The sequence below is a fragment of the Candoia aspera genome, chromosome 2 (genome assembly GCF_035149785.1).
Source record: "Candoia aspera isolate rCanAsp1 chromosome 2, rCanAsp1.hap2, whole genome shotgun sequence".
NCBI lineage: Eukaryota > Metazoa > Chordata > Lepidosauria > Squamata > Boidae > Candoia > Candoia aspera.
In genome coordinates, this window is record NC_086154.1 from 14,125,111 (window position 1) to 14,196,125 (window position 71,015).

Genomic DNA, 71,015 nt, shown 5'->3' on the forward strand with positions numbered 1-71,015 from the left:
GCGTACTCTGCCACGGAGCGCGGGCTTTGTCTAAGTGTTTCCAGTGCCCTTTTCACCTTTTCTTGCTCCAGGGGGTCCCTGAAGTGTAGCTCCAGCACCTGCAGGAATTCTGTGCTGTCCTGCAGCACCCGGGCACCTGATTGGCACAACTGGACGTACCAATTGGCAGCCCGACCTTTTAGCTTAATGGCTAGGGCATTGACTTTGCCCCTTTCCATTCTGAAACAGGGACCCCATTCGTCGAGGTAGTACCTTGCGTTAGTCAAGAAAAAGGAGAATTTGGAGGGGTCCCCATCCAACTTTATGCCAAAGTCCTTGGCAGCTGTCCTGGTTTGGCTCCCGATGCCCTCTGTGCCATGTCTCGGGCTCTGCGGGGGCTGATGCGGGTCGGATTGTCTCCAGTCTTCTTGCGGTGTTTGTGCCTCTCTCTGGGTCTCCTCGCAAGTTCGTCGACCCGTCGCCCGGGGGGAAGGGCGGGGTGTTCTCCCTCGGTTGGTCTCCTGGATCCAGGCTCCGCTGTCGCCGCCGCCATACGCCGGGTCGTCCCTCCGCCTCTCATCCTGGTGCATCTCCAGTCGTCAGGTGGGTTCCTGGGACCGAGCTCCGCCACCGCTGCTGCCGCCACCGCCAAGGTTGTCCCGCCGTCTCATGTCCGGGTGCGCCTCCGATCGGTGGGTGGGCTCATGGGGTCGGGCTCCGCCATGGTCGCCCCCGTCCGCTGGGTATCCGCTCCGTCTCTCATCCCGGTGTGCCTCCGGTCGTCGGGTGAGCTCCTTGGGCCAGGTTCCGCCGTCGCCACCGCCCCGCTCACCCCACCACCACTCGTCCGGGGGTGCCTCTGCGCTGCTTCCGCTGCGGGGTCCCTGCGCTGCCGTCAGTTGTTGCAGCATTAGCCGCATCGCCTGCATCCCTTCCTCCAGCGCGTCGAGCCTCGCCGCCGTCCACGGCCTCCCGCTGGGGTGCTCGCCGCTCCACTCACCCTCACCGTAGGCCATTGTGGAGGACAGATCTTCCCTTAGTCCCTCCGTGGTGCCAGGCACGCCCTCGCCTCCGTGCGCCCAGGGTGGTGGTTCATCTCGCGCTTCCTCCGGGGTTGCCTGCGAGCCTGGAGAGGGTCCCCTCATCTCGCCCCCAGTGCCCTGCAGGCTCCGGAGTGCTGGGGTGGGTCCCTCCCCCACCGCTTCCCCCCAGCTGGGTCCCATACTTACCGGGGCGTTACATCGCCCGGACCTCAGCTGCATCCCGCCCTGCGGGAGCGGGGCTTCGTCGCTGGGCACCGAAGGGTTGCGCCACCTCGTTTCCTGGGTTTCCATACCAAGCTGGGTCCCTCACAAGCTTGTTGGATGGGTGCTAGGTGAAAAAAAATTTTCGGTTCCTGTTTTTATGTCAGGGTCAGCCTCGCTTCGCAATAAGACACAGACTTAATGGGTATTAAGGATTTCTGGTTTATTGGAATGATAGCTGACAGAACGAAAAACGGGAACGGGGGTGGTGGTGCGGAGGTGCCCCTTTTATACCCTCTTGTATTGCCCCAGCTCCCCCACCCTGTATTGTCCCGATCCCTCTTGATGGGACCCTTGATGGCTGCCTGGGCGTTTTCCCGGTGTCTTCCTTTGTCTCCCGGCATCGGTTGGGTCCTCCAGGACACCAGGTGCGGCTTATCTCCGTTCCTCCGATGCCCTTCTTTTCAGCCGCCTATGGGTTCATGGGTGTGGGTGCTTTTGGGTGCTTGTGTTAATCCCTAGTTTGATTATCTCCTTCCTCTATTTCTTAATGATCATGATCTACGTTGTGAGGCTCTTTGTGCCTTGCAATGAGGTCATGACACTAGTTTTCATGGTGAGCACAGACATACCGTAAATGTTAGTGGTCTTCTCTTTTGCAGAAGAAAGACTTGGTAACAAGTGACCTCTGATGGTTCGTCAGGTTATCTCCCATACTGCATACACAGTACTGATTCTGGGGTATCTGACCTGAATGTAGGAAGGGGTCTCATCCCTACCAGGACAGGGTGGGAAGGAATTCCAGTGTTCTCACTAGAATAAGTTGGGTGAGTAAAAGGAAATCAGACCTTCAGAACTGTTCCCTTGATGGAATAATCCAACTGGAATTATGTCCATGGTAACAAAAACGTGTCTCTCTAGCTGAGCATCTGCAGATCAAATCATACTGAGAGTCCACTGTGATTCTATCTCCCTTTATAATTATTGAAATCATGGTAATTTATTCTATTTCCAGCAGGGCCTATGGGATGCCCACCCTCCCCAGTTCCCAGCCATCCTTGAAACCATAATAAGGAATACTTAGAAACTCCCAATCAAGCAGCTTGATAAATATTTGGCATCTTCTCGTATAAAATCTTCAAAATGTGTAATGGTATATGGGAAAGACCTTGAGAGATGGGGCAAGGAGTTGCTGTGCAGGGAATGGTCAGATAAGAGAGGGCATCGCCCACAGCTGGTAGTTGGCAGAGCCACAGGCTCAGAAGGGAGCCTCCCTCGTTTCTCGGGCTGCAAATGAGACGGGGGAGATTTGTATGTTCCGGCTTGCAAGATTCTGTTAATGTAAAAGGTAAAGGTAAAGGAGAATTAGCTCATCTGCTCATGTTTCTTGTTTGGTCTAACTTGGAAGGCTGACAAACGGAGAGCATATGATGGGGCACCTGTAGGAAGGACTGTGCAAGTCTGAAAGTCAATGCTGCCCCTTCAACGTGCCAGGCTGCATTTCGTCTCCCTTGACAAAGTCAGTGTTGCTGTGCTCTTTGCCGAGAGAATTGTGCTTCTCCTTAGACAGCTTGGAGACCAAAGACAGTGGCGCTTGTCTCAGAAACGGTAGCAGATCTCCACTATGAGTCCAGAGTCGCTCTTTGGCTGAGACGGGTGGTGACCAAATTCAAAATAAAAATAGATAACGAAATATGAAATCCCGGGTGCTGCGGCTGCTTCTGCTTCTCTTGGTGTCCCATCTTCCTTGTGGGACGTTGAAGACCAAATGTTTATTGAATGTACAAAATGAAGAAGAAAGCATGATTACTTACTACAAGTCTGGAGACTTCCTGCTTAGTGGAATGATATCTACATGCAGTACAATATTCCACCCGTACATTTTTTCCTTGCCCCCAAGAAATAGGTTTAAAAGGTAATTGCTGATGTGTACTTAACCATGCTATTTGATTTTATCCTTTCCACTCCCTTCTTTTCAAGAAGGAGTTATTCCTGTTTCCTGGTAGCTGGGCACTCTTGATCTGCTCATCCTTTTTTCTCCTGTTTGGTTTAAGGAAAAGGCTAAAGGGTTGTGTGGCCTTGGTGGACTCTCTGGGATACCAGGGAGAGTCACCAAATGTCCTTTTGGCAGATGGCATTCCCTACAATGGTCTCTATGTCTACTGTGATCTAACTGTATCTCTCATCTCTATCTATCTCTACCTACCTACCTACCTACCTACCTACCTACCTATCTATATCTATCTATCATCTATCTATCAATCATCTCTGTCTTTCTATCTTTCTATCATCTGTCTATCATCTCCATCCATCCATCTATACATTCATCCATCTTTTCCCTCTCCTGGGCTAGTGAGCACAGTCCTCAACAATTGGCTTTTAGTTTTTCTATTTCAGCTCCTTTTTATTAAGTGGTTACTTTTACAATCGTTGAGGTATAAAATGTGTTACTAATCTGATGATATGGCTGTGATATCCTACTTCTATAATATTATTTCATGTACTTTATTTCAGTCAATGACCAGTGTAATCTAACATTCAAACTAAAATGCACAACCTGCTCATATAAAAATTGCTTCCAAATTATGCTGAAAGTAACAAAAAGTTTAAAATGAATGTTAATAGCCGAGAACTACAGAATCCTTGCAAGGTTATAGCAGTTGGTTATAACGAATATGAAATGTAAAACTACAAATAGCATAGAAGTATTGGTATGTAAGACAATAGCCATTCTCTGTTGAAAATATATTGTTATTTTGCTACAGAAATGTTATAGGATATATTTCTATACCCTCTGAGAAGAAGACAAAATAGAAAGCAAAATCTTATTGTCTGCCGAAGGTACATTGAGACGGAGCCCTAAAAGGACCAATTCTAAGTCACTGAAAGTAACTAAGCGAAACAGTTAAGAATCCAGCAGTGCAAGGGTGTTAAAGCAAAAGCAAATGGTTGGCAAGTTCTAGGGATGAAGCCCAAGGACCGGAAGGAAAAACCGAGACTGTGATGAGCGATAAGGAAGGCCAAGCCGATGACAACAGACCTTGTTCTCTCAACCTGGTACCTTCATTGCCACTCAAACAGAGCCTATACATCTTGCTGCTGGCCATCTTCCTCTTCTCTTTCCTTCCACCCTTCCCAGCGTTAGAGTCTTCTCCAGAGAGCCAGGTCATCGCATAACATGCCTGTAGTAGGATGGTTTGAGCTTGGTCATTTGTCCCTCAAGGGAGAAGGCTGGGTTGATTTGTTTGATGATCTGTTGGCTTGTTTTCTTGACTGCCTGCAGTATTCACCAACACCAAAGTTCAGGAGGGCAACACTCTTCCTATCCTGCTTCCTCAAAGTCCAACTTTCACTTGCATTGTGTGTCACAAGGAATACCGTGACTTGCAGAATTCTGATCTCTGTAGGTATAAGCACATCGTGGTATTTTATATTTTCCAAGGACTTTGTGGCTGCTCTTTCAAGCTATTCTGTGGTGTATGTCTTGACTGTTTGTTCCTTTACTGTTGACGGTTGATGCTAAAAGGCAGAAGCTATCCACCACTTCGATTTCTTCATTGTCTGGTTGTTCTATCTGTTTTCATTAGTTTGGTCTTCTTTATATGTTAATTTTAATCCCATGTTTTCACTGTGTTCCTTGACTTTTATTACGAGAGCTTGCAGATCCTTTGCATTTTCTCATCAGCAGCAAAGCACAGGTTTTTGATCTATCTTCCTCCCATTTTAAAACTATGCTCATCTTCTTCCAATCCAGCTTCCCTGACCACAGTGTATCAATTCAGCACCTAGTCTGAATAAATAAGGGGAAAACAGACAGCCTTGTCGCACTGTCTTGCCAATGCCATGTCCTACCTATGCCATGCCTTCCTGATCTGTATATCAGGTGCTCAGGAGGTCAGTGAGATGTTCTGGGACTGGAGAGATCAGAGTTATTTGAATCTCCTTATCAAATGGCCAATGACGTGGGGCAAGCTGGAGTGTCTCAATCCACCCAGATCACCCAGGATATTATTCTGGAACAGATCTTTCTTTATCTTCCATAAGGAACAGCCAAAGAGAGAACATTACAGCATGACAGGCTGAAGCCTCATGTAGCCATGGGAACTTCTAGCTGTGTAAAATTGGGGGGAGTAACTACCGCATACGTTTGATTGCTGGTGACAGGGAGATTATTGTTATTAAGGGCAGTCAGATCAGTGCTACCTCTAAGTGACCACAAAGATTGACTTTCCTTAAGATGATCTGTCGTCTGCCTGGCCTTTTATGCCTCTCACTACGAAGGTTAGGAACCCTATTTTAAAAACAAACCCTTTCGTAGGTTTGTGATTCAGGGCATTGAGCAAATTCCCGAAAATTCAGTAACCAAGTTAAGTCTGCTGTAGCAACTGGCCCAAACACGTATGAAAGAGGACCACAGGAGAACCTTTTGAATAGAAGCATGCAAATGGGAACATGTAAGTTTTTGCCAGAATATTTCCTTTAAATATATTTTGTAGAAACTTCTTTGTAGTGTTGGGGATGGGTTTTGAAAGGTAATTTTACACAAATGCATCTGGTTGCTGAGGTACCTGGTGCAGTTGTACCCATTTGGATCTTTCATGTAAAAGTATTAATTTTGCTGGAGGTGTTTTCTTCTAAGGCATCATTTAGAGAAAACAGTGGTTTGGATCAGCTCTAGAGCTTCTGGTGAGGATCACCTTGAGCCTGATATAACAGCATTTCTTCCTGCTATTTGTCTTGGGAAGAAGCTCCCAGGGGTGTCAATGAAACTGTGATCTAATGAGAACATCCAGAAAATTTTGTGACCTAGAAAAGCCCTGGAAATAAATGGTCAGGGATTTGGTATTGTTTCACTGAGCAAAGGATGTCTGATTACATTTCCTGTCTTCCAATGTAGTGAGACTGGCCTTCAGGTAAACTCCTGCCCTTCTTCGCCATTCATGAGATGAAGACCTACGAATCTACTGTAGATTTACTAATGTACTGATGTACTAATCTTCATTAGATCAGTTTGTATCTTTTTAAGGTGATCCATTACATCAACATTCCACAAAATTAAAAGTGTGGATTTCTACTATCCAGAGTACAGCCATAAGAAAAGAATCCACTTCATTTTATAAACTGAAGATGAAAATCCAAACTGAAGATGAAGGCCTTTTAATATCTCTTATCTTGCAGTATAAAAAGTATGAGCTTCTCCCATATCCTGCCCTTCCTCTTTGCCATTCATGAGATCAACCAGAATCCAAGGCTCTTGCCCAACATCACCCTGGGCTACAACCTCTATGAGAACTTTTTCAATGCAAGAATGACCTATGAGGCCATGATGGACCTGCTGTCAACAGGGCAGGAGAATGTCCCAAACTACAGTTGCGGAACACCCAAACATCTGCTGGCAGCGCTTGAAGGAACCCATTCTGAGCTCTTTCATGATGTTACCACTATGTTGGGCATTTACAAAATCCCACAGGTATGAATGGGCATTGCAGTTAATTCCATTTTGTAACATCTCCAGATATTTAGAAGGTGGAACTGGTAGGTTTCACCAAATAAAATCAGTCAGATGATTGAGCTTAAAGGTCAGGTTAAATAGCATTGTTTCCATAAAGTAGGCACATATTTTTTCTGTCTCAGGCATCGGTACGCAAATTATTTTTTTTGAAAATTACACTGGCATTGTGGAGTCCCCCAGTTTTGCTTTTGAATTGCTGAACTGGATTCTGACTAAAGGCCTTTTTCCACATCTCAGCTGAAGCGCTCCCATCCTACTCTCTCCGTGATATTTGCGTCCCACCGGCAATCCCTCCCCTGCCTCTTTTCTCTCTCTTCCAGTCACTCCAATCACCTGACTTCCCTCCAAGAGAGTGGAGGACAAAAATGTATGGTCCCCCGTATTCCAACCACATCCAAGGGAGCCGGAGGATTGCTGTGGAGGAAAAAGAGGGGAAAGATCCCTTTAAGAGGGTCTGTCCCCACTTACCCCTAAAGACAATACAGGTTCCCTGAAATCTTTTTTCTACAGATTTCCCATAATGTTCAAACTCCCCAATCCACAAGACACATTTAGCTGAACAGCATATTAGTAGCATTTTGCACTTTGTTCTGGCACTGTCCAAGGTGTATAAAATCTACTAGTCTTCTACTGCTTTGACCTTGGATAGAATGTAGGTAGCTACCAATGAGAAGGCAGACAAGTGAGACACAGCAAAAGTCAAGGCTAGGTGTGAAGAAATTCTCTGCTGTGGGGAAAGTGCCTTAGGTTTAAGCACTGATTTTTTTTCTTTGAAATCGGGACAATAACCCAACTTTTCCATGTCATTGTAGGTCAATTATGGGGTCATCAGCCACATTCCTGAGCAAAAACAGTATTTTCCTTTTTTCTACCGGGTGAGTCCAAAACAAGAGCCTCCTCACTTGGCAATTGTCAAGCTCCTCCTGCATTTCCGATGGACGTGGATCAGCCTCTTTGCTCTGGAAAATGAAAGCGGAGAAAAGTTTAGAAGAAACTTTGAGCTTGTGGCCATCAAGAAAGGGGTTTGTGTTGCCTTCTCAGAAAGTGTCTCAGTGCTAAATAGAGAGAAAAGAAAGGATTTCCTTTTATATTTTAGCAACAGTGACGTAAAAGTTATTGTTTGTCAGTTGGACTTTCAGGCCACATTAATGCTAGCAGTGCTAATACTGAAAATTGAAAAAGCTAAAAAAGAGTTTGGGGAGAAAGTGTGGATTGCAACAACTTTGTCAGACATATCTGTGAGGTTTTTTTATCAATTGATGGATCTCCAGCATAAACACCTTTTGTTATCTTTCTTAACTCTGGCAAACAAGAGGACACAAAATTATGATTTTAATACCTATTTCTCTGCCAGTGAGAAGTTTGGGGAGACAGCATTTCAGTGTTCCTCTTCACACCTTATTTTATCTAAGAAAGTGTGGAAAAGATGCACAGAAACAGAGAACTGGGAAATCCCTCCCCGTGATGTGGTTGCCAGAATTCTTTCTGAGGACGCCTCCAGTATTTCCACTTCAATCCAGGCTGTGGCCAGAGTCCTCCATGCTGTCTCTTCCTCCCACCTGACCCGGAGGAGAATCAGGGTTGGAGACCATCTCATTCCCCTGGAGGTACAGCCATGGCAAGTAAGACTTTTCTCTGAATGTCTGCTAATGATCCCCATTAAATTCTTTCGTATTTCTTAAAAATGGGCAGCGTTGGACATGAGGTGGGATAGTCCCTGCAGCAATTGCCCAAGTTTGGGTGTTTGTTCTGACCAAATGTGGAGGTTTGGAGAGAAAGAAAGGAGAGACTCTGCTCCTAGATCCTCCAAAGTGAAGAGATGTGCTGGTTTGGGAAGGTGGGAGAAGAAGGAGTGAAGAGGAAGGCTCTTTCCTTATTTGCAAAATAAATCAGCACCAGGATGTTACAGAAACCATCAAGTTTCTTGACTATCCAACATGGGCCTGATTTAGATTCTAGGTCAGGGAACTTTTCCTCAGTTCCTGCCCTGCCGCCTTAAGAGGATGTGAAGTCTGTGCCCTTTCCAGGGTCTTCAGAGGACACCCAGGTCAGCTTTAGACTGCAGCTTCCTAATCATTGTGCAGCAACTTTTTCTTCTCTGTTGGTCCTCTCACTTAGGACTTGACAGTGATACGTTTTCCTGGCTCTTTCTCCTCCTTTCAAAGTTAAGTCTTAGAATTTGTAGCCCAATCTTTTCTCTCAGCCCTTCCCATCACCACCTCTTGGGTTCATGAAGTGACGAGGTAACAAGTTGTAGAACCCAGAAAGACCAAAAGATGATATACTGTCATGACATTTGTTTCCTCCAGCCGGCTTTCATGCCTAAGGCCGGACTAGAACTCCCAGTCTCCTGGTTTCTTCTCAACTCACCTTTTATCTCTGCTCAGTACTTCTTAGAACTAAGATTAACAGCAGATGTGATAATGGACAACCTTGTCTGTTTCTCTTTTGTATCTCACATTAAAGAATTCTCTTTAATCTGTCTGCTAAAATCTCTGTAAACAGTTTATAGTCATTATTCAATAGTGTATATATAGTCACTATATTCAATAGTGATATTGTGATATTCTGTGTGTGTGTGTGTGTGTGTGCGTGTACACACACACATACACACACATACATACATATATCAATATAGTGATATTGGTCTATAATTTTAGCTCCCCCTTTTGGGGGAGATGGGCAGTGATACAAATTTGAAAAACAAACAAACAAACAAATAAATTTAAGTCTTGCCCCTCCTGGTTTCTAGCCCAGCCCCTTAACCACTAGACCAAACTGGCTCTTTTACTCTTCTATTTTTTTTTAATTTTAATTTTATTTTTATTTCTATTGTTTATTCTTCTATTTTTGTGAACTTCCAAATGGCCTGTTGTGTTTCTGCATCCCCAGCATCTAAAAAAGGAAGCAACCTCTCTGGTTTTGCTGCCTTCCATTTTCAGAGCATAATCAGTCAAAGGAATGTACATCCTCCAATCATTGCACAGCAGCTGGAATGGGGCAGGTCTGGCAGCAGGGCTATCTGTCATCTCTGGCCTCCTTGTGTGGCCCTTCTTCTACACCCAGCTCTTAGCTGTATCGAAACAAAAACCAAGATCAGGATAGAAGTGTCTCTTAGGATGTGTCTCCTCTTCCAAACTGGATGTTTTAACTTTGCCGATTTCCCATGTGTTTCTACCTCCCAATCATTCCTCCCTTTTTGATATCATCAAGCCTCAAAGCATGGTTGCCCCTCCTAGGAGGGCATAGTCTTTTCAACATTAGAGGGGCATGTAGGTTTGGCCACCACTATTGTGCAGCTCGGTTGGACCATGCACCACAGCCGCTGGGTCTGACTATTTAGACAGACAACAGCAGAAGGGCAACTGCTGTCCAGTGACCAGTGCAGAAGGAGCATATCCACTTCAGCCTGAAATGGTCAATATCCTATTCCGATTGACCACATCTACTACCTTCCATCGTCTGCTGCTCTTACTCACCAAAAACACAAATTTTAGGTGGTGCACCTGAGGTTCACCTGAGGCGTTCTCACTCAAGAGCTGCAGAAGAGATGAAGGCAGTGTGGTGGGGACAAGGCGCAAAAAGAGGATTGCCAAGGCTGGTTTCTGACAGGCTTAGGTGCAAGTAAGGAAAGGCCCAGAAAAGCACTTTCACACACATTTCCAAATCCAAAGACTTTGTGTCCATTTCATGGATTTTCTGTAACAGTAGTCAACTTCACCTTCCGGTCTGCCCCCCATATTCAGTACCACAAGATCCTAAACTTAAAACACAGAAGAAGGACATTTACGCAAAGCTGAAGCACTGCAAAGGTGAAATGGTACAAATCAGAAATGTCCCCAAGATAGATGCTGCAGCCAAACTTGTTTTTCCTGCTGCACACAGATAGCTAGATGTTTCCTTCTAGAAGATGACATGGCCAAAAGTAGGACGTGGGGGGTAACAATTGCACAGTGGAGGAGAGGCAAGAAGATTGCATTCAAAGATGCACCCAAGGAAATAAAACAATTCAGCACTAGGCTTCTCCAGACTGTCCAAGGCTGAGGTGAAGTTGATGTTGCCTACAAGCAAATTTGGGAGATGGGCGTTTTTGCTGAGCACAGGGAGAGGTTGGAATTTTACACCAATAGTAGGGAAACAGCCCTAGTGAGATAGTCATGTTATACAACATCGGTTGCTGGAGTCAAAATATTTTTGTGACTTCAGAGTAACGATTTCACAAAACAGAGCAGGTCAGAGAACTTTTGATAGACATAAAGGACATCAAGAGTAAACCCTTAACTAGAGTTCTCCCAAACACTGGATAAAGAGAAACTGAGCTGAAGTAGCCCAGTTTTACTTAGGGGTGATTCTCCATGTCTTTCTAGCTTCATCCGTTCCTAAGAAACTTCCAGCTTTACAATCTTACTGAGGATGATGTTTATTTGGATGAGAATGGAGATCCTGCTACTGACTTCGACATCATGGACTGGGCAGTATTTCCCAACAAAACTGCTGCTGGGGTGACAATCGGAAAGATAGAAAGGGAGGCCTCTTCCGAAGTCAAGCTCTCCATCGATCAGAGGGCCATCATATGGCCAAGTTCATTTCACCAGGTAGCTAAGGATGCTTGTTTGGGGGTGGGGGTGGTATCACTTTCCTGATCACCTATGTTCATCTGAGTTTGCAGCTTACCAGCCTGGCCACAACAATGGATGGTCTGTGCTGAGGGTATATAGAATAGAAGGACACTCTATTATTTCTCTTGAACCTCAAAAGGTCTACTGCTGAATGTGGGAATGCCAAAAGGGAAATGTGGGAAATTGTGTGGTAGGTCAGCTCAATGCATCTGGCAGCCTGCAAAGAAGGTAAGCAGGCTAGCAAAGCCCTTTCACATAGGAGGGACCTATTCTAGGGCATCTTAACCATGGCTCTTTTGGTGCTGGAGCCTACCTCTAAGCTGAGATTCAAAGAAACACATTAGAATAAGGCAGAGACTTGAGGAAGTTATTGGAGATGCTGTCCTACCAGGAATGAAGCAAGGAACCTTCTGCCTTCCCCGCTTTGGACTACTTTTCCAGCCACTTTTTACTAGTACTGATTGAGCTGACACTGATAGGACTTGAAGTCCAAAGCACTTGCTGCCGCTTCCTGGAAGGACAGAAACTGTTGGCTAAAGATGCCCAGCCACAGGAGCCATCAGCCTTTCATGAATGTTGAGCATATTCTGAGACCAAATCGTGCTGAAATGAGATTAGTACGGGGAATTTTCACCAAATGAAGTGATGTTGAAAATGAGTTATTGAAAAAAAAAATCTTAGAGAGAGAAAAGACCTTGATAGTACATTTCTTGTGTTTTAAGAACTGGATGTAACAGGAATTTAGACTTTTGATTCTTTAGTACTGAAGGTCAAGAAGAGTGATGGCAAACCTATGGCACGGGTATCAAAGGAGACACACCACAACGTTTTGGGTGATATGCCAGTGTGCACCAACACCTGAGAACAACTATTCTCCCTGTCTGAGTTACCAAAGAAACTGAACAAACAAAAGGCACTGCAACTCTCCCCACCCTCCTATCCCATCTCAGCCCTTTTGGCTGCCCAAAATTGGATGGTATTTTTTAAAAATAAATTAATATGTAAAGAATTGCTTCCCTTTTATTCAGGGTGGGGAGAGGATGATATGCCAGCAGAGTCAAGTTAGGCATTTCTGAATTTTTGACATGCTGACCCAAAAAGATTTGCCATCACTGGTGAAGAACCTGCTTGAGACAGCTTCTCTTTCTGCTCATTTCAAATCCTGCTCTTAAAAAGGAGCCAAGGGTTGTAGGATGATAATGCCAGCTGAGTGATTGAGTTTATTAAGATTTCCCTGGATTTTCTTTCTGTTTAGAAAATGCCTTTTTCAAGATGCACTGAGAGTTGTCTCCCAGGGTACGCCAAGCTCACAAGAGAGGGAGCCCCAGTTTGCTGCTACGACTGTTCTCCGTGTGTGGAAGGAACCATCTCCACGGAGGAAGGTAGATGCCCCCAGAGCAAAGAAGGAGCCCCATCCAAGTTCAACCTGGATCTCATCCTGCTTACTTCCCAAGCCCAACAAAGTCTGTCAAATGCTGCCACCTGCTACGGGACCTAGCCTACTAGTAATCAATCCATTTCTCTCAAAATGCCCCAGAAGGCAGATCATTATTGTAATGGTTGCCTATTCTAAAACACCATCAGACTCATAAGTAGGGATTCAGAGATATCTGATTTATTAAATAACAGTATGCAGGATCACAGAGAAAGCTGAGAATGATGAAAGCATGCCAAATTCAAACTAAAAACCCTCAGTGCAAATGAAATCCCTCCCCCCATAGAATCTTCTCAAGTCCACAATCCCAGGTGCTCCTAACGGTTTCTGATGGTCTCCGGGAAAAGTCCTTGAGCAGAGCATATAACCCAAACACTTTCCATTGTACTGATTTCACATACTGAGCCTGGTACAAGGTCTCACAGCAGCTCCCTCCCAAACAGAAATGCATGTCAGCACCATGGCATGTGAAACATTACACTGTATAAACTACATTGAATCAGTGAACATGACAATTACATTTGAGGTCTGTAAGGATGTTCCCAAGAGCAGGAATCCGGTCTTAGCAATGATTAGGAAAACAGGATTTATAAGAAAAACACAAAGGCAATTCATTTACAGAAAATACATTATATGGATAGGCAATCCTACTAATCTTTTAGACAAAGACCAAATGGTGTGACAAAGGAGGAACACAGAGTAAATCCTTAATGTTTTACCTACATCCAACTGGCCTCTTTTGGTTAATAGATCATGAGTTGTTGAATACCACTGAAATCACCAGTTGAAAAAAAAAAACTGCTTATGTTTTTCAGATGCAGCCCACTGTAGAAAGTGTCCAGATGACCAGCATTCCAATAAGAAGCGGGATCAATGTGTCCCCAAAGTTATAAGCTTCCTGTCTTATGAAGAAATCTTAGGTCTGCTCCTGGCTCTCTTTTCCTCCTTTTTGTCTCTAACCACTGCCTTCATTCTGGGAATCTTCATTAAATACCAAGAAACACCCCTAGTCAAAGCCAACAACCGGGACCTCACCTACATTCTCCTGGTTTCCCTCCTGCTTTCCTTCTTGACCCCCTTTCTATTCATTGGACACCCCAGGAAAGTGACCTGCTTTCTTCGACAAACCGCCTTCAGTGTTGTTTTCTCTGTTGCTGTGTCTTCATTGCTGGCCAAGACTGTCATGGTAGTGGTAGCCTTTCTGGCCACAAAGCCAGGCAGCAGGATGAGGAAATGGCTGGGGAAGAGTCTCGCCAACTCCATTGTCTTGTCCTGCTCTGGGGTTCAGGTGGGCATTTGCATTATATGGCTGGGAATCTCCCCTCCATTCCCAGATGCCGACCTGTATTCCCAACCAGGACATATCTTGCTGCAGTGCAACGAAGGTTCAGTCACCATGTTCTATGCTGCATTGGGTTATATGGGTCTTCTGGCTGCCATCTGCTTCTTGGTGGCTTTCCCGGCTCGGAAGCTGCCAGGGACCTTCAACGAAGCCAAGTGGATCACCTTCAGCATGTTGGTTTTCTGCAGCGTTTGGGTCTCCTTTGTCCCTACCTACCTGAGCACCAAAGGGAAATACATGGTGGCCGTGCAGATCTTCTCCATCCTGGCCTCCAGCCTGGGCTTACTGGGCTGCATCTTTATCCCCAAATGCTACATCATCATCCTGAGACCTGACATGAACACCAAGGAGCATCTAATGATGAAAATTAATGTGGGCTCCTGATTTTAATCCCTTTTTTAAAACTAGCTGATTGTAAATACAAAACAAGATAGCATGGAAATCAACTCTTTTCATGTGTTCTGTGGAATGTTACTTCCTTCTTTCTCAGCTTTGAATTATGCTGACCAATGAAGGGTAAACCCCAACTTAGGCCAATCCTTGCCTGCCTCGTAAACCTGACTGAAACTATGTGTAGCTGTTTTTACAGAACAGGCCTCAGACCCTTTGCCCTGGGTGGGACTCAGGACATGAAACCATGTGGCCCAGTAGGGAACTGGGCCCTTGAAGTGCTGACTCTTGCTGACAATGTGTCTGCTAATATTTGACCATGCAAAAGGACTCTTGGCTGCTAAGGGAGGGGGGCTGTTTCTATTGGACATCGTTATCTGACCCAGCTTGTGGCCTGCAATAGAGAACTTGCTTCCGAACCCTTGCTAAACAGTGCAGAACCTCGTATTCTCCCCCTGCCTGGTTACACTAAACTTAACTCAAAGCAGAGTGTGAGGTCTCTGCTCACTAAAAAGGGGAGGAGGCTACAAATTATCCCCTTCACTAAATAATAAAACCAAAGCAGCAAAAGATCATCTTCTTCTAGATAATTGCATTCTTTCTTTTTTTCACCATCTGCAATCAAGGAGAATCATGGGAATAATGAATGACATAAATAAATTTTCTGAAACTGGTGTAGATGAATAGTCAGCAGAGCAGCTTTGCTTCATCTCATTTTTAGATGAAAGACGGTTTTTATTCATTTATTTAGTCACTGCCCATCTCACTCAAAGAATGATTCTATGTGGTTTAAAATAAAGCAGGAATAAATATATTTTGAACCAGCTGTAGGTTCCAGATGCTCTTCAAGGGTAGCCCCCATGTAGTGCGCATTGCAATAGTCTATGTGGGAGATGATTAGGGCATGAGTGACTGAACGGAGGGTCTCCCAATCCAAGAAGGGGTGTAACCGGCGCACAACACGGAGTTGTGCAGTGGCCCTCCTGGCCGTGACTGCCACCTGCTCCTCAAGCAGGAATCGTGAGTCCAGGAGGACCCCCAGAATCTGCACTGGGTCTGTCTGGGGCAGTGCAACTGCCCGTTGCTAATGATGATGGATCCTGCTGCTGTAGAGTGTGATTGTGGATTGAGCATTTTTTTTCCCTCAAGCTAGACTGTGCTTGAGGAAAAAATTGATGCTACTGTGCTTTTTTTAAATGTTACTTTTTCAATATCAAATGTATATTCCCTTGGTCTGTTCTAACTAACTTTGGAAATCTATTGAAAGTAAATAAAATATCTGACTGATTGATTGATTGATTGATTGATCTGAGTGGTAGTCAAATCAAAATGACTTTCATCCTTTCTCACACATTCCAAAAGGAGGGCTGCAGTGTGACTCTATTAGTTCTTTTAACTTTCTGTTTCAAATGTGATTGACCAAACACAATCAATCTGTAGAAGCGTTGCACTCAGGGCTCCCTCCCATGCTGGCAAGCAACCCAGTGATCATTGTAAGCGCATTCCAATCAAGTATGCTTTGTTGCTTCTGTCTCCAAAGGCTTTGGTGTCTAACGCACGGGACCAGATTCCTCACAACAGTAACACAAGAAAGCATCTGCTGTGGGACGTATTTCGAAGCGGAGGGGCCCCCACTGAGAAGGCCAGCTTATGAGCCACCACCTCCCTTATCTCATGAAAATGGCAGGACATGAACTTACACTTTGAATTGCAATGAGAAGCTATTAGGGAGCCAGTGCAAGGCCTGCTGACATGTGACAACTACGCTGGGCATCTACAAAATCCCACAAGTACGAATGGACATGGAAGTTAATTCAATTTTGCAAAATCTCCAGATAGTTTAGGAAGTGGAACTGGAAGTGGAATATAGAAAGACAGGCCTCTTCAGAAGTCAAGCTCTCCATTGATCAGAGGGCCATCATATGGCCAAGTTCATTTCACCAGGTAGCTAAGGATGCTTGTTTGGGGGTGGGGGTGGTATCACCTTCCTGATCACCTATGTTCATCTGAGTTTGCAGCTTACCAGCCTGGCCACAACAATGGATGGTCTGTGCTGAGGGCACATAGAAGGACACTCTATTATTTCTCTTGAACCTCAAAAGGTCTACTGCTGAATGTGGGAATGCCAAAAGGGAAATGTGGGAAATTGTGTGGTAGGTCAGCTCAATGCATCTGGTAGCCTGCAAGGAAAGTAAGCAGGCTAGCAAAGCCCTTTGACATAGGAGGACTTATTGTAGGGCACCTTACCCATGACCTCCTTGGTGCTGGAGCCTACATCTAGACTGAGCTTGTAGGAAGTTGAGAAATGCATTAGAATAAGACAGAGACTCCAGGAAGTTATGGGAGATGCTGTCCTACCAAGAATGAAGCAAGGAACCTTTTGCATCCTCTGCTTTGGACTACTTTTCCAACCATTTTGTATTAGTAGTATTTGAGCTGACAGTGACAAGACATGAAGTCCAAAGCATTTGCTGCCACTTCCTGGAAGGACAGAAACTGTTGGCTAAAGATGCCCAACCACAGCCTTTCATGAACGTTGAGGGTATTCTGGGACCAAATCATGCTGAAATGAGATTAATCCTGGGAATTTTTCACCAAAAGAGTGTGATGTTGAAAATGAGTTACTGGGGAAAAATCTTAGACTTAGAAAAGGCCTTGATTGTATATGCTTGTGTTTTAAGAACTGGATGTAACAGGAATTTAGACATTTGGCAGCTTCTCTTTCTGCTCATTGCAAATCCTGCTTTCAGAAAGATGCCAAGGAGCTCAGTGAGTGGGTTCATTAAGATTTGCCTGGATTTTCTTTCTGTCTAGAATGTGCCTTTTTCAAGATGTACCGAAAGTTGTGTTCTAGAGAGTGGGAACCTGACTTTGGATTGGTAAAAATCAGGGTGTATAGCAGAGAGGAGAATTATTTACAGGAAAGGCAAGATAGAGAGAGGCAAAGCTAGCTAATGGCTTCTTCGCAGGAGGAGAGGCCAAGTGCAGGCACACCATGTAGGCAGAACATAGGCAGAAGGAAGAGACCAATATGACCAATTTTTTAACAAAGTCCGATCAGCTTGACAAAGAGGGAATACAGAGGAAATCCTTACTGCTCTATGTATACCCACCTGTCCCCTTGGGTCAGTTTGTCCTCAGCTGCTGAATACCACTGAATTCACTAGCTAAAAAAACAACTGCTTGCTTTTCAGATGCAGCCCATTGTGAAAAGTGTCCAGATGACCAGCATTCCAATAAGAAGCGAGATCAATGTGTCCCCAAGATGATAATTTTCCTTTCTTATCAAGAAATGTTGGGTCTCATCCTGACTCTCTTTGCACTTGGGTTGTCCCTAACCGCTGCCTTTGTTCTAGGAATCTTCATTAAATACCGAGAAACTCTCATAGTCAAAGCCAACAACCAGGACCTCACCTACATTCTCCTGGTCTCCCTCCTGCTTTCCTTCTTGACCTCCCTGCTGTTCATTGGTCGCCCCAAGAAAGCGACTTGCCTCCTTCGACAAAGCACCTTCAGTGTTGTTTTCTCTGTTGCCGTGTCTTTCTTGCTGGCCAAGACTGTCATGGTAGTGGTGGCCTTTCTGGCCACAAAGCCAGGCAGCAGGATGAGGAAATGGCTGGGGAAAAGTCTGGCTAATTCCATTGTCTTGTCCTGCTCTGGGGTTCAGGTGGGCATCTGCATCATCTGGCTAGGAATCTCTCCGCCATTCCCAGATGCTGACCTACATTCCCAGTCAGGACAGATCCTGCTGCAATGCAATGAAGGCTCAGTCACCATGTTCTACACTGCCCTTGGCTACATGGGCTTTCTGGCTGCCATCTGCTTCTTGGTGGCTTTCCTGGCCCAAAAGCTGCCAGGGACCTTCAATGAAGCCAAGTGGATCACCTTCAGCATGTTGGTTTTCTACAGCGTTTGGGTCTCCTTTGTCCCCACCTACCTGAGCACCAAAGGGAAATTCATGGTGGCTGTGCAGATCTTCTCCATCCTGGCCTCCAACCTGGGCTTACTGGGCTGTATCTTTATCCCCAAATGCTACATCATTATCTTGAGACCTAACATGAACACCAAGGAGCATCTGATAGTGAAAAACAATGAGGGCTCTTGGTTTGGGTCCTTTTTGTTTTTTGTATAACTTACTTTCTGGTAATATAAAATATATGGCAATATCAAATCTATGGTATATATTTTTGGTAATATAAAATATATGGCACCCAAGAACCCACACTGTGAGTGCGTTTTCCCCCCTGGAAGGCTCCTCCTCCTTCCTCGCCTGTGATCTCCATAACAGGGTTCCTCTGTATCTGGGAATTTACCATCTTTGGTTCTGTTGTTGCACTGCCCCAGACAGACCCAGAGAGGAACTTGGGGGTCCTCAAAGAGCAGGTGGCAGTTGTGGCCAGGAGGGCCTCTGCTCAGCTTCATGTTGTGTGTCAGTTACAGAAATCAGGAAGCCCTCCAGTCACTCACTCATACCCAGTCATCTCCCATATAGACTATTGCAATTTGCTTTATACAGGGCTGTCCTAACAGTCAGGAATCACGCTGAGACGAGGAGTAGGTCTCTAGTGTTTATTACTGCTACATAAAACAGAATCCTAACAAACTGAAGAAGCGTGGGAAAAACCCAGACAGATAAACCCCAAAAGTTAAGGCGGGCCTGATCTGTGTCTCTTTGAATGGCTGCTTAATTCCTCAGTACTACGCATGCGTTTTCCCCCCTGGATAGAGGCCCCTTCCAGCTCGCCATCAGTACTCATGACATGGGCTACCCTTTGCTGCAGGAGCTTCACTGGGTGCCAGTTTGCTTCTGGGTCCAATTCAAGGTGTTAGTTATCACTAATCTCATCCCCATTACATTGACCCATCCCTCCCAATCACGCAGAGAAGGCATGTTACGGATCCTGTCCATGAAAGACAGGCTATTGCTGGGGCCCAGGAAGACAGCCTTCATTGCTGTGCCCCCCCCCTCCATGGAATACTCTTCCCCCAGAGGTGAGGAAGGCCCTTACTCTCCCCGCCTTCTGGAAAGGGGTGAAGGCCTGGGTCTGCCACCTCTCTTGGGGTGAGAAGAGGGGTAATCAATCCTTGGCATGGTTAGCGCCTTGAAGAGGCTCCCATGAATTAAATGAATTTAACTTAAGAAAGTTTAACATCTCTCTCTTGGATTTTATATTTATATTTTTGTTTAAGAATATTGTTTTTATTGGAATTAAGTCTTTATTTATTCCAGTTTTATTGTAAACTGCCCAGAGTCACCCTTTGAGTGAGATGGGTGGTGACGAAATTTGAAAAACAAACCCATAAATAAATATCACTAACGTTAATGTATTTTCTGAAACAATTTAGAGAAAGCATTATAAGCAGCTCTGCCCAATCTCATTTTCAGATTGGATGAAAATTTAGGCCTCCTCTTCTCCTGTATCAATGTATGGGGCATAGACTTGGAATACCATCATAGTAAAGTGTTGTCATAACAACACATGAACATAAGCAATGCCCTGCTGGATCGGACCCTGGCCCATCTAGGCAATCAGTCTGTTCTCACAGCGGTCAACCAACTGCACAAGGAAACCCTCTCCACTCCCAGGAGATGTCCTTCAGAGGCAATCCCGCTGCCAGCAGGGCTAATAGCCATTGATCCCCTTGGCTTCCATGAACTGGTCCAACCGCTTTTTGATGCCAGCAAAGCTGGTAGCCAGCTGCACATTTTGTGGTAGCAAATTCCAACATTTTATTATGTGTTATGTAAAAAATACATTTCGCTTTGTCTGTCCTGATTCTTGCAGCATTCAATTTCATTGGGTGACCTCTGATTCTAGTGTTTTGGGAAGGGGAAATAGCTCCTCCTTGCCTACGTTATCCACACCATGCATAATTGTGTTTGCCTGGATCATCTCCCCTCTCAGTCGCCACCTTTCTGGGCTAAAACGCCCAACATGTTGCAACCTTTCCACACAGGGAAGCTGTTCCAGCTGGTGATGACCTTGGTTGCCCTCACGTGAACCTCCTCTAGCTCCCCTGGATCCTTTCTGAGACGTGGCAACCAGAACTGCACACAGTATTCCAGATGCGATGGGACCATTGATTTCCACAGGGGCATTATGATGGGGGCGTCTCTACTCACATTACTGTTTCTTAACACCCCTAACATGCGATGGACTTTTCTACAGTGGATGCATCCTGTGTTGCTGCCTTCACTGAACTGTGCAGTACTACTCCAAGATCGTTTCCCACAGGAGTCACTGCTAGCTCTGGTTCCATCGGTCTGTAGGAGTGGTTGGGATTTTTGGCACCCGTGCGCGTCCCTTGACGCTTGTCCATGTTGAATGACACCTGCCACTTTGATGCCCACTCCCTAATGTGCAGAGATCCTGGGGAGTTCTCTGCTTGGAGTACCTTATTATTGTTACTACTCTGAACAATGTAGTGTCATCAGCAAACCTGGCTATTCCACTGGTCATGCCCAGTTCCCAATCCTTTCTGTAGATGCCAAAAAAAGCACCGGTCCTAGGGCAGAGCCCTGGGGGATCCCCCCATTGGGAGGAATGTCCATTTACCGCTACCCTTTGTTTTCTCCTCTTTGGCCAGTTGCTTATCCACAGGAAGACCTGCCCGTGGCTCTTACGCTTCCTGAGAAGTCTTCAATAAGGGACTTCATTTAAAGACTTTTTGAAAATCTAAGGAGATTACGTATGCTGGCTTGCCTTTATTCACATATCTATTAACACCCTCAAAGAACTGGTAGATTACTTAGACAGGACCGTCCCTTAGTGAAGTCATGCTGGGTATTTTGAGCAAGGCCTGTGTCTCCAAATGTCTGGTAATTTTATCCATAACAGCAGTTCCCACTCTTCTTCTCTGCAACAGATATTAAGCTGCAGGCCTATAATTTCCGAGATCTCCCTGTGAACCCTCCTTAGACATGAGAGTTATGGAGGCCACCTTCGAATCCTCAACCGCAGCGGCTGTGTGTAGAGACAGGTTGCATATTTCAGTTAGAAGGTCTACAATCTCAGCTTTGTACCCACATGCTATCTTTGGTCTATTCTTCCTGACTACGAAGGCAATGCCCTTCCTTCCTGTTTCTTTCTTGTCCTGAGTAGGATCTCCTGACTGAAGGAGTCCAATTCCTGTCCATTTCAATCTGCTGATGCCTAGCAGGTCAATGTGTAATTGATTCATTTCATCTTTCACTGTGTTGAGATTTCCCATATTCATACTTGATATATGCCATGTTTCCCTTGTAATTCTGACTGTGCAACCTCACTTTTTCTTTTCCACGTGTCAACGTCAGCAACTAGGTGTCATGAAAGCTTTAATCCAGCCATGTCATAAGCACTACTAGTACTCTGAAGGATCCTCAGGTCTTCCTCAATTGCATATTGACTGGCCTTCACCCTGAAGAGCCCATTATCTGCCACTATAGTCTCAATCAGACTATCCATGTGGTTTTCTTGATAAAATACAGGAGTGGCTTACCATTGCCTTTTCCCAACCAGTAAGAAATGAAACCAGCTCCATGAGACACTGGCAGTGACAATAGAGTGAAGTTGATGGGAAGGGGGGTTGGAGAGAATTAGTTGGGTTGCTAGTCTTTTCGCTTAGTATCCTCTCTTGTCTCCATTGTACTGTGTGAATACAGCTCATGGGTTTTTAATGGCTTTTAAGGATATACTGTAAGTCAAAGCTGCTAAAGGTTGACCATTAGAGATGGGCCATTCTTTTTTCTTCGTGGATGCCCAGGAAGGTGTGAGGTCACCCCATAGAACTTTAAAGTTGGTGGGGGCCATTGAGATTCTGGAATCCAACATAGATACATAGTTAGTGCAGATATCCAAATTAAACCACATTCCAGACCAATATTTGCCTAGCATTTGATAAACTGCATCTGACGAAGGGAAGCCTGCTCCTTTCAAGATCCAAGGTCAGAATCTATCTGCCTGTAATATAAATCTATTATTCAAGAGACACGGGGGAAGTTAGCATTGCTGGGGAGTGATTCTGCCATAGTTAGACAAAGGTAGGAGAAGGCCTTTAGTCCTCCAAGAAATACAGATTTTGGGCTTGAGATGTCCTCCATACTAGTCATGCCATAATGGCCTGATTAGTTTCAAACTTCCAAATTTACCCACTGAGCCAAAAGGACATGCACTCTGCCTTGTCCTATATCAACACTTGTGGGAATGGGCCTAGTTTTCATGGTGAGCACAGACATACCGTAAATGTTAGTGGTCTTCTCTTTTGCAGAAGAAAGACTTGGTAACAGGTGACCTCTGATGGTTGGTCAGGTCATCTCCCATACTGCATATACAGTACTGATTCTGGGATATCTGACCTGAATGTAGGAAGGGGTCTCATCCCTACCAGGACAGGGTGGGAAGGAATTCCAGTGCTCTCACTAGAATAAGTTGGGTGAGTAAAAGGAAATTAGACCTTCAGAACTGTTCCCTTGATGGAATAATCCAACTGGAATTATGACCATGGTAACAAAAAAGTGTTTCTCTAGCTGGGCATCTGCAGATCAAATCATACCGAGAGTCTACTGTGATTCTATCTCCCTTTATAATTATTGAAACCATGGTAATTTATTCTATTTCCAGCAGGGCCTATGGGATGCCCACCCTCCCCAGTTCCCAGCCATCCTTGAAACCATAATAAGGAATACTTAGAAACTCCCAATCAAGCAGCTTGATAAATATTTGGCATCTTCTCATATAAAATCTTCATAATGTGTAATTGTATATGGGAAAGACCTTGAGAGATGGGGCAAGGAGTTGCTGTGCAGGGAATGGTCAGATAAGAGAGGGCATCGCCCACAGCTGGTAGTTGGCAGAGCCACAGGCTCAGAAGGGAGCCTCCCTCGTTTCTCGGGCTGCAAATGAGACGGGGGAGATTTGTATGTTCCGGCTTGCAAGATTCTGTTAATGTAAAAGGTAAAGATAAAGGAGAATTAGCTCATCTGCTCATGTTTCTTGTTTGGTCTAACTTGGAAGGCTGACAAACGGAGAGCATATGATGGGGCACCTGTAGGAAGGACTGTGCAAGTCTGAAAGTCAATGCTGCCCCTTCAACGTGCCAGGCTGCATTTCGTCTCCCTTGACAAAGTCAGTGTTGCTGTGCTCTTTGCCGAGAGAATTGTGCTTCTCCTTAGACAGCTTGGAGACCAAAGACAGTGGCGCTTGTCTCAGAAACGGTAGCAGATCTCCACTATGAGTCCAGAGTCGCTCTTTGGCTGAGACGGGTGGTGACCAAATTCAAAATAAAAATAGATAACGAAATATGAAATCCCGGGTGCTGCGGCTGCTTCTGCTTCTCTTGGTGTCCCATCTTCCTTGTGGGACGTTGAAGACCAAATGTTTATTGAATGTACAAAATGAAGAAGAAAGCATGATTACTTACTACAAGTCTGGAGACTTCCTGCTTAGTGGAATGATATCTACATGCAGTACAATATTCCACCCGTACATTTTTTCCTTGCCCCCAAGAAATAGGTTTAAAAGGTAATTGCTGATGTGTACTTAACCATGCTATTTGATTTTATCCTTTCCACTCCCTTCTTTTCAAGAAGGAGTTATTCCTGTTTCCTGGTAGCTGGGCACTCTTGATCTGCTCATCCTTTTTTCTCCTATTTGGTTTAAGGAAAAGGCTAAAGGGTTGTGTGGCCTTGGTGGACTCTCTGGGATACCAGGGAGAGTCACCAAACGTCCTTTTAGCAGATGGCATTCCCTACAATGGTCTCTATGTCTACTGTGATCTAACTGTATCTCTCATCTCTATCTATCTCTACCTACCTACCTACCTACCTATCTATCTATATCTATCTATCATCTATCTATCAATCATCTCTGTCTTTCTATCTTTCTATCATCTGTCTATCATCTCCATCCATCCATCCACCCAACCATCCATCCATCTATCCATTCATCCATCTTTTCCCTCTCCTGGGCTGGTCAGCACAGTCCTCAACAATTGGCTTTTAGTTTTTCTATTTCAGCTCCTTTTTATTAAGTGGTTACTTTTACAATCGTTGACGTATAAAATGTGTTACCGATCTGATGATATGGCTGTGATATCCTACTTCTATAATATTCTTTCATGTACTTTATTTCAGTCAATGACCCGTGTAATCTAACATTCAAACTAAAATGCACCACCTGCTCATATAAAAATTGCTTCCAAATTATGCTGAAAGTAACAAAAAGTTTAATATGAATATTAATAGCCGAGAACTACAGAATCCTTGCAAGGTTATAGCAGTTGGTTATAACGAATATGAAATGTAAAACTACAAATAGCATAGAAGTTTTTGCATGTAAGACAATAGCCATTCTCGTTGAAAAGATATCGTTATTTCACTACAGAAATGTTATAGGATATATTTCTATACCCTCTGAGAAGAAGACAAAATAGGAAGTAAAATCTTATTGTCTGCCGAAGGTACATTGAGACGGAGCCCTAAAAGGACCAATTCTAAGTCACTGAAAGTAACTAAGCGAAACAGTTAAGAATCCAGCAGTGCAAGGGTGTTAAAGCAAAAGCAAATGATCGGCAAGTTCTAGGGATGAAGCCCAAGGACCGGAAGGAAAAACCGAGACTGTGATGAGCGATAAGGAAGGCCAAGCCGATGACAACAGACCTTGTTCTCTCAGCCTGGTACCTTCATTGCCACTCAAACTGAGCCTATACATCTTGCTGCTGGCCATCTTCCTCTTCTCTTTCCTTCCACCCTTCCCAGCGTTAGAGTCTTCTCCTGAGAGCCAGGTCATCGCATAACATGCCTGTAGTAGGATGGTTTGAGCTTGGTCATTTGTCCCTCAAGGGAGAAGTCTGGGTTGATTTGTTTGATGATCTGTTGGCTTGTTTTCTTGACTGCCTGCAGTATTCACCAACACCAAAGTTCAGGAGGGCAACACTCTTCCTATCCTGCTTCCTCAAAGTCCAACTTTCACTTGCATTGTGTGTCACAAGGAATACCGTGACTTGCAGAATTCTGATCTCTGTAGGTATAAGCACATCGTGGTATTTTATATTTTCCAAGGACTTTGTGGCTGCTCTTTCAAGCTATTCTGTGGTGTATGTCTTGACTGTTTGTTCCTTTACTGTTGACGGTTGATGCTAAAAGGCAGAAGCTATCCACCACTTCGATTTCTTCATTGTCTGGTTGTTCTATCTGTTTTCATTAGTTTGGTCTTCTTTATATGTTAATTTTAATCCCATGTTTTCACTGTGTTCCTTGACTTTTATTACGAGAGCTTGCAGATCCTTTGCATTTTCTCATCAGCAGCAAAGCACAGGTTTTTGATCTATCTTCCTCCCATTTTAAAACTATGCTCATCTTCTTCCAATCCAGCTTCCCTGACCACAGTGTATCAATTCAGCACCTAGTCTGAATAAATAAGGGGAAAACAGACAGCCTTGTCGCACTGTCTTGCCAATGCCATGTCCTACCTATGCCATGCCTTCCTGATCTGTATATCAGGTGCTCAGGAGGTCAGTGAGATGTTCTGGGACTGGAGAGATCAGAGTTATTTGAATCTCCTTATCAAATGGCCAATGACGTGGGGCAAGCTGGAGTGTCTCAATCCACCCAGATCACCCAGGATATTATTCTGGAACAGATCTTTCTTTATCTTCCATAAGGAACAGCCAAAGAGAGAACATTACAGCATGACAGGCTGAAGCCTCATGTAGCCATGGGAACTTCTAGCTGTGTAAAATTGGGGGGAGTAACTACCGCATACGTTTGATTGCTGGTGACAGGGAGATTATTGTTATTAAGGGCAGTCAGATCAGTGCTACCTCTAAGTGACCACAAAGATTGACTTTCCTTAAGATGATCTGTCGTCTGCCTGGCCTTTTATGCCTCTCACTACGAAGGTTAGGAACCCTATTTTAAAAACAAACCCTTTCGTAGGTTTGTGATTCAGGGCATTGAGCAAATTCCCGAAAATTCAGTAACCAAGTTAAGTCTGCTGTAGCAACTGGCCCAAACACGTATGAAAGAGGACCACAGGAGAACCTTTTGAATAGAAGCATGCAAATGGGAACATGTAAGTTTTTGCCAGAATATTTCCTTTAAATATATTTTGTAGAAACTTCTTTGTAGTGTTGGGGATGGGTTTTGAAAGGTAATTTTACACAAATGCATCTGGTTGCTGAGGTACCTGGTGCAGTTGTACCCATTTGGATCTTTCATGTAAAAGTATTAATTTTGCTGGAGGTGTTTTCTTCTAAGGCATCATTTAGAGAAAACAGTGGTTTGGATCAGCTCTAGAGCTTCTGGTGAGGATCACCTTGAGCCTGATATAACAGCATTTCTTCCTGCTATTTGTCTTGGGAAGAAGCTCCCAGGGGTGTCAATGAAACTGTGATCTAATGAGAACATCCAGAAAATTTTGTGACCTAGAAAAGCCCTGGAAATAAATGGTCAGGGATTTGGTATTGTTTCACTGAGCAAAGGATGTCTGATTACATTTCCTGTCTTCCAATGTAGTGAGACTGGCCTTCAGGTAAACTCCTGCCCTTCTTCGCCATTCATGAGATGAAGACCTACGAATCTACTGTAGATTTACTAATGTACTGATGTACTAATCTTCATTAGATCAGTTTGTATCTTTTTAAGGTGATCCATTACATCAACATTCCACAAAATTAAAAGTGTGGATTTCTACTATCCAGAGTACAGCCATAAGAAAAGAATCCACTTCATTTTATAAACTGAAGATGAAAATCCAAACTGAAGATGAAGGCCTTTTAATATCTCTTATCTTGCAGTATAAAAAGTATGAGCTTCTCCCATATCCTGCCCTTCCTCTTTGCCATTCATGAGATCAACCAGAATCCAAGGCTCTTGCCCAACATCACCCTGGGCTACAACCTCTATGAGAACTTTTTCAATGCAAGAATGACCTATGAGGCCATGATGGACCTGCTGTCAACAGGGCAGGAGAATGTCCCAAACTACAGTTGCGGAACACCCAAACATCTGCTGGCAGCGCTTGAAGGAACCCATTCTGAGCTCTTTCATGATGTTACCACTATGTTGGGCATTTACAAAATCCCACAGGTATGAATGGGCATTGCAGTTAATTCCATTTTGTAACATCTCCAGATATTTAGAAGGTGGAACTGGTAGGTTTCACCAAATAAAATCAGTCAGATGATTGAGCTTAAAGGTCAGGTTAAATAGCATTGTTTCCATAAAGTAGGCACATATTTTTTCTGTCTCAGGCATCGGTACGCAAATTATTTTTTTTGAAAATTACACTGGCATTGTGGAGTCCCCCAGTTTTGCTTTTGAATTGCTGAACTGGATTCTGACTAAAGGCCTTTTTCCACATCTCAGCTGAAGCGCTCCCATCCTACTCTCTCCGTGATATTTGCGTCCCACCGGCAATCCCTCCCCTGCCTCTTTTCTCTCTCTTCCAGTCACTCCAATCACCTGACTTCCCTCCAAGAGAGTGGAGGACAAAAATGTATGGTCCCCCGTATTCCAACCACATCCAAGGGAGCCGGAGGATTGCTGTGGAGGAAAAAGAGGGGAAAGATCCCTTTAAGAGGGTCTGTCCCCACTTACCCCTAAAGACAATACAGGTTCCCTGAAATCTTTTTTCTACAGATTTCCCATAATGTTCAAACTCCCCAATCCACAAGACACATTTAGCTGAACAGCATATTAGTAGCATTTTGCACTTTGTTCTGGCACTGTCCAAGGTGTATAAAATCTACTAGTCTTCTACTGCTTTGACCTTGGATAGAATGTAGGTAGCTACCAATGAGAAGGCAGACAAGTGAGACACAGCAAAAGTCAAGGCTAGGTGTGAAGAAATTCTCTGCTGTGGGGAAAGTGCCTTAGGTTTAAGCACTGATTTTTTTTCTTTGAAATCGGGACAATAACCCAACTTTTCCATGTCATTGTAGGTCAATTATGGGGTCATCAGCCACATTCCTGAGCAAAAACAGTATTTTCCTTTTTTCTACCGGGTGAGTCCAAAACAAGAGCCTCCTCACTTGGCAATTGTCAAGCTCCTCCTGCATTTCCGATGGACGTGGATCAGCCTCTTTGCTCTGGAAAATGAAAGCGGAGAAAAGTTTAGAAGAAACTTTGAGCTTGTGGCCATCAAGAAAGGGGTTTGTGTTGCCTTCTCAGAAAGTGTCTCAGTGCTAAATAGAGAGAAAAGAAAGGATTTCCTTTTATATTTTAGCAACAGTGACGTAAAAGTTATTGTTTGTCAGTTGGACTTTCAGGCCACATTAATGCTAGCAGTGCTAATACTGAAAATTGAAAAAGCTAAAAAAGAGTTTGGGGAGAAAGTGTGGATTGCAACAACTTTGTCAGACATATCTGTGAGGTTTTTTTATCAATTGATGGATCTCCAGCATAAACACCTTTTGTTATCTTTCTTAACTCTGGCAAACAAGAGGACACAAAATTATGATTTTAATACCTATTTCTCTGCCAGTGAGAAGTTTGGGGAGACAGCATTTCAGTGTTCCTCTTCACACCTTATTTTATCTAAGAAAGTGTGGAAAAGATGCACAGAAACAGAGAACTGGGAAATCCCTCCCCGTGATGTGGTTGCCAGAATTCTTTCTGAGGACGCCTCCAGTATTTCCACTTCAATCCAGGCTGTGGCCAGAGTCCTCCATGCTGTCTCTTCCTCCCACCTGACCCGGAGGAGAATCAGGGTTGGAGACCATCTCATTCCCCTGGAGGTACAGCCATGGCAAGTAAGACTTTTCTCTGAATGTCTGCTAATGATCCCCATTAAATTCTTTCGTATTTCTTAAAAATGGGCAGCGTTGGACATGAGGTGGGATAGTCCCTGCAGCAATTGCCCAAGTTTGGGTGTTTGTTCTGACCAAATGTGGAGGTTTGGAGAGAAAGAAAGGAGAGACTCTGCTCCTAGATCCTCCAAAGTGAAGAGATGTGCTGGTTTGGGAAGGTGGGAGAAGAAGGAGTGAAGAGGAAGGCTCTTTCCTTATTTGCAAAATAAATCAGCACCAGGATGTTACAGAAACCATCAAGTTTCTTGACTATCCAACATGGGCCTGATTTAGATTCTAGGTCAGGGAACTTTTCCTCAGTTCCTGCCCTGCCGCCTTAAGAGGATGTGAAGTCTGTGCCCTTTCCAGGGTCTTCAGAGGACACCCAGGTCAGCTTTAGACTGCAGCTTCCTAATCATTGTGCAGCAACTTTTTCTTCTCTGTTGGTCCTCTCACTTAGGACTTGACAGTGATACGTTTTCCTGGCTCTTTCTCCTCCTTTCAAAGTTAAGTCTTAGAATTTGTAGCCCAATCTTTTCTCTCAGCCCTTCCCATCACCACCTCTTGGGTTCATGAAGTGACGAGGTAACAAGTTGTAGAACCCAGAAAGACCAAAAGATGATATACTGTCATGACATTTGTTTCCTCCAGCCGGCTTTCATGCCTAAGGCCGGACTAGAACTCCCAGTCTCCTGGTTTCTTCTCAACTCACCTTTTATCTCTGCTCAGTACTTCTTAGAACTAAGATTAACAGCAGATGTGATAATGGACAACCTTGTCTGTTTCTCTTTTGTATCTCACATTAAAGAATTCTCTTTAATCTGTCTGCTAAAATCTCTGTAAACAGTTTATAGTCATTATTCAATAGTGTATATATAGTCACTATATTCAATAGTGATATTGTGATATTCTGTGTGTGTGTGTGTGTGTGTGCGTGTACACACACACATACACACACATACATACATATATCAATATAGTGATATTGGTCTATAATTTTAGCTCCCCCTTTTGGGGGAGATGGGCAGTGATACAAATTTGAAAAACAAACAAACAAACAAATAAATTTAAGTCTTGCCCCTCCTGGTTTCTAGCCCAGCCCCTTAACCACTAGACCAAACTGGCTCTTTTACTCTTCTATTTTTTTTTAATTTTAATTTTATTTTTATTTCTATTGTTTATTCTTCTATTTTTGTGAACTTCCAAATGGCCTGTTGTGTTTCTGCATCCCCAGCATCTAAAAAAGGAAGCAACCTCTCTGGTTTTGCTGCCTTCCATTTTCAGAGCATAATCAGTCAAAGGAATGTACATCCTCCAATCATTGCACAGCAGCTGGAATGGGGCAGGTCTGGCAGCAGGGCTATCTGTCATCTCTGGCCTCCTTGTGTGGCCCTTCTTCTACACCCAGCTCTTAGCTGTATCGAAACAAAAACCAAGATCAGGATAGAAGTGTCTCTTAGGATGTGTCTCCTCTTCCAAACTGGATGTTTTAACTTTGCCGATTTCCCATGTGTTTCTACCTCCCAATCATTCCTCCCTTTTTGATATCATCAAGCCTCAAAGCATGGTTGCCCCTCCTAGGAGGGCATAGTCTTTTCAACATTAGAGGGGCATGTAGGTTTGGCCACCACTATTGTGCAGCTCGGTTGGACCATGCACCACAGCCGCTGGGTCTGACTATTTAGACAGACAACAGCAGAAGGGCAACTGCTGTCCAGTGACCAGTGCAGAAGGAGCATATCCACTTCAGCCTGAAATGGTCAATATCCTATTCCGATTGACCACATCTACTACCTTCCATCGTCTGCTGCTCTTACTCACCAAAAACACAAATTTTAGGTGGTGCACCTGAGGTTCACCTGAGGCGTTCTCACTCAAGAGCTGCAGAAGAGATGAAGGCAGTGTGGTGGGGACAAGGCGCAAAAAGAGGATTGCCAAGGCTGGTTTCTGACAGGCTTAGGTGCAAGTAAGGAAAGGCCCAGAAAAGCACTTTCACACACATTTCCAAATCCAAAGACTTTGTGTCCATTTCATGGATTTTCTGTAACAGTAGTCAACTTCACCTTCCGGTCTGCCCCCCATATTCAGTACCACAAGATCCTAAACTTAAAACACAGAAGAAGGACATTTACGCAAAGCTGAAGCACTGCAAAGGTGAAATGGTACAAATCAGAAATGTCCCCAAGATAGATGCTGCAGCCAAACTTGTTTTTCCTGCTGCACACAGATAGCTAGATGTTTCCTTCTAGAAGATGACATGGCCAAAAGTAGGACGTGGGGGGTAACAATTGCACAGTGGAGGAGAGGCAAGAAGATTGCATTCAAAGATGCACCCAAGGAAATAAAACAATTCAGCACTAGGCTTCTCCAGACTGTCCAAGGCTGAGGTGAAGTTGATGTTGCCTACAAGCAAATTTGGGAGATGGGCGTTTTTGCTGAGCACAGGGAGAGGTTGGAATTTTACACCAATAGTAGGGAAACAGCCCTAGTGAGATAGTCATGTTATACAACATCGGTTGCTGGAGTCAAAATATTTTTGTGACTTCAGAGTAACGATTTCACAAAACAGAGCAGGTCAGAGAACTTTTGATAGACATAAAGGACATCAAGAGTAAACCCTTAACTAGAGTTCTCCCAAACACTGGATAAAGAGAAACTGAGCTGAAGTAGCCCAGTTTTACTTAGGGGTGATTCTCCATGTCTTTCTAGCTTCATCCGTTCCTAAGAAACTTCCAGCTTTACAATCTTACTGAGGATGATGTTTATTTGGATGAGAATGGAGATCCTGCTACTGACTTCGACATCATGGACTGGGCAGTATTTCCCAACAAAACTGCTGCTGGGGTGACAATCGGAAAGATAGAAAGGGAGGCCTCTTCCGAAGTCAAGCTCTCCATCGATCAGAGGGCCATCATATGGCCAAGTTCATTTCACCAGGTAGCTAAGGATGCTTGTTTGGGGGTGGGGGTGGTATCACTTTCCTGATCACCTATGTTCATCTGAGTTTGCAGCTTACCAGCCTGGCCACAACAATGGATGGTCTGTGCTGAGGGTATATAGAATAGAAGGACACTCTATTATTTCTCTTGAACCTCAAAAGGTCTACTGCTGAATGTGGGAATGCCAAAAGGGAAATGTGGGAAATTGTGTGGTAGGTCAGCTCAATGCATCTGGCAGCCTGCAAAGAAGGTAAGCAGGCTAGCAAAGCCCTTTCACATAGGAGGGACCTATTCTAGGGCATCTTAACCATGGCTCTTTTGGTGCTGGAGCCTACCTCTAAGCTGAGATTCAAAGAAACACATTAGAATAAGGCAGAGACTTGAGGAAGTTATTGGAGATGCTGTCCTACCAGGAATGAAGCAAGGAACCTTCTGCCTTCCCCGCTTTGGACTACTTTTCCAGCCACTTTTTACTAGTACTGATTGAGCTGACACTGATAGGACTTGAAGTCCAAAGCACTTGCTGCCGCTTCCTGGAAGGACAGAAACTGTTGGCTAAAGATGCCCAGCCACAGGAGCCATCAGCCTTTCATGAATGTTGAGCATATTCTGAGACCAAATCGTGCTGAAATGAGATTAGTACGGGGAATTTTCACCAAATGAAGTGATGTTGAAAATGAGTTATTGAAAAAAAAAATCTTAGAGAGAGAAAAGACCTTGATAGTACATTTCTTGTGTTTTAAGAACTGGATGTAACAGGAATTTAGACTTTTGATTCTTTAGTACTGAAGGTCAAGAAGAGTGATGGCAAACCTATGGCACGGGTATCAAAGGAGACACACCACAACGTTTTGGGTGATATGCCAGTGTGCACCAACACCTGAGAACAACTATTCTCCCTGTCTGAGTTACCAAAGAAACTGAACAAACAAAAGGCACTGCAACTCTCCCCACCCTCCTATCCCATCTCAGCCCTTTTGGCTGCCCAAAATTGGATGGTATTTTTTAAAAATAAATTAATATGTAAAGAATTGCTTCCCTTTTATTCAGGGTGGGGAGAGGATGATATGCCAGCAGAGTCAAGTTAGGCATTTCTGAATTTTTGACATGCTGACCCAAAAAGATTTGCCATCACTGGTGAAGAACCTGCTTGAGACAGCTTCTCTTTCTGCTCATTTCAAATCCTGCTCTTAAAAAGGAGCCAAGGGTTGTAGGATGATAATGCCAGCTGAGTGATTGAGTTTATTAAGATTTCCCTGGATTTTCTTTCTGTTTAGAAAATGCCTTTTTCAAGATGCACTGAGAGTTGTCTCCCAGGGTACGCCAAGCTCACAAGAGAGGGAGCCCCAGTTTGCTGCTACGACTGTTCTCCGTGTGTGGAAGGAACCATCTCCACGGAGGAAGGTAGATGCCCCCAGAGCAAAGAAGGAGCCCCATCCAAGTTCAACCTGGATCTCATCCTGCTTACTTCCCAAGCCCAACAAAGTCTGTCAAATGCTGCCACCTGCTACGGGACCTAGCCTACTAGTAATCAATCCATTTCTCTCAAAATGCCCCAGAAGGCAGATCATTATTGTAATGGTTGCCTATTCTAAAACACCATCAGACTCATAAGTAGGGATTCAGAGATATCTGATTTATTAAATAACAGTATGCAGGATCACAGAGAAAGCTGAGAATGATGAAAGCATGCCAAATTCAAACTAAAAACCCTCAGTGCAAATGAAATCCCTCCCCCCATAGAATCTTCTCAAGTCCACAATCCCAGGTGCTCCTAACGGTTTCTGATGGTCTCCGGGAAAAGTCCTTGAGCAGAGCATATAACCCAAACACTTTCCATTGTACTGATTTCACATACTGAGCCTGGTACAAGGTCTCACAGCAGCTCCCTCCCAAACAGAAATGCATGTCAGCACCATGGCATGTGAAACATTACACTGTATAAACTACATTGAATCAGTGAACATGACAATTACATTTGAGGTCTGTAAGGATGTTCCCAAGAGCAGGAATCCGGTCTTAGCAATGATTAGGAAAACAGGATTTATAAGAAAAACACAAAGGCAATTCATTTACAGAAAATACATTATATGGATAGGCAATCCTACTAATCTTTTAGACAAAGACCAAATGGTGTGACAAAGGAGGAACACAGAGTAAATCCTTAATGTTTTACCTACATCCAACTGGCCTCTTTTGGTTAATAGATCATGAGTTGTTGAATACCACTGAAATCACCAGTTGAAAAAAAAAAACTGCTTATGTTTTTCAGATGCAGCCCACTGTAGAAAGTGTCCAGATGACCAGCATTCCAATAAGAAGCGGGATCAATGTGTCCCCAAAGTTATAAGCTTCCTGTCTTATGAAGAAATCTTAGGTCTGCTCCTGGCTCTCTTTTCCTCCTTTTTGTCTCTAACCACTGCCTTCATTCTGGGAATCTTCATTAAATACCAAGAAACACCCCTAGTCAAAGCCAACAACCGGGACCTCACCTACATTCTCCTGGTTTCCCTCCTGCTTTCCTTCTTGACCCCCTTTCTATTCATTGGACACCCCAGGAAAGTGACCTGCTTTCTTCGACAAACCGCCTTCAGTGTTGTTTTCTCTGTTGCTGTGTCTTCATTGCTGGCCAAGACTGTCATGGTAGTGGTAGCCTTTCTGGCCACAAAGCCAGGCAGCAGGATGAGGAAATGGCTGGGGAAGAGTCTCGCCAACTCCATTGTCTTGTCCTGCTCTGGGGTTCAGGTGGGCATTTGCATTATATGGCTGGGAATCTCCCCTCCATTCCCAGATGCCGACCTGTATTCCCAACCAGGACATATCTTGCTGCAGTGCAACGAAGGTTCAGTCACCATGTTCTATGCTGCATTGGGTTATATGGGTCTTCTGGCTGCCATCTGCTTCTTGGTGGCTTTCCCGGCTCGGAAGCTGCCAGGGACCTTCAACGAAGCCAAGTGGATCACCTTCAGCATGTTGGTTTTCTGCAGCGTTTGGGTCTCCTTTGTCCCTACCTACCTGAGCACCAAAGGGAAATACATGGTGGCCGTGCAGATCTTCTCCATCCTGGCCTCCAGCCTGGGCTTACTGGGCTGCATCTTTATCCCCAAATGCTACATCATCATCCTGAGACCTGACATGAACACCAAGGAGCATCTAATGATGAAAATTAATGTGGGCTCCTGATTTTAATCCCTTTTTTAAAACTAGCTGATTGTAAATACAAAACAAGATAGCATGGAAATCAACTCTTTTCATGTGTTCTGTGGAATGTTACTTCCTTCTTTCTCAGCTTTGAATTATGCTGACCAATGAAGGGTAAACCCCAACTTAGGCCAATCCTTGCCTGCCTCGTAAACCTGACTGAAACTATGTGTAGCTGTTTTTACAGAACAGGCCTCAGACCCTTTGCCCTGGGTGGGACTCAGGACATGAAACCATGTGGCCCAGTAGGGAACTGGGCCCTTGAAGTGCTGACTCTTGCTGACAATGTGTCTGCTAATATTTGACCATGCAAAAGGACTCTTGGCTGCTAAGGGAGGGGGGCTGTTTCTATTGGACATCGTTATCTGACCCAGCTTGTGGCCTGCAATAGAGAACTTGCTTCCGAACCCTTGCTAAACAGTGCAGAACCTCGTATTCTCCCCCTGCCTGGTTACACTAAACTTAACTCAAAGCAGAGTGTGAGGTCTCTGCTCACTAAAAAGGGGAGGAGGCTACAAATTATCCCCTTCACTAAATAATAAAACCAAAGCAGCAAAAGATCATCTTCTTCTAGATAATTGCATTCTTTCTTTTTTTCACCATCTGCAATCAAGGAGAATCATGGGAATAATGAATGACATAAATAAATTTTCTGAAACTGGTGTAGATGAATAGTCAGCAGAGCAGCTTTGCTTCATCTCATTTTTAGATGAAAGACGGTTTTTATTCATTTATTTAGTCACTGCCCATCTCACTCAAAGAATGATTCTATGTGGTTTAAAATAAAGCAGGAATAAATATATTTTGAACCAGCTGTAGGTTCCAGATGCTCTTCAAGGGTAGCCCCCATGTAGTGCGCATTGCAATAGTCTATGTGGGAGATGATTAGGGCATGAGTGACTGAACGGAGGGTCTCCCAATCCAAGAAGGGGTGTAACCGGCGCACAACACGGAGTTGTGCAGTGGCCCTCCTGGCCGTGACTGCCACCTGCTCCTCAAGCAGGAATCGTGAGTCCAGGAGGACCCCCAGAATCTGCACTGGGTCTGTCTGGGGCAGTGCAACTGCCCGTTGCTAATGATGATGGATCCTGCTGCTGTAGAGTGTGATTGTGGATTGAGCATTTTTTTTCCCTCAAGCTAGACTGTGCTTGAGGAAAAAATTGATGCTACTGTGCTTTTTTTAAATGTTACTTTTTCAATATCAAATGTATATTCCCTTGGTCTGTTCTAACTAACTTTGGAAATCTATTGAAAGTAAATAAAATATCTGACTGATTGATTGATTGATTGATTGATCTGAGTGGTAGTCAAATCAAAATGACTTTCATCCTTTCTCACACATTCCAAAAGGAGGGCTGCAGTGTGACTCTATTAGTTCTTTTAACTTTCTGTTTCAAATGTGATTGACCAAACACAATCAATCTGTAGAAGCGTTGCACTCAGGGCTCCCTCCCATGCTGGCAAGCAACCCAGTGATCATTGTAAGCGCATTCCAATCAAGTATGCTTTGTTGCTTCTGTCTCCAAAGGCTTTGGTGTCTAACGCACGGGACCAGATTCCTCACAACAGTAACACAAGAAAGCATCTGCTGTGGGACGTATTTCGAAGCGGAGGGGCCCCCACTGAGAAGGCCAGCTTATGAGCCACCACCTCCCTTATCTCATGAAAATGGCAGGACATGAACTTACACTTTGAATTGCAATGAGAAGCTATTAGGGAGCCAGTGCAAGGCCTGCTGACATGTGACAACTACGCTGGGCATCTACAAAATCCCACAAGTACGAATGGACATGGAAGTTAATTCAATTTTGCAAAATCTCCAGATAGTTTAGGAAGTGGAACTGGAAGTGGAATATAGAAAGACAGGCCTCTTCAGAAGTCAAGCTCTCCATTGATCAGAGGGCCATCATATGGCCAAGTTCATTTCACCAGGTAGCTAAGGATGCTTGTTTGGGGGTGGGGGTGGTATCACCTTCCTGATCACCTATGTTCATCTGAGTTTGCAGCTTACCAGCCTGGCCACAACAATGGATGGTCTGTGCTGAGGGCACATAGAAGGACACTCTATTATTTCTCTTGAACCTCAAAAGGTCTACTGCTGAATGTGGGAATGCCAAAAGGGAAATGTGGGAAATTGTGTGGTAGGTCAGCTCAATGCATCTGGTAGCCTGCAAGGAAAGTAAGCAGGCTAGCAAAGCCCTTTGACATAGGAGGACTTATTGTAGGGCACCTTACCCATGACCTCCTTGGTGCTGGAGCCTACATCTAGACTGAGCTTGTAGGAAGTTGAGAAATGCATTAGAATAAGACAGAGACTCCAGGAAGTTATGGGAGATGCTGTCCTACCAAGAATGAAGCAAGGAACCTTTTGCATCCTCTGCTTTGGACTACTTTTCCAACCATTTTGTATTAGTAGTATTTGAGCTGACAGTGACAAGACATGAAGTCCAAAGCATTTGCTGCCACTTCCTGGAAGGACAGAAACTGTTGGCTAAAGATGCCCAACCACAGCCTTTCATGAACGTTGAGGGTATTCTGGGACCAAATCATGCTGAAATGAGATTAATCCTGGGAATTTTTCACCAAAAGAGTGTGATGTTGAAAATGAGTTACTGGGGAAAAATCTTAGACTTAGAAAAGGCCTTGATTGTATATGCTTGTGTTTTAAGAACTGGATGTAACAGGAATTTAGACATTTGGCAGCTTCTCTTTCTGCTCATTGCAAATCCTGCTTTCAGAAAGATGCCAAGGAGCTCAGTGAGTGGGTTCATTAAGATTTGCCTGGATTTTCTTTCTGTCTAGAATGTGCCTTTTTCAAGATGTACCGAAAGTTGTGTTCTAGAGAGTGGGAACCTGACTTTGGATTGGTAAAAATCAGGGTGTATAGCAGAGAGGAGAATTATTTACAGGAAAGGCAAGATAGAGAGAGGCAAAGCTAGCTAATGGCTTCTTCGCAGGAGGAGAGGCCAAGTGCAGGCACACCATGTAGGCAGAACATAGGCAGAAGGAAGAGACCAATATGACCAATTTTTTAACAAAGTCCGATCAGCTTGACAAAGAGGGAATACAGAGGAAATCCTTACTGCTCTATGTATACCCACCTGTCCCCTTGGGTCAGTTTGTCCTCAGCTGCTGAATACCACTGAATTCACTAGCTAAAAAAACAACTGCTTGCTTTTCAGATGCAGCCCATTGTGAAAAGTGTCCAGATGACCAGCATTCCAATAAGAAGCGAGATCAATGTGTCCCCAAGATGATAATTTTCCTTTCTTATCAAGAAATGTTGGGTCTCATCCTGACTCTCTTTGCACTTGGGTTGTCCCTAACCGCTGCCTTTGTTCTAGGAATCTTCATTAAATACCGAGAAACTCTCATAGTCAAAGCCAACAACCAGGACCTCACCTACATTCTCCTGGTCTCCCTCCTGCTTTCCTTCTTGACCTCCCTGCTGTTCATTGGTCGCCCCAAGAAAGCGACTTGCCTCCTTCGACAAAGCACCTTCAGTGTTGTTTTCTCTGTTGCCGTGTCTTTCTTGCTGGCCAAGACTGTCATGGTAGTGGTGGCCTTTCTGGCCACAAAGCCAGGCAGCAGGATGAGGAAATGGCTGGGGAAAAGTCTGGCTAATTCCATTGTCTTGTCCTGCTCTGGGGTTCAGGTGGGCATCTGCATCATCTGGCTAGGAATCTCTCCGCCATTCCCAGATGCTGACCTACATTCCCAGTCAGGACAGATCCTGCTGCAATGCAATGAAGGCTCAGTCACCATGTTCTACACTGCCCTTGGCTACATGGGCTTTCTGGCTGCCATCTGCTTCTTGGTGGCTTTCCTGGCCCAAAAGCTGCCAGGGACCTTCAATGAAGCCAAGTGGATCACCTTCAGCATGTTGGTTTTCTACAGCGTTTGGGTCTCCTTTGTCCCCACCTACCTGAGCACCAAAGGGAAATTCATGGTGGCTGTGCAGATCTTCTCCATCCTGGCCTCCAACCTGGGCTTACTGGGCTGTATCTTTATCCCCAAATGCTACATCATTATCTTGAGACCTAACATGAACACCAAGGAGCATCTGATAGTGAAAAACAATGAGGGCTCTTGGTTTGGGTCCTTTTTGTTTTTTGTATAACTTACTTTCTGGTAATATAAAATATATGGCAATATCAAATCTATGGTATATATTTTTGGTAATATAAAATATATGGCACCCAAGAACCCACACTGTGAGTGCGTTTTCCCCCCTGGAAGGCTCCTCCTCCTTCCTCGCCTGTGATCTCCATAACAGGGTTCCTCTGTATCTGGGAATTTACCATCTTTGGTTCTGTTGTTGCACTGCCCCAGACAGACCCAGAGAGGAACTTGGGGGTCCTCAAAGAGCAGGTGGCAGTTGTGGCCAGGAGGGCCTCTGCTCAGCTTCATGTTGTGTGTCAGTTACAGAAATCAGGAAGCCCTCCAGTCACTCACTCATACCCAGTCATCTCCCATATAGACTATTGCAATTTGCTTTATACAGGGCTGTCCTAACAGTCAGGAATCACGCTGAGACGAGGAGTAGGTCTCTAGTGTTTATTACTGCTACATAAAACAGAATCCTAACAAACTGAAGAAGCGTGGGAAAAACCCAGACAGATAAACCCCAAAAGTTAAGGCGGGCCTGATCTGTGTCTCTTTGAATGGCTGCTTAATTCCTCAGTACTACGCATGCGTTTTCCCCCCTGGATAGAGGCCCCTTCCAGCTCGCCATCAGTACTCATGACATGGGCTACCCTTTGCTGCAGGAGCTTCACTGGGTGCCAGTTTGCTTCTGGGTCCAATTCAAGGTGTTAGTTATCACTAATCTCATCCCCATTACATTGACCCATCCCTCCCAATCACGCAGAGAAGGCATGTTACGGATCCTGTCCATGAAAGACAGGCTATTGCTGGGGCCCAGGAAGACAGCCTTCATTGCTGTGCCCCCCCCCTCCATGGAATACTCTTCCCCCAGAGGTGAGGAAGGCCCTTACTCTCCCCGCCTTCTGGAAAGGGGTGAAGGCCTGGGTCTGCCACCTCTCTTGGGGTGAGAAGAGGGGTAATCAATCCTTGGCATGGTTAGCGCCTTGAAGAGGCTCCCATGAATTAAATGAATTTAACTTAAGAAAGTTTAACATCTCTCTCTTGGATTTTATATTTATATTTTTGTTTAAGAATATTGTTTTTATTGGAATTAAGTCTTTATTTATTCCAGTTTTATTGTAAACTGCCCAGAGTCACCCTTTGAGTGAGATGGGTGGTGACGAAATTTGAAAAACAAACCCATAAATAAATATCACTAACGTTAATGTATTTTCTGAAACAATTTAGAGAAAGCATTATAAGCAGCTCTGCCCAATCTCATTTTCAGATTGGATGAAAATTTAGGCCTCCTCTTCTCCTGTATCAATGTATGGGGCATAGACTTGGAATACCATCATAGTAAAGTGTTGTCATAACAACACATGAACATAAGCAATGCCCTGCTGGATCGGACCCTGGCCCATCTAGGCAATCAGTCTGTTCTCACAGCGGTCAACCAACTGCACAAGGAAACCCTCTCCACTCCCAGGAGATGTCCTTCAGAGGCAATCCCGCTGCCAGCAGGGCTAATAGCCATTGATCCCCTTGGCTTCCATGAACTGGTCCAACCGCTTTTTGATGCCAGCAAAGCTGGTAGCCAGCTGCACATTTTGTGGTAGCAAATTCCAACATTTTATTATGTGTTATGTAAAAAATACATTTCGCTTTGTCTGTCCTGATTCTTGCAGCATTCAATTTCATTGGGTGACCTCTGATTCTAGTGTTTTGGGAAGGGGAAATAGCTCCTCCTTGCCTACGTTATCCACACCATGCATAATTGTGTTTGCCTGGATCATCTCCCCTCTCAGTCGCCACCTTTCTGGGCTAAAACGCCCAACATGTTGCAACCTTTCCACACAGGGAAGCTGTTCCAGCTGGTGATGACCTTGGTTGCCCTCACGTGAACCTCCTCTAGCTCCCCTGGATCCTTTCTGAGACGTGGCAACCAGAACTGCACACAGTATTCCAGATGCGATGGGACCATTGATTTCCACAGGGGCATTATGATGGGGGCGTCTCTACTCACATTACTGTTTCTTAACACCCCTAACATGCGATGGACTTTTCTACAGTGGATGCATCCTGTGTTGCTGCCTTCACTGAACTGTGCAGTACTACTCCAAGATCGTTTCCCACAGGAGTCACTGCTAGCTCTGGTTCCATCGGTCTGTAGGAGTGGTTGGGATTTTTGGCACCCGTGCGCGTCCCTTGACGCTTGTCCATGTTGAATGACACCTGCCACTTTGATGCCCACTCCCTAATGTGCAGAGATCCTGGGGAGTTCTCTGCTTGGAGTACCTTATTATTGTTACTACTCTGAACAATGTAGTGTCATCAGCAAACCTGGCTATTCCACTGGTCATGCCCAGTTCCCAATCCTTTCTGTAGATGCCAAAAAAAGCACCGGTCCTAGGGCAGAGCCCTGGGGGATCCCCCCATTGGGAGGAATGTCCATTTACCGCTACCCTTTGTTTTCTCCTCTTTGGCCAGTTGCTTATCCACAGGAAGACCTGCCCGTGGCTCTTACGCTTCCTGAGAAGTCTTCAATAAGGGACTTCATTTAAAGACTTTTTGAAAATCTAAGGAGATTACGTATGCTGGCTTGCCTTTATTCACATATCTATTAACACCCTCAAAGAACTGGTAGATTACTTAGACAGGACCGTCCCTTAGTGAAGTCATGCTGGGTATTTTGAGCAAGGCCTGTGTCTCCAAATGTCTGGTAATTTTATCCATAACAGCAGTTCCCACTCTTCTTCTCTGCAACAGATATTAAGCTGCAGGCCTATAATTTCCGAGATCTCCCTGTGAACCCTCCTTAGACATGAGAGTTATGGAGGCCACCTTCGAATCCTCAACCGCAGCGGCTGTGTGTAGAGACAGGTTGCATATTTCAGTTAGAAGGTCTACAATCTCAGCTTTGTACCCACATGCTATCTTTGGTCTATTCTTCCTGACTACGAAGGCAATGCCCTTCCTTCCTGTTTCTTTCTTGTCCTGAGTAGGATCTCCTGACTGAAGGAGTCCAATTCCTGTCCATTTCAATCTGCTGATGCCTAGCAGGTCAATGTGTAATTGATTCATTTCATCTTTCACTGTGTTGAGATTTCCCATATTCATACTTGATATATGCCATGTTTCCCTTGTAATTCTGACTGTGCAACCTCACTTTTTCTTTTCCACGTGTCAACGTCAGCAACTAGGTGTCATGAAAGCTTTAATCCAGCCATGTCATAAGCACTACTAGTACTCTGAAGGATCCTCAGGTCTTCCTCAATTGCATATTGACTGGCCTTCACCCTGAAGAGCCCATTATCTGCCACTATAGTCTCAATCAGACTATCCATGTGGTTTTCTTGATAAAATACAGGAGTGGCTTACCATTGCCTTTTCCCAACCAGTAAGAAATGAAACCAGCTCCATGAGACACTGGCAGTGACAATAGAGTGAAGTTGATGGGAAGGGGGGTTGGAGAGAATTAGTTGGGTTGCTAGTCTTTTCGCTTAGTATCCTCTCTTGTCTCCATTGTACTGTGTGAATACAGCTCATGGGTTTTTAATGGCTTTTAAGGATATACTGTAAGTCAAAGCTGCTAAAGGTTGACCATTAGAGATGGGCCATTCTTTTTTCTTCGTGGATGCCCAGGAAGGTGTGAGGTCACCCCATAGAACTTTAAAGTTGGTGGGGGCCATTGAGATTCTGGAATCCAACATAGATACATAGTTAGTGCAGATATCCAAATTAAACCACATTCCAGACCAATATTTGCCTAGCATTTGATAAACTGCATCTGACGAAGGGAAGCCTGCTCCTTTCAAGATCCAAGGTCAGAATCTATCTGCCTGTAATATAAATCTATTATTCAAGAGACACGGGGGAAGTTAGCATTGCTGGGGAGTGATTCTGCCATAGTTAGACAAAGGTAGGAGAAGGCCTTTAGTCCTCCAAGAAATACAGATTTTGGGCTTGAGATGTCCTCCATACTAGTCATGCCATAATGGCCTGATTAGTTTCAAACTTCCAAATTTACCCACTGAGCCAAAAGGACATGCACTCTGCCTTGTCCTATATCAACACTTGTGGGAATGGGCCTAGTTTTCATGGTGAGCACAGACATACCGTAAATGTTAGTGGTCTTCTCTTTTGCAGAAGAAAGACTTGGTAACAGGTGACCTCTGATGGTTGGTCAGGTCATCTCCCATACTGCATATACAGTACTGATTCTGGGATATCTGACCTGAATGTAGGAAGGGGTCTCATCCCTACCAGGACAGGGTGGGAAGGAATTCCAGTGCTCTCACTAGAATAAGTTGGGTGAGTAAAAGGAAATTAGACCTTCAGAACTGTTCCCTTGATGGAATAATCCAACTGGAATTATGACCATGGTAACAAAAAAGTGTTTCTCTAGCTGGGCATCTGCAGATCAAATCATACCGAGAGTCTACTGTGATTCTATCTCCCTTTATAATTATTGAAACCATGGTAATTTATTCTATTTCCAGCAGGGCCTATGGGATGCCCACCCTCCCCAGTTCCCAGCCATCCTTGAAACCATAATAAGGAATACTTAGAAACTCCCAATCAAGCAGCTTGATAAATATTTGGCATCTTCTCATATAAAATCTTCATAATGTGTAATTGTATATGGGAAAGACCTTGAGAGATGGGGCAAGGAGTTGCTGTGCAGGGAATGGTCAGATAAGAGAGGGCATCGCCCACAGCTGGTAGTTGGCAGAGCCACAGGCTCAGAAGGGAGCCTCCCTCGTTTCTCGGGCTGCAAATGAGACGGGGGAGATTTGTATGTTCCGGCTTGCAAGATTCTGTTAATGTAAAAGGTAAAGATAAAGGAGAATTAGCTCATCTGCTCATGTTTCTTGTTTGGTCTAACTTGGAAGGCTGACAAACGGAGAGCATATGATGGGGCACCTGTAGGAAGGACTGTGCAAGTCTGAAAGTCAATGCTGCCCCTTCAACGTGCCAGGCTGCATTTCGTCTCCCTTGACAAAGTCAGTGTTGCTGTGCTCTTTGCCGAGAGAATTGTGCTTCTCCTTAGACAGCTTGGAGACCAAAGACAGTGGCGCTTGTCTCAGAAACGGTAGCAGATCTCCACTATGAGTCCAGAGTCGCTCTTTGGCTGAGACGGGTGGTGACCAAATTCAAAATAAAAATAGATAACGAAATATGAAATCCCGGGTGCTGCGGCTGCTTCTGCTTCTCTTGGTGTCCCATCTTCCTTGTGGGACGTTGAAGACCAAATGTTTATTGAATGTACAAAATGAAGAAGAAAGCATGATTACTTACTACAAGTCTGGAGACTTCCTGCTTAGTGGAATGATATCTACATGCAGTACAATATTCCACCCGTACATTTTTTCCTTGCCCCCAAGAAATAGGTTTAAAAGGTAATTGCTGATGTGTACTTAACCATGCTATTTGATTTTATCCTTTCCACTCCCTTCTTTTCAAGAAGGAGTTATTCCTGTTTCCTGGTAGCTGGGCACTCTTGATCTGCTCATCCTTTTTTCTCCTATTTGGTTTAAGGAAAAGGCTAAAGGGTTGTGTGGCCTTGGTGGACTCTCTGGGATACCAGGGAGAGTCACCAAACGTCCTTTTAGCAGATGGCATTCCCTACAATGGTCTCTATGTCTACTGTGATCTAACTGTATCTCTCATCTCTATCTATCTCTACCTACCTACCTACCTACCTATCTATCTATATCTATCTATCATCTATCTATCAATCATCTCTGTCTTTCTATCTTTCTATCATCTGTCTATCATCTCCATCCATCCATCCACCCAACCATCCATCCATCTATCCATTCATCCATCTTTTCCCTCTCCTGGGCTGGTCAGCACAGTCCTCAACAATTGGCTTTTAGTTTTTCTATTTCAGCTCCTTTTTATTAAGTGGTTACTTTTACAATCGTTGACGTATAAAATGTGTTACCGATCTGATGATATGGCTGTGATATCCTACTTCTATAATATTCTTTCATGTACTTTATTTCAGTCAATGACCCGTGTAATCTAACATTCAAACTAAAATGCACCACCTGCTCATATAAAAATTGCTTCCAAATTATGCTGAAAGTAACAAAAAGTTTAATATGAATATTAATAGCCGAGAACTACAGAATCCTTGCAAGGTTATAGCAGTTGGTTATAACGAATATGAAATGTAAAACTACAAATAGCATAGAAGTTTTTGCATGTAAGACAATAGCCATTCTCGTTGAAAAGATATCGTTATTTCACTACAGAAATGTTATAGGATATATTTCTATACCCTCTGAGAAGAAGACAAAATAGGAAGTAAAATCTTATTGTCTGCCGAAGGTACATTGAGACGGAGCCCTAAAAGGACCAATTCTAAGTCACTGAAAGTAACTAAGCGAAACAGTTAAGAATCCAGCAGTGCAAGGGTGTTAAAGCAAAAGCAAATGATCGGCAAGTTCTAGGGATGAAGCCCAAGGACCGGAAGGAAAAACCGAGACTGTGATGAGCGATAAGGAAGGCCAAGCCGATGACAACAGACCTTGTTCTCTCAGCCTGGTACCTTCATTGCCACTCAAACAGAGCCTATACATCTTGCTGCTGGCCATCTTCCTCTTCTCTTTCCTTCCACCCTTCCCAGCGTTAGAGTCTTCTCCTGAGAGCCAGGTCATCGCATAACATGCCTGTAGTAGGATGGTTTGAGCTTGGTCATTTGTCCCTCAAGGGAGAAGTCTGGGTTGATTTGTTTGATGATCTGTTGGCTTGTTTTCTTGACTGCCTGCAGTATTCACCAACACCAAAGTTCAGGAGGGCAACACTCTTCCTATCCTGCTTCCTCAAAGTCCAACTTTCACTTGCATTGTGTGTCACAAGGAATACCGTGACTTGCAGAATTCTGATCTCTGTAGGTATAAGCACATCGTGGTATTTTATATTTTCCAAGGACTTTGTGGCTGCTCTTTCAAGCTATTCTGTGGTGTATGTCTTGACTGTTTGTTCCTTTACTGTTGACGGTTGATGCTAAAAGGCAGAAGCTATCCACCACTTCGATTTCTTCATTGTCTGGTTGTTCTATCTGTTTTCATTAGTTTGGTCTTCTTTATATGTTAATTTTAATCCCATGTTTTCACTGTGTTCCTTGACTTTTATTACGAGAGCTTGCAGATCCTTTGCATTTTCTCATCAGCAGCAAAGCACAGGTTTTTGATCTATCTTCCTCCCATTTTAAAACTATGCTCATCTTCTTCCAATCCAGCTTCCCTGACCACAGTGTATCAATTCAGCACCTAGTCTGAATAAATAAGGTGAAAACAGACAGCCTTGTCACAGTGTCTTGCCAATGCCATGTCCTACCTATGCCATGCCTTCCTGATCTGTATATCAGGTGCTCAGGAGGTCAGTGAGATGTTCCGGGACTGGAGGGATCAGAGTTATTTGAATCTCCTTATCAAATGGCCAATGACGTGGGGCAAGCTGGAGTGTCTCAATCCACCCAGATCACCCAGGATATTATTCTGGAACAGATCTTTCTTTATCTTCCATCAAGAACAGCCAAAGAGAGAACATTACAGCATGACAGGCTGAAGCCTCATGTAGCCATGGGAACTTCTAGCTGTGTAAAATTGGGGGGAGTAACTACCGCATACGTTTGATTGCTGGTGACAGGGAGATTATTGTTATTAAGGGCAGTCAGATCAGTGCTACCTCTAAGTGACCACACAGATTGACTTTCTTTAAGATGATCTGTCGTCTGCCTGGCCTTTTATGCCTCTCACTACGAAGGTTAGGAACCCTATTTTAAAAACAAACCCTTTGGTAGGTTTGTGATTCAGGGCATTGAGCAAATTCCCGAAAATTCAGTAACCAAGTTAAGTCTGCTGTAGCAACTGGCCCAAACACGTATGAAAGAGGACCACAGGAGAACCTTTTGAATAGAAGCATGCAAATGGGAACATGTAAGTTTTTGCCAGAATATTTCCTTTGAATATATTTTGTAGAAACTTCTTTGTAGTGCTGGGGATGGGTTTTGAAAGGTAATTTTACACAAATGCATCTGGTTGCTGAGGTACCTGGTGCAGTTGTACCCATTTGGATCCTTCATGTAAATGTATTAATTTTGCTGGAGGTGTTTTCTTCTAAGGCATCATTTAGAGAAAACAGTGGTTTGGATCAGCTCTAGAGCTTCTGGTGAGGATCACCTTGAGCCTGATATAACAGCATTTCTTCCTGCTATTTGTCTTGGGAAGAAGCTCCCAGGGGTGTCAATGAAACTGTGATCTAATGAGAACATCCAGAAAATTTTGTGACCTAGAAAAGCCCTGGAAATAAATGGTCAGGGATTTGGTATTGTTTCACTGAGCAAAGGATGTCTGATTACATTTCCTGTCTTCCAATGTAGTGAGACTGGCCTTCAGGTAAACTCCTGCCCTTCTTCGCCATTCATGAGATGAAGACCTACTAATCTACTGTAGATTTACTAATGTACTAATGTACTAATCTTCATTAGATCAGTTTGTATCTTTTTAAGGTGATCCATTACATCAACATTCCACAAAATTAAAAGTGTGGATTTCTACTATCCGGAGTACAGCCATAAGAAAAGAATCCACTTCATTTTATGAACTGAAGATGAAAATCCAAACTGAAGATGACGGCCTTTTAATATCTCTTATCTTGCAGTATAAAAAGTATGAGCTTCTCCCATATCCTGCCCTTCCTCTTTGCCATTCATGAGATCAACCAGAATCCAAGGCTCTTGCCCAACATCACCCTGGGCTACAACCTCTATGAGAACTTTTTCAATGCAAGGATGACCTATGAGGCCATGATGGACCTGCTGTCGACAGGGCAGGAGAATGTCCCAAACTACAGTTGCGGAACACCCAAACATCTGCTGGCAGCGCTTGAAGGAACCCATTCTGAGCTCTTTCATGATGTTACCACTATGTTGGGCATTTACAAAATCCCACAGGTATGAATGGGCATTGCAGTTAATTCCATTTTGTGACATCTCCAGATATTTAGAAGGTGGAACTGGTAGGTTTCACCAAATAAAATCAATCAGATGATTCAGCTTAAAGGTCAGGTTAAATAGCATTGTTGCCATAAAGTAGACACATATTTTTTCTGTCTCTGGCATCGGTACGCAAATTATTTTTTTTGAAAATTACACTGGCATTGTGGAGTCCCCCAGTTTTGCTTTTGAATTGCTGAACTGGATTCTGACTAAAGGCCTTTTTCCACATCTCAGCTGAAGCGCTCCCATCCTACTCTCTCCGTGATATTTGCGTCCCACCGGCAATCCCTCCCCTGCCTCTTTTCTCTCTCTTTCAGTCACTCCAATCACCTGACTTCCCTCCAAGAGAGTGGAGGACAAAAATGTATGGTCCCCCGTATTCCAACCACATCCAAGGGAGCCGGAGGATTGCTATGGAGGAAAAAGAGGGGAAAGATTCCTTTAAGAGGGTCTGTCCCCACTTACCCCTAAAGACAATACAGGTTCCCTGACATCTTTTTTCTATAGAGTTCCCATAATGTTCCACATCCCCAATCCACAAGACACATTTAGCTGAACAGCATATTAGTAGCATTTTGCACTTTTTTCTGGCACTGTCCAAGGTGTATACAATCTACTAGTCTTCTACTGCTTTGACCTTGGATAGAATGTAGGTAGCTATCAATGAGAAGACAGACAAGTGAGACACAGCAAAAGTCAAGGCTAGGTGTGAAGAATTTCTCTGCTGTGGGGAAAGTGCCTTAGGTTTAAGCACTGATTTTTTTTCTTTGAAATCGGGACAATAACCCAACTTTTCCATGTCATTGTAGGTCAATTATGGGGTCATCAGCCACATTCCTGAGCAAAAACAGTATTTTCCTTTTTTCTACCGGGTGAGTCCAAAACAAGAGCCTCCTCACTTGGCAATTGTCAAGCTCCTCCTGCATTTCCGATGGACGTGGATCAGCCTCTTTGCTCTGGAAAATGAAAGCGGAGAAAAGTTTAGAAGAAACTTTGAGCTTGTGGCCATCAAGAACGGGGTTTGTGTTGCCTTCTCAGAAAGCGTCTCAGTGCTAAATAGAGAGAAAAGAAAGGATTTCCTTTTATATTTTAGCAACAGTGACGTAAAAGTTATTGTTTGCCAGTTGGACTTTCAGGCCACATTAATGCTAGCAGTGCTAATACTGAAAATTGAAAAAGCTAAAAAAGAGTTTGGGGAGAAAGTGTGGATTGCAACAACTTTGTCAGACATATCTGTGAGGTTTTTTTATCAAATGATGGATCTCCAGCATAAACACCTTTTGTTATCTTTCTTAACTCTGGCAAACAAGAGGACACAAAATTATGATTTTAATACCTATTTCTCTGCCAGTGAGAAGTTTGGGGAGACAGCATTTCAGTGTTCCTCTTCACGCCTTATTTTATCTAAGAAAGTGTGGAAAAGATGCACAGAAAGAGAGAACTGGGAAATCCCTCCCCGTGATGTGGTTGCAAGAATTCTGTCTGAGGACGCCTCCAGTATTTCCACTTCAGTCCAGGCTGTGGCCAGAGTCCTCCATGCTGTCTCTTCCTCCCGCCTGACCCGGAGGAGAATCAGGGTTGGAGACCATCTCATTCCCCTGGAGGTACAGCCATGGCAAGTAAGACTTTTCTCTGAATTTCTGCTAATGATCCCCCTTTAATTCTTTCGTATTTCTTAAAAATGGGCAGCGTTGGACATGAGTTGGGATAGTCCCTGCAGCAATTGCCCAAGTTTGGGTGTTTGTTCTGACCAAATGTGGAGGCTTGGAGAGAAAGAAGGAGAGATTCTGCTACTAGATCTCCCAAAGTGAAGGGATGTGCTGGTTTGGGAAGGTGGGAGAAGAAGGAGTGAGGAGGAAGGCTCTTTCCTTATTTGCAAAATAAATCAGCACCAGGATGTTACAGAAACCATCAAGTTTCTTGACTATCCAACATGGGCCTGATTTAGATTCTAGATCAGGGAACTTTTCCTCAGTTCCTGCCCTGCCGCCTTAAGAGGGTGTGAAGTCTGTGCCCTTTCCAGGGTCTTCAGAGGACACCCAGGTCAGCTTTAGACTGCAGCTTCCTAATCATTGACTTGACACTGATACGTTTTCCTGGCTCTTTCTCCTCCTTTCAAAGTTAAGTCTTAGAATTTGTAGCCCAATCTTTTCCCCCAACCCTTCCCATCACCACCTCTTGGGTTCATGAAGTGACGAGGTAACAAGTTGTAGAACCCAGAAAGACCACAAGATGCTATACTGTCATGACATTTGTGTCCTCCGTTGCCTTTATTTATTTATTTATTTATTTATTTATTTATTTATTTATTTATTTATTTATTATCTCACCTTTATTATTTTATAAATAACTCAAGGCAGCAAACATACCTATTACTCCTTCCTCCTCCTATTTTCCCCACAACAATAACCCTGTAGGTGAGTTGGGCTGAGAGACAGGGACTGGCCCAAGGTCACCCAGCTGGCTTTCAGGCCCAAGGCAGGACTAGAACTCCCAGTCTCCTGGTTTCTTCTCAACTCACCTTTTATCTCTGCTCAGTACTTCTTAGAACTAAGATAAACAGCAGATGTGATAATGGACAACCTTGTCTGTTTCTCTTTTGTATCTCACATGCTTCCATTTGTTAAATTGCTCTTAATGATAATTTGTGCCTTTTCAGAGGTATAAATTGATTTTACCCCCTTTATGAAATTCTCTCTAAAGTTCATATTCTCTACAAAACAATAAATAAGATGGACCAATTCAGATTGTGAAACTCTATAATGTATTGTCCAATACTCTTCTAACATTTTCTTTCAATTGTCTTTCAGGTAGAGATCCACATTGGTCCTCCTGAATAAATTCCTGTAGAATTCTCTTTAATCCGTCTGCTAAAATCTCTGTAAACAGTTTATAGTCATTATTCAATAGTGTATATATAGTCACTATATTGAATAGTGATATTGTGATATTGTGTGTGTGTGTGTGTGCGCGCTTGTACACACACACACACACATACATACATATATCAATATAGTGATATTGGTCTATAATTTTAGCTCTCCCTTATGGGGGAGATGGGCAGTGATACAAATTTGAAAAACAAACAAACAAAGAAATAAATTTGAGTCTTGCCCCTCCTGGTTTCTAGCCCAGCACCTTAACCACTAGACCAAACTGGCTCTTTTACCTTCTATTTTTTTTCTTCATCTATTTTTTTTTTAATTTTATTTTTATTTCTATTTTTTTATTCTTCTATTTTTGTGAACTTCCAAATGGCCTGTTGTGTTTCTGCATCCCCAGCATCTAAAAAAGGAAGCAACCTCTCGGGTTTTGCTGACTTCCATTTTCAGGGCATCAATCCATCTTACTCACCAAAAACACAAATTTTAGGTGGTGCACCTGAGGTTCACCTGAGGCGTTCTCACTCAAGAGCTGCAGAAGAGATGAAGGCAGTGTGGTGGGGACAAGGCGCAAAAAGAGGATTGCCAAGGCTGGTTTCTGACAGGCTTAGGTGCAAGTAAGGAAAGGCCCAGAAAAGCACTTTCACACACATTTCCAAATCCCAAGACTTCTTGTCCATTTCATGGATTTTCTGTAACAGTAGTCAACTTCACCTTCCGGTCTGCTCCCCATATTCAGTACCACAAGATCCTAATCTTAAAACACAGAAGAAGGACATTTACGCAAAGCTGAAGCGCTGCAAAGGTGAAATGGTACAAATCAGAAATGTCCCCAAGAGAGATGCTGCAGCCAAACTTGTTTTTCCTGCTGCACCCAGATAGTTGGATGTTTCCTTCTAGAAGATGACATGGCCAAAAGTAGGACGTGGGGGGGTAACAATTGCACAGTGGAGGAGAGGCAAGAAGATTGCATTCAAAGATGCACCCAAGGAAAGAAAACAATTCAGCACTAGGCTTCTCCAGACTGTCCAAGGCTGAGGTGAAGTTGATGTTGCAGACAAGCAAATTTGGGAGATGGGTGTTTTTGCTGAGCACAGGGAGAGGTTGGAATTTTACACCAATAGTAGGGAAACAGCCCTAGTGAGATAGCCATGTTATACAACATTGGTTGCTGGAGTCAAAATATTTTTGTGACTTCAGAGTAACAATTTCACAAAACAGAGCAGGTCAGAGAACCTTTGATAGACATAAAGGACATCAAGAGTAAACCCTTAACTAGAGTTCTCCCAAACACTGGATAAAGAGAAACTGAGCTGAAGTAGCCCAGTTTTACTTAGGGGTGATTCTCCATGTCTTTCTAGCTTCATCCGTTCCTAAGAAACTTCCAGCTTTACAATCTTTCAGGGGATGAGGTTTATTTGGATGAGAATGGAGATCCTGCTACTGACTTCGACATCATGGACTGGGCAGTATTTCCCAACAAAACTGCTGCTGGGGTGACAATCGGAAAGATAGAAAGGGAGGCCTCTTCCGAAGTCAAGCTCTCCATCGATCAGAGGGCCATCATATGGCCAAGTTCATTTCACCAGGTAGCTAAGGATGCTTGTTTGGGGGTGGGGGCGGTATCACCTTCCTGATCACCTCTGTTCATCTGAGTTTGCAGCTTACCAGCCTGGCCACAACAATGGATGGTCTGTGCTGAGGGCACATAGAAGGACACTCTATTATTTCTCTTGAACCTCAAAAGGTCTACTACTGAATGTGGGAATGCCAAAAGGGAAATGTGGGAAATTGTGTGGTAGGTCAGTTCAATGCATCTGGCAGCCTGCAAAGAAGGTAAGCAGGCTAGCAAAGCCCTTTGACATAGGAGGGACCTATTCTAGGGCATCTTAACCATGGCTCTTTTGGTGCTGGAGCCTACCTCTAGACTGAGCTGGTAGGAAGCTGAGATTCAAAGAAACACTTAGAATAAGGCACAGACTTGAGGAAGGTATTGGAGATGCTGTCCTACCAGGAATGAAGCAAGGAACCTTCTGCATTCCCTGCTTTGGACTACTTTTCCAGCCATTTTTTACTAGTACTGATTGAGCTGACACTGATAGGACTTGAAGTCCAAAGCACCTGCTGCCACTTCCTGGAAGGACAGAAACTGTTGGCTAAAGATGCCCAGCCACAGGAGCCATCAGCCTTCCATGAACGTTGAGGGTATTCTGGGACCAAATCATGCTGAAATGAGATTAGTACGGGGAATTTTCACCAAATGAAGTGATGTTGAAAATGAGTTATTGAAAAAAAAAATCTTAGACAGAGAAAAGACCTTGATAGTACATTTCTTGTGTTTTAAGAACTGGATGTAACAGGAATTTAGACTTTTGATTCTTTAGTACTGAAGGTCAAGAACAGTGATGGCAAACCTATGACACGGGTATCAAAGGAGACACACCACAACGTTTTGGGTGATATGCCAGTGTTCACCAACACCTGAGAACAACTATTCTCCCTGTCTGAGTTACCAAAGAAACTGAACAAACAAAAGGCACTGCAACTCTCCCCACCCTCCTATCTGCACCCCCGTCTCAGCCCTTTTGGCTGCCCAAAATTGGATTGTATTTTTTAAAAATAAATTAATATGTAAAGAATTGCTTCCCTTTTATTCAGGGTGGGGAGAGGATGATATGCCAGCAGAGTCAAGTTAGGCATTTCTGACTTTTTGACATGCTAACCCGAAAAGGTTTGCCATCACTGGTGAAGAACCTGCTTGAGACAGCTTCTCTTTCTGCTCATTTCAAATCTTGCTCTTAAAAAGGAGCCAAGGGTTGTAGGATGATAATGCCAGCTGAGTGACTGAGTTTATTAAGATTTCCCTGGATTTTCTTTCTGTTTAGAAAATGCCTTTTTCAAGATGCGCTGAAAGTTGTCTCCCAGGGTACGCCAAGCTCACAAGAGAGGGAGCACCAGTTTGCTGCTACGACTGTTCTCCGTGTGTGGAAGGAACCATCTCCACGGAGGAAGGTAGATGCCCCCAGAGCAAAGAAGGAGCCCCATCCAAGTTCAACCTGGATCTCATCCTGCTTACTTCCCAAGCCCAACAAAGTCTGTCAAATGCTGCCACCTGCTACGGGACCTAGCCTACTAGTAATCAATCCATTTCTCTCAAAATGCCCCAGAAGGCAGATCATTATTGTAATGGTTGCCTATTCTAAAACACCATCAGACTCATGAGTAGGGATTCAGAGATATCTGATTTATTAAATAACAGTATGCAGGATCACAGAGAAAGCTGAGAATGATGAAAGCATGCCAAATTCAAACTAAAAACCCTCAGTGCAAATGAAATCCCCCCATAGAATCTTCTCAAGGCCACAATCCCAGGTGCTCCTAACGGTTTCTGATGGTCTCCGGGAAAAGTCCTTGAGCAGAGAAAATAACCCAAGCACATTCCATTGTCCTGATTTCACATACTGAGCTTGGTACAAGGTCTCACAGCAGCTCCCTCCCAAACAGAAATGCACGTCAGCACCATGGCATGTGAAACATTACGATGTATAAACTACATTGAATCAGTGAACATGACTATTACGTTTGAGGTCTGTAAGGATGTTCCCAAGAGCAGGAATCTGGTCTTAGCAATGATTAGGAAAACAGGATTTATAAGAAAAACACAAAGGCAATTCATTTACAGAAAATACATTATATGGATAGGCAATCCTACTAATCTTTTAGACAAAGACCAAATGGTGTGACAAAGGAGGAACACAGAGTAAATCCTTAATGTTTTACCTACATCCAACTGGCCTCTTTTGGTTAATAGATCATGAGTTGTTGAAAACCAATGAAATCACCAATTGAAAAAAAAAACTGCTTATGTTTTTCAGATGCAGCCCACTGTAGAAAGTGTCCAGATGACCAGCATTCCAATAAGAAGCGGGATCAATGTGTCCCCAAAGTTATAAGCTTCCTGTCCTATGAAGAAATCTTAGGTCTGCTCCTGGCTCTCTTTTCCTCCTTTTTGTCTCTAACCACTGCCTTCATTCTAGGAATCTTCATTAAATACCGAGAAACTCCCCTAGTCAAAGCCAACAACCGGGACCTCACCTACATTCTCCTGGTTTCCCTCCTGCTTTCCTTCTTGACACCCTTTCTATTCATTGGACACCCCAGGAAAGTGACCTGCCTTCTTCGACAAACCGCCTTCAGTGTTGTTTTCTCTGTTGCTGTGTCTTCGTTGCTGGCCAAGACTGTCATGGTGGTGGTAGCCTTTCTGGCCACAAAGCCAGGCAGCAGGATGAGGAAATGGCTGGGGAAGAGTCTCGCCAACTCCATTGTCTTGTCCTGCTCTGGGGTTCAGGTGGGCATTTGCATTATATGGCTGGGAATCTCCCTTCCATTCCCAGATGCCGACCTGTATTCCCAACCAGGACATATCTTGCTGCAGTGCAACGAAGGTTCAGTCACCATGTTCTATGCTGCATTGGGTTATATGGGTCTTCTGGCTGCCATCTGCTTCTTGGTGGCTTTCCCGGCTCGGAAGCTGCCAGGGACCTTCAACGAAGCCAAGTGGATCACCTTCAGCATGTTGGTTTTCTGCAGCGTTTGGGTCTCCTTTGTCCCCACCTACCTGAGCACCAAAGGGAAATACATGGTGGCTGTGCAGATCTTCTCCATCCTGGCCTCCAGCCTGGGCTTACTGGGCTGCATCTTTATCCCCAAATGCTACATCATCATCCTGAGACCTGACATGAACACCAAGGAGCATCTAATGATGAAAATTAATGTGGGCTCCTGATTTTAATCCCTTTTTTAAAACTAGCTGATTGTAAATACAAAACATGATAGCATGGAAATCAACTCTTTTCATTTGTTCTATGGAATGTTACTTCCTTCTTTCTCAGCTTTGAATTATGCTGACCAATGAAGGGTAAACCCCAACTTAGGCCAATCCTTGCCTGCCTCGTAAACCTGACTGAAACTATGTCTAGCTGTTTTTACAGAACAGGCCTCAGACTCTTTGCCCTAGGTGGGACCCAGGACATGAAACCATGTGGCCCAGTAGGGAACTGGGCCCTTGAAGTGCTGACTCTTGCTGACAATGTGTCTGCTAATATTTGACCATGCAAAAGGACTCTTGGCTGCTAAGGGAGGGGGGCTGTTTCTATTGGACATCGTTATCTGACCCAGCTTGTGGCCTGCAATAGAGAACTTGCTTCCGAACCCTTGCTAAACAGTGAAGAACCTCGTATTCTCCCCCTGCCTGGTTACACTAAACTTAACTCAAAGCAGAGTGTGAGGGTCTGCTCACTAAAAAGGGGAGGAGGCTACAAATTATCCCCTTCACTAAATAATAAAACCAAAGCAGCAAAAGATCATCTTCTTTTAGATAATTGCATTCTTTCTTTTTTTCACCATCTGCAATCAAGGAGAATCATGGGAATAATGAATGACATAAATAAATTTTCTGAAACTGGTGTAGATGAATAGTCAGCAGAGCAGCTTTGCTTCATCTCATTTTTAGATGAAAGACGGTTTTTATTCATTTATTTAGTCACTGCCCATCTCACTCAAAGAATGATTCTATGTGGTTTAAAATAAAGCAGGAATAAATATATTTTGAACCAGCTGTAGGTTCCAGATGCTCTTCAAGGGTAGCCCCCATGTAGTGCGCATTGCAATAGTCTATATGGGAGATGATTAGGGCATGAGTGACTGAACGGAGGGTCTCCCAATCCAAGAAGGGGTGTAACCGGCGCACAACACGGAGTTGTGCAGTGGCCCTCCTGGCCGTGACTGCCACCTGCTCCTCAAGCAGGAATCGTGAGTCCAGGAGGACCCCCAGAATCTGCACTGGGTCTGTCTGGGGCAGTGCAACTGCCCGTTGCTAATGATGATGGATCCTGCTGCTGTAGAGTGTGATTGTGGATTGAGCATTTTTTTTCCCTCAAGCTAGACTGTGCTTGAGGAAAAAATTGATGCTACTGTGCTTTTTTTAAATGTTACTTTTTCAATATCAAATGTATATTCCCTTGGTCTGTTCTAACTAACTTTGGAAATCTATTGAAAGTAAATAAAATATCTGACTGATTGATTGATTGATTGATTGATTGATTGATTGATTGATTGATCTGAGTGGTAGTCAAATCAAAATGACTTTCATCCTTTCTCACACATTCCAAAAGGAGGGCTGCAGTGTGACTCTATTAGTTCTTTTAACTTTCTGTTTCAAATGTGATTGACCAAACACAATCAATCTGTAGAAGCGTTGCACTCAGGGCTCCCTCCCACGCTGGCAAGCAACCCAGTGATCATTGTAAGCGCATTCCAATCAAGTATGCTTTGTTGCTTCTGTCTCCAAAGGCTTTGGCTTCTAACGCACGGGACCAGATTCCTCACAACAGTAACACAAGAAAGCATCTGCTGTGGGACGTATTTCGAAGCGGAGGGCCCCCACTGAGAAGGCCAGCTTATGAGCCACAACCTCCCTTATCTCATGAAAATGGCAGGACATGAACTTATTCTGTCCAGACCTTTGAGCTGGGTGGGCTGAAATTGGGCCAAGAGAGTGTTCCTGTCAGGACTCCACTGCCAAGCCAAGGTCAAAACCAACACTTTGAATTGCAATGAGAAGCTATTAGGGAGCCAGTGCAAGGCCTGCTGACCCACCAAGAGCTGACTGATTGCATTCTAGTCCAATTGAAGCTGCTGAATGGTCTTCTAGGATACTCCCATGTACAACACATTGAAGTAGTCCAGGCAAGGGTACTAAGGGCATGAGTTACTGTGGCAAGTTTGTCTCACTCCAGATAAGGCTGGAGCCAAAGTGTTACCAGACCTGGGCAAAGGTAGAAGGAAAGAGAAGAAGAGGATGACCAGAAGCAAGGTGGATGGACTCAATTAGAGTGGCAATGTGGGTATCATTGAGATACATGAAGGGCCAGGTGGTGGACAGATCATCTTGGAGAAGATCTAACTATCATGTCACTAAAAGTTGATACCCACATCACAGCCTAGATCAATCAATCCATAGGACTTACTCTCTATAGAGGCCCAAAGAAGGCAGTATTCAGAAACTTTTTCATTCAATTTTTTTTTGATGTTACGATTAAACCCAGTGGCAAAGCTGAACATCTTGGCTGCCTTCATCAAACTTAAACACTGAATGTGCAACCTTCTCAGGCCATGTTTAAATGCAACTATTGTTGCTAGCAGTACAGTCTTATCAATATGTTCCCTAATACAGAAACATATCTTTCTGTGCCTCCCATTAGTTTTCTTCAGGCATTGGAAAATTTCCTTCTTTGATTCTTCTTGAGGAATATGAACTACAACTTTACTCAGGGTATAGATTCACAATGCAAAATTCTTTGCTGCAGTTCTAGGAAACCAAATCATGAGTTCTGACATTTTTCTTCTGTCTTCAGCAAATGAAGATCAAGGTGAAATTGTCAAGGACCAGGCCTCATTAGTTGCCCATGCAAAGAGATGACTCATCATATGCCATAGGTGTAGAGCAGATGCACAAAAAGTAAGAGGGGGCAACACAGCCAAGAATGCAGTAAAATTTAGAGATCCTCTGGCACTCACCCCAAACCCCAGTCCTTTTAGAATCTTTTGAGGTTCAGGCTCCTGGCCTGCACCTCTGGATTCCATACTGATGGCCTACATCTTTGGAATCAGAACTTCAGATTTATGTTCATCCTATAACCAGCTGGCCAAAGTCAGGATTGGTCCAGAGAAGAGATGGAACTAATTTACTCCAACCTTGAAGACTGAGAGTATCCTCCATTTAGAAAGACAGAAGACTTGTAAGAGGTGCCTCTGATGTGTTATTTGATACATAATTATCTGGAGGTAACCATTCAGGACGATCTGACTTTCATTGAGGAAGACAGCCTCATCCACACCAGACAAAATAAGAAAAAATTAGATGTCCCCACTAAGTAGGTAAAAAAAAAGGGTTCAATATTCTTAGCACATTGCAATCTTTAGAATCTCAAGAAAAGAATTCTAGACTAAAAAGCAACAAACTTCCCTAACTTCTTCCTGGCTCTTAAACTCAAACCATGCCCCCGAGTCATGCAAAACTGTTTTCTCCAGCTGCACATCTATGTTGCAGGAGTCATTCCCAATTCCCTTTCTCATTACTACAATCATGGTTATTTATTCTATTTTGAGCAAAGTTGGTGGGATTTCCACCACCACCACCACCACCATTAGTTTTCAACCAATGAGACAAAAAACGGGATATACAACAACTGAAAACCTGTTACTACCTCCTGCTGTGCTGAGAGCAAAAGATGGGGTAGGACTGGGCAGGGACTGTGACAGACTGAAGTTGCAGGTTCCTCTTCCAGACCTGGGGCCAAGCCGGACCATCTTCCCTGCGGTTCTGCTCTTCTGTGAGCTCACAGATCCAGCTCTCTGCTGGAGAGAGACGTATAGGAAGGATTTCCATCAATCGATGAAAAATGCTGCTGATGATGCAGCTCTTTCTCCTTCTCTCCCAAATTCCTTGTTCCACCACGCTAATGAAATGTCCAGCAAGGGTGATAATAGAAGAAAAGAAGGACTTTAATTTCTACAAGCCTGGAGACTACCTGATTAGTGGAATAACATCAGCATTATTGTCCACATTTTACCCATATATTTTCTCCAAGCCTCCAACCCAAAGACTGAAAAGGTATTTGTTGGCATGTAGAGAATTCTGGTGATTGATTTTAGCCACTCCAATGTTTTTTTTTAAAGGAATGACTTCCTTTTCCTTGAGAACAGCAAATCATTACTGCTTCATCCAATTTGCTTTAGGGAAAAGGCTCCTGGAGCACATGGTGAAGTTTTAGAGCTGAGCATGCAAAGTTCCTTTTAATTTCTTCCACAAGAGTCAGCATCAACACTGGGCAGCCTTGACAGGACCCTCCCCTGATGCCTCTTGCTGGGTGGGGTTCTGACAATGATTCCCCTGGTCCTGTGGAGAGTCAGCAAATACCCTCTGAGCAGGAGGCGAACTCTTGAACCTGATCCCCAGTATCTCCTCTCCTTCCCTACATTGCACTCTGTCCTTCCTTCCTCCCTTCCTCCCTTTCCCACCTTCATTCCGATGAATGCCTTTTTCCTGTTTTGTAAGGTTTTGTGGCTTCCATTTTACCTTTGGTTTGAATAAAATGAATATCTTTTACAAAACAGATTAAAGGAAGAAAGAGACGTTAAGTCATAGCCTAATGGTTTATCTTTAGAGGATCACATTAAAGATTTCTGAATATAGGGCAATAACCCCAAAGCCATACATATTCTGCAACAAAATAATAACTGGGTTTAATGATGGTTTGTTGATTAGAGAAGCATCTCCAGGCAGGTAATACATGGATGTGCACTTGATAACACTCCCATTTTAGCCTTCTGGTGGGCTATGAAAACCTGGCTCTTCCCCCAAGCTTTGGACTAGGATATGAGATTGAGCTGTGAGGATGGTTGGTCTGGCGCCTGGGGCAAGGGTACATTTTTAACAAGGTTTTATGGCTGGTCCTGAGCTGCCTAGAGATAGGCAGCCATAGAAGTCCTCTAAATAACTAAGTAAATAAAATAATGAAATGTCTGGATTAGCAAAAGTTTATTCTAAACGAATTGAAACAGTTATAGTACTAAGAAACTTCTCCACTTTCCTTTACTAGTTTTCTCCAATTTCTTCTACTAATTTTCCTAACTGTGTTAGTGATGCTGTAAGAGATATCCCCCCCGCCAGTCATAATTAGGAGAAAATGATAGTTATGATCAACCCTGATTTTGTTGATAGGATCCCTTTGATCCTGACATACCAAGTTTACTCTATTTCTTTGGTGTTTGTTTTGGGAAGAAGCTCCCATTGGGGTCAATTGGGCTATCCTTCTAATACAGATTTCCAAAGAATTCTATCACCTGGAAATCGTGATAAATAAATGATTCAGGAGTTTCAGGAGTTTCCTGTTTTTTAACTGGACAGTTAGTGTCTGCTTATTTATTTATTTATTTAATAGATTTATTCACCACCCATCTCTCCCCTACAGGGGGACTCTGGGCAGCTTACAATAAATCAGGATTAAAATTCAGAACCATTACAATACAAAATACAGTAAAAATACAGATATACTAATACTTTGTGCATTGCAACATATAAATATAATGCTACAGTAAATATGACATGCTTTTATGAACTGAAGAAGAAAATTCAAACTGAAGATGAGGACCTTTTGATATCCATTATCTTGCAGTGTGCCAATGAGCTTCTACCACATCCTGCCCTTCTTGTTTGCTGTTCATGAGATCCACCACAGACAAAGAAGAACCTCCTTGCTCAGCAATTGTCAAGTTGCTCCTGCACTTCCGATGGATGTGGATTGCCCTCCTTTCTCAGGACAATGAAAGGGGAGAAAACTTTGAAAGAACCTTCACAACTGTGGCTTTAAAAAATGGGATTTGCATTGTCCTCCCAGGAAGCATCCCAGCAGCGAATATGTTAATAAGTCTCAAACAAATGCTTATGGAAAAAAAGTGGCAAAGGCTCATTTCTCTCATCAATAGCCCAATAAAAATTACAGTTTGTCAACTGGATCTTCAGGCCACATTAATACTGTCAGGTCTACTAGACCGGACTAAAAATATTACTAACTTCATTGGGGGAAAAGTGTGGATTGCAACAACTTTCCCAGTTATGGGTATAAGACTGTTTCAGTACCTGATTGATCTCCAACATAAACATGCTTTGTTTTCCTTCCATGCCCAGAGAAAGAAAAGGACACAATATTATGATTCTAATTCATACTACATTGCTATCAAGCAATATGGGGAGGCAGCATTCCAGTGTTCTTCTTCAAGGCCTGTGTTGTCTAAGAAAGTTTGGGGAAGATGCCTAGAAAAAGAGAACTGGGAATTCCCACCCTGGGATGTGATTGCAAGAATCCTGTCTGAGGATGCCTCCAGTGTTTCCACAGTGATCCGAGCTCTGGCCTGGGTCCTCCATGCTGCCTCTTCTCCCCAACCGAGGAGGAGGAGGATGGGGGTTGGAGTCCATCAGACACCCCAGATGCTACAGCCATGGCAGGTGAGACTCCTCCTTTGAAGGTCCACTGATGCTCCCCCTTCAATTCCTCAGTGCTAAATTGGGTGTAGGGAGGGGAGAGACATTCCAAACAGCAGTTGCCCAGTTTGTAGCATGAGAGTGACTGAGAGTGAGAGAGTTTCTGGTCAGAAATCTTCCAAACCCAAACCATCTCTCCTGGTTTGGGATGCTGTAACGACTGAGATACCTCCATTGTGAAAAGGCAATTTTCCCCATTTGCAAATGAAACAAGCATCAGGATGTTCCAGCCATCCTCAGTCCTCTCCTGTGTTCACACATGCTGGTCTTGTCTAGTTTCCGAGCCAAGAAGTTTGTCTTGACTTTGGTTTCATGGCCCTGGCAGAAGAAAGTTGTACCAAGAGAAATCTTTAAGACAGCACATGAAATACATGAAATACTAGGTTACTCAAGACAGGTTACAATTGTCTTGTTTTATACAAGGGAGTCTTATATGTACAGTTTACTTGCATGTATATATAGAGTGAGATTTTGGGTCTGCGACACAAGCGTTTCAACTATCCTTATCCTGAATCAGATTTGGGGGTAACTAATAGTGCCGTAACACCTCTGGCAGAGAGCACAATCAGTGCAAAGTGTAAATACAGTAAGAATCAATTAGCCTTGTTCCCCATTTTGCAAATTTTTTAAGCAATAGGCAATGTGATAGGATTTCATGCAGTAGGGATTTCTCCTAGCTTCATTTGTACCAACACTGATTTACCCCAGACTCCAGAAAGAAACAATAAGCATTGGTAACTAAGTATTTTAACTTTTAAAAAAAACTCCTGTACTAGCTGGTGTCGCGTCACGTGACCAGTCCTTCGCCCTTCGGTCTATGGGATTCCCTGGGGGGGAATGAGCCAACGATTCCCTCGCAAGGGTGAGGTCGAAAAAACAACGGTAGGCACAGGATTCTTTTGTGGTGGTGAGTGACGCTACATCTCAGGAGGTTGCTGGTACTGCCTCCTGGTGCCACGCCCCCACCTCCTTTTATTCAGCAGTTCTATCAGGGCGGGGGAGTGAGTACAAAGAGAATAGGGAAATACAAGTCATGCCCTGAGGCTACGTGAGAGACATGCAATCTAGCTGTGCAGTAATGGAGTCAGGTACGTCACAATTCCACCTTTTTTATTTAATTTTGTTCCTCCCCCAGAGGGTCTGAGTCGGGGAGCCAGGGACTCTTCAGTCCAAGGAGACCCATCCCAGCGTCCTCTCTCGGGGGGTAGTGTGACCGGGGGTCCTTTTCCACTTCCGATTCACTATCGGAGGACCATTCCAAGAGTGGTGTTTTCTCCATACCTACAGCAGTGACCAGGTGTTGAACAGCAAGCTTTGTCTCGGATACCTCTGAGTCCAATGTATGAAGTCTCTGCTTTAAGAAGCGGAGAACGCGACCCAGCACACAGGGGCCTATGGTGCATACGAGAATCAATAACAGGAGGGGCCCCAACAGAGCGGACAACAGTGTGGTTAGCCATGGAGAAATGCTAAACATATTTTGATACCATGACATGGATTGTTGGCGCTCCAATTCCCTTGTTTTTAAACGGGAATTGAGCTCTTTCATAGAGTCCAATACTACTCCTGAGTTGTCGGCATAAAAACAGCAGTCTTCCTTTAGAGCAACACACAGACCCCCTTGTTTGAGGAACAGAAGGTCGAGACCCCTACGATTTTGCAAAACCACTTCGGATAGAGAGGTAAGGGAATCTTGTAGCGCCACAATAGATTGTTCGATGGCGCGAAGGTCAGTGTCAATGATAACGCTAAGGTGACGCAGGTTCTGATCATTGACAACAAGGGCGGACACACCAGTGGCGGCTCCGGCCGCACCTAAGCCCAGTAGGACTGATAAAGTTACAGCAGTCACTACTTCGCGCTTAGCCTTGAGGGGATAATGAGGGGGCTCTAAAATGGAGAGAAGTTCGTCAGGGGAATAGATAGAAATCTTGGGGAGTAGGAGCACCTGAATACAAAAGGCGTTAGTTTGTAACAAGGTATCACCATATACACATGCGGTGAGGCCAGAAGAACATGCCCAAACAGAGTTGTTCCCAGGGATAAAGTATTGCCCTGTCAATCGGGCAGAGATATTACCAGAGGTAGTGTAGAGTACACCGTAGCCACCATGGCCGGTGTGACCGTTGATGTTCAAGCGATTTTTTGGAAGATAGAGGGCACAGTGATCATGAGAAGAATTAAGGCAATATTGAATATAGTTAGCAGGAACACGGCCAAGGCAGCAGCCCTGCCCTATTATAGAGGTGATAGTCAACGTGGTGTTTTGCCAGCGGCAGGAGGCGGCTGAGGTAGAGTTTCGGATAGGGTCAGGAGAACCGACTGCTTCATAGAATGGTGGGGAGGAAGACAAGCAAAGCCAACATCGAGATGTGTTAGAAGCGGTGTGAACAAGGGAAAAGGAGGAGTTAAGAAGAGAGACAAGGGGGTTTTTTTGTTTGGTGAGGGGTTTAAGAAAGGTGGAGTGAATGTCGTCGGCATTGGGCCCAACAGGTGGGGACTGAGGGAGAGTGACCTGTCGTTGAATGTAGAATATGTTGCCGTAATGATACCCGGGCCATCCGGCATATATACGACCTCCCCATTTTACACCTGAGTCCCAGGCATTCCCCTGAGCTTTTCCTGCAGCAGTGAATTGTACAATAACCGGATTACATCTATTCCAACCCCCCTGTCCTGCCGCATTCTTTTTGGTTGCGGTGCACCTAATGTCCTTTCTCAACCGAGTGAGGGTGATGTAATCAGTCTTATATGGAGGGGTCCAGTAGATGTAGCCAGTGGAAACGCAGGACCAAGATTTGCAAAAGTAATCTGCTATGCCTCCGCAGTCGTGCACGTGATCAGGGCTGGTGTCATGTCCTGGGCACACATACAGGGGATACCTTTTAACGGTGGAGTGGCTGGGCTCTGGGAAGCCGGCCAGCCTCCTGTAGGCTGTCACTCCTAAAAGCATTTCTGAAAAGTCAAAATACAGGTTAGGGAAACAAGATATAATTGGGCTATAACAAAAGGAGGTATTCAGGATCTGTCCCAAGGCATCGCGGATTGTCCAGGTGATATTGTAAGGGCGATGCGATCCCTGGGCGTCAAATGCCAGTAGGCGTCGTCCCTGCCAACGGGCGGGCTCAGGAAGGGAGAGTAAAAATAAGGTGAGCGTAAGGCGAGATGAGGTGGCGAACCCCTTAATTAATTTTGTTATTTCACAGTGATATTGTCCTAGATCGGTCAACTGTACGTTGGTGATAGCAAGGGTAGTTTGGCGAAAGTGATAAGTGATGGAGTAGGAATCGCCATCTTGGAGAAGGGTGTTGTTGCGAAACCAGCGCCAGAAGGTGCCTTTTCTTTTGATGGGAGAGCGTTGAAGACATTCCATGGCGTTGGATGCTGAGCTGCGGCCAATGGTGGCAGGGTAGCGTAAACGATGGGTTCGAATGAGAGAGGTTGTTTTAGGGTTCGTTGTGAGGGGAGCAGAGATGGAAGAGAGATAACAGAGAAGGAGGGTCAAGAAGGTGCCTGTCAGGAGGCTGCCCATGATATGGCCGGATGCAGCGAGCAGGAACCCAGAGCACTCGATCAGGAAGTTGCACAGCAGCGTAGCCTTTTCCCCAGGTGACGAGTTGCGCAGGGCCTTTCCACTCAGGGCTGGGCAGTTGCCTAAAATAAACAAGGGGACGGGAAGAGGGAACTACTGGCTTGGAAAAGTGTCGAGATGCAGCCGTAGCAGGGGGGGTACCGGTAAGATTAAGGAAATTCAAGGTAAACAAGGTGAGATTAAGGATATTTTGTAACATCGGGAGGCTTGGGGGGCCTAAGGCCTTTTTCCCCGTTTGCCGATCAAGGGCATTCTTTAGGGTCTGGTTAGCCCTTTCCACAATAGCCTGACCTTGGCTGTTGAATGGTATACCGAATCTGTGAGTAATGGACCACTTACGGCAAAACTCAGCAAAGGGAGTGCTGACGTAAGCGGGGCCATTGTCAGTTTTCAAAGTTTTGGGACATCCCGATGTGACGAAAGTGCGAATACAATGATTGATTACGTTTTTCGTGGCTTCTCCTCTTTGCAAAGTTGCCAGGATGAATCCCGAATAAGTATCCACAGATACATGGATATACTTCCAAGGTGCAAAAGAGGGATAATGAGTGACATCCATCTGCCATGTGTCACAAGCATGGACACCCCTGGGATTAACTCCCTCAGGGATGCACTTTGCCTGCAAACTGCAGGTTGGACATTGTTGAAGAATGGCGGTAGCTTCTTGATATGTAATGCCAAATTGGCGCACCAAGGCTTTTTTATTTTGATGGAAATAAGCATGGCTGTCCCCTGCTGAAAGTGGCGGAGGAAGAGGGGAAGAGGCCATAATTTTGCAAGCCTCATCTGCCATGTGGTTGCCTTCGGACAGGAAACCGGGTAGCTGTTGGTGGCTTCTAATATGCGCTACAAACAAAGGGGATGTTCTGTCCTTCAGGAGAGTTTGAAGCTGCAAAAAAAGCGTCATGAGAGAGGGGGGGGTAACAGGGGAAATATATGCATCAAACATGGCCACAGCCATTTGAGTGACATACATACTATCTAATATAACATTCAAAGGCTGTTCTGGGAAAAGAGACAAGGCTAGCAAAAAGGCGGCTAACTCAGCCTGTTGGGCAGATGCTTGTGGGCCTGTTAGGCGTTTATGCCATTTGCAATTATTTTGCCATGTACAAGCCCCTATGGTTTTGGAGCCGTCTGTAAAAACAGTGAGGGCTTCCTTGAGTGGCTGCTGAACGAACGGCGAGGTTAGTGTGAAGGGTACTGTTCGCAACAGTTGCAATCGAGGATCAGGGGGAAGATGGCATGACACCTGGCCACACCAGTCCTCCAAGGCATCCTGCAGTGCAGTGGAGTTTTGTAGGAGGGGTTCCCATTGAGTAACCTTAAGGGGAATGTACAGGGTGGAAACATCCAGTCCCATTAGGGCTCTAATCCTCTTCCGGCCTTTCTCAACAAGAGAGGCCATTTGTGCTGCTCTGGTGATGATGGATGTCTTAGGTGTGTGTGGCAAGTGTAGCCATTCTAAAATATGTAGATGTTTGTTATCAGACGTTTGGACGATGATGGCAGTTAATAATTGATGTGTTGAAAGAATGGCAAGAGAGGGTGGTTTGTCAGTGAGCGCACGGTCCACCCATTGGGTCGTAAGGACGGCATTGACCTGTTGTAGGGCGTGCAATTGTTGTTCTGTAAGGTATACCTTGTCAGCTGGGTTTGTCAAACCCACTAACGCTTGGAATAAAGGTGATAACATGGGTGTAGTTAAAGCAAGGTATGCGCGGGCCCAGTTAATGACCCCCAGACATTGTTGTAATTGGACCAAGGTGGTCGGCTGGGGAAGCGTGAGCATAGGTAGAAGTGGGGCAGCAGTGGAGGCTAAAACTTTGTGGCCTAGATATTGCATTGGATAACGAGACTGGACCTTTTCTGGTGCAACGTGCAACCCTGCCGTTGCTAGGGTGGCTAAAAGAATAGGAAAAGTTTTTTGAACTGTCCCTTTCGGGCCCTCAGCAGCGACTAAAATGTCATCCATATAATGATACACAAGAAAATGCGGAAATTGGGATCTATAGGGTTGCAATGCTTTATCGACAAAAAATTGGCACATTGTGGGTGAGTTCAACATGCCTTGTGGGAGGACCTTCCACTGGTACCGAGCAGTAGGCTTTGAATTGTTAAGTTCCGGTACCGTAAATGCGAAAATAATTCTGTCCTTTTGTGCCAAAGGTATGGAAAAAAAACAATCCTTGAGGTCTATTACAATAAGGTCGTGTCCTTCCGGAATCAAGTTGGGGTTGGGAAGTCCACACTGCAAAGGTCCCATGGGCTGAAGGATGGTGTTGATAGCCCTAAGATCCTGTAGGAGGCGCCATTTGCCAGACTTCTTTTTGATGACAAATACCGGAGTATTGTATGGGCTGGTGGAGGTTTCGATATGGCCTTCAATTAACTGCTGTTGGACCAAGATATGTAAGGCGTCCAGTTTCTCTTTGGTGAGTGGCCATTGATCAACCCATACCGGCACAGAGGTTTTGAGAGAGAGAGAGAGAGACCCTGAAGGGTCCTGTAAAGCCATTAGGGAAGTTGAATAAAAGCGTGGAACTGTGAAAGCAAGTCACGGCCCCATAGGTTACAGTGCAAAGGCAAGATATAAGGCTTTAGATACGCTGTAATATGAGAATGAGCAGTCACAGCAGAAAGCCAATGAGAGCTGACCTTAGCGGCCTGTGCTCCGCCTACTCCTTGCACCGAGGAGGCTTCAGCGATAGGCCAGGAGGAGGGCCATTCAGCGGAACGAATGACAGAGACGTCGGCGCCGGTGTCAATCAAGCCTTCGAAAGAGCGACCATTTAGTGTGACAAGGAGGGTGGGTTTAGAGGTTTGGACTGGTTGCTGCAAGGCAAACAATGATGGCATATCAGGAGAAGGGAGAAGTATGAGCGTGGCGACAATTGTTCCTTTATTTAAGGAAAAGCACCTATCTCCCACTCCTGCCAGAGCAATTTGTGTCAAATCTGATGAATCATACAAATAGGGAGCAGCAACCATTCCCTCAAGCGTAAGCGAGGAGTTGGGAATAAGCAAAGCAGGGGTAAGAGGAGGGAGGGGTTTATGCAGCGTGACAACAAGAGGAAGGGAAAGGACAGCCCCCGGATCGTCATACAAAAGATCCTCTGCCAACTCCACAGGGAAGCTGGTGATGGGTAATTCAGCCTTTGGGGCGGGGTTAGCTGACAACCCCCGATCTAGTTTTCCGAAGGCTGGTGAGGGGAGGAGTTATTGCGACATTGCGAGGCCCAATGATAGCCTTTGCGGCACCTGGGACAAGGAGTTTTAGGTTTGGAGGGGGGGGGCGGCCCCCTTTGAGTGGAAGGGGGCGCCCCACCTCCCCCGGGTGCACGGCATTGATTCTTAAAGTGGCCCGGCTTCCCACAATTGAAGCAATTTCCATGACGAGTGATTGCGAGGGCTTCCGGGGAATGGAGCTGAGGGGAGGGGTTAGTAGAAGGCAGCGAGGTGGTAATGGCGGCAGCGAGAGCGCTCACTTTGTGAGAGGTGGTACCAACGATTCTGCAGAGTTGCAGGAAGTCTGCAAGCTTTACACCCGGTTGATTGACTGCGGGTTGCAGAATGGTCTGGCAGTCATGATTAGCGTTAGAGAAAGCAAGTTTCATTAGCAGCTCATGTTTAGCCGTGGCATTATCAATTTGTCGGTCTAAAGCAATCTGAAGGCGACTTATGAAGGAAGCATATGGTTCATTTGGTTCTTGCATTATTTTCAAAAACGTTTGGGTGGATTGAGAGTCGGAATCATCCACTCTTTTGAGAGCATTCATGGCGCACATGTGAATAATAGCAAAACAACGACGGGGGGAGTTCTGTTGCTGGACTAAGGTTGCGAATTGTCCCTTTCCTAATAATTGATTTGCGGTCACCCCTGCGGGAAGACCTCTTCTAATTTCTACTTCCACCCCTTTGTCGTATTCAGATTGCCACACAACGTATTGCGCCGGGGTCATAAGCATAGAAAAAAGCATTTTCCAATCATACAATAACATAACAGTGTTAGCAGTAACTAAAGAGTCTAAAACTCCCCTAGTAAAAGGAGAGTGCAAGCCGTAGGTGGTTACAGCATCTTTGATTTGTTTCAAAACCTTAAGTTCAATATTGTTATACAAATTTCCTCCCGCCGCCCCTAGGCCGATGGTCATGGGAAAGGCAGAGGGACTCTCCATTTCCAATGAGAGGGGGGAGGAGAGGAGTTCAGTGATGGCGCCTCCTAGGGGGTGGTGTTGAGGGGATCCGGGGGTTGGAGCTGAAGGGGGAGGAGGAACGGCTGGGTATGGAGGGGGTGGTGGTGAGGCAGCATCGAGATGGGCGGCAAGAGGGGGTGGGGTTTTTGGGCCGGGAGGAGAAGGGCAAGTTTCCGGGGAAGACGGGGGAGGGTAAAGAGTGTTGATGGCCGCCATAACAGCCTTCCAGGCAGTCAGAATAGGCACGGGTGCTCGTGGGGTATCATGAAAATATTTTCCTATCCTTTCCCAAGTGGATGCTTTGAGCGACCCCTCTGAAGGATAGACAGGGCAGTGTCTGTCCATGTACAGTAGGAGTTGAGTCACCGATTTTTTTGAAATGGGAAAGATGGTCGTACCGTTAGCCTTTTGACAAGAGTTAGCCTTCTTCACTAAATCATAAAGTTCGTCCCTATGAACTGACGAAACTTTGGAGAGTGGGGAGCCCATTACTTACGATTGCAGAGCCTTTTCCAGGTGCGTAGTAACGAGAGTGAAGGCAGTGCACCTCTAGACAGAGATCACACCGTGAGACCGAAGGGATCCCGGACGAGCCCCCAGTTGTCGCGTCACGTGACCAGTCCTTCGCCCTTCGGTCTATGGGATTCCCTGGGGGGGAATGAGCCAACGATTCCCTCGCAAGGGTGAGGTCGAAAAAACAACGGTAGGCACAGGA

The 71,015-nt window shown here is 44.5% G+C and overlaps 3 protein-coding genes across 3 annotated transcripts; all 3 read left to right on the forward strand.

The window, feature by feature from the left end:
* Window positions 1–701: 701 nt before the first annotated feature.
* Window positions 702–14,515, forward strand: LOC134489902 (vomeronasal type-2 receptor 26-like). Its single transcript, XM_063292774.1, has 8 exons — window positions 702–873; window positions 6,121–6,136; window positions 6,402–6,693; window positions 7,056–7,187; window positions 7,548–7,757; window positions 11,103–11,330; window positions 12,610–12,736; window positions 13,605–14,515. The coding sequence occupies exons 1-8, from the start codon at window positions 702–704 to the stop codon at window positions 14,513–14,515; spliced, it is 2,088 nt and encodes a 695-aa protein (XP_063148844.1).
* A 12,790-nt stretch (window positions 14,516–27,305) lies between these two features.
* LOC134489903 (vomeronasal type-2 receptor 26-like) lies at window positions 27,306–35,409 on the forward strand. The gene is made up of 6 exons (XM_063292775.1): window positions 27,306–27,587; window positions 27,950–28,081; window positions 28,442–28,651; window positions 31,997–32,224; window positions 33,504–33,630; window positions 34,499–35,409. Exons 1-6 carry the CDS (start codon window positions 27,306–27,308, stop codon window positions 35,407–35,409), a joined length of 1,890 nt encoding a protein of 629 aa, XP_063148845.1.
* Window positions 35,410–48,199: 12,790 nt separating this feature from the next.
* LOC134489904 (vomeronasal type-2 receptor 26-like) lies at window positions 48,200–56,194 on the forward strand. Its single transcript, XM_063292776.1, has 5 exons — window positions 48,200–48,481; window positions 49,336–49,545; window positions 52,770–52,997; window positions 54,294–54,420; window positions 55,284–56,194. Exons 1-5 carry the CDS (start codon window positions 48,200–48,202, stop codon window positions 56,192–56,194), a joined length of 1,758 nt encoding a protein of 585 aa, XP_063148846.1.
* The last annotated feature ends 14,821 nt before the right edge of the window (window positions 56,195–71,015 follow it).

What these genes read in the sequence shown, in the direction of transcription:
- LOC134489903 (XM_063292775.1), top strand. Translation starts at nt 27,306, where the DNA reads ATGAGCTTCTCCCATATCCTGCCCTTCCTCTTTGCCATTCATGAGATC. An exon ending in GCATTTACAAAATCCCACAG is followed by an intron (nt 27,588 to 27,949) that starts GTATGAATGGGC and finishes TCTCTCTTCCAG; the next exon opens with TCACTCCAATCACCTGACTT. An exon ending in AACCATCTCCACGGAGGAAG is followed by an intron (nt 33,631 to 34,498) that starts GTAGATGCCCCC and finishes TATGTTTTTCAG; the next exon opens with ATGCAGCCCACTGTAGAAAG.
- LOC134489902 (XM_063292774.1), top strand. Translation starts at nt 702, where the DNA reads ATGGTCGCCCCCGTCCGCTGGGTATCCGCTCCGTCTCTCATCCCGGTG. An exon ending in GCATTTACAAAATCCCACAG is followed by an intron (nt 6,694 to 7,055) that starts GTATGAATGGGC and finishes TCTCTCTTCCAG; the next exon opens with TCACTCCAATCACCTGACTT. An exon ending in GGCCAAGTTCATTTCACCAG is followed by an intron (nt 11,331 to 12,609) that starts GTAGCTAAGGAT and finishes CTTTCTGTTTAG; the next exon opens with AAAATGCCTTTTTCAAGATG.
- LOC134489904 (XM_063292776.1), top strand. Translation starts at nt 48,200, where the DNA reads ATGAGCTTCTCCCATATCCTGCCCTTCCTCTTTGCCATTCATGAGATC. An exon ending in GGCCAAGTTCATTTCACCAG is followed by an intron (nt 52,998 to 54,293) that starts GTAGCTAAGGAT and finishes CTTTCTGTTTAG; the next exon opens with AAAATGCCTTTTTCAAGATG. An exon ending in AACCATCTCCACGGAGGAAG is followed by an intron (nt 54,421 to 55,283) that starts GTAGATGCCCCC and finishes TATGTTTTTCAG; the next exon opens with ATGCAGCCCACTGTAGAAAG.